A 72,089-nucleotide genomic window follows, 5' to 3' on the forward strand; every position below is an offset into this window, starting at 1 on the left:
CCATATCCATCAAGTTTTTTTGCCTAGTAGGTTGTGGGGTTGTTTCATACATTCCCAAGTTCATGCATTCGTCCTTTGTAGGTGGCCTTGTCCTGGTGCTTTTGGTAATTTCTTGAGAAAAACTTACATGAGAATTACTTTTGGTCCTTGGATGAATGTATTATTATTTTTGAATTATTGAGTTTATTGGATGGTTGTATTATTTGTCACGTCCCGAATCCAACACCCGGATCGGATACGTGATGGCCGCACACTCTTTAGAGCAAGTCCTAAAGAATATGCAAGGCCAAATTAAATCATTACAATCTTATCAACCATAATATTTAATTTCAATAATGATTCATAAAACTTGCATAATTATAATTAATATTTCTTTAATCCTCTGATCAGGTATCAATGGTACTCTATCTATGCATCCGTTCACTCACAAATCCATACCATAGCCAACCATGGACATCTTGTAACTCTGAGAAGAAAAAGAAAATGAAGGGGTGTGAGCTTTACAGCCCAGTAAGAATTTTCATATCACACCAATATAATAATATAATCTGAAAATAATGATAGGCAATAACACGTAAAAGTCGATGTTCACTGTCCAGAATACTGCAAACATTTATAGATTATCTGTTTATCAAAAGAGATGCATCATCATATGTTAAATAAGTGAAACAATTTTATTCAACGATTGTTTCATGTCTTATCTTTTTATTTTCTTCTATTATCACATCATCTTTAATCCTTTCTTTTTGGTTTTAGCTTAAGCTTTGGCTTTGGACTATCAGGATCATGCGACGATCTTTTATTCGGATCGATTTCTGTGATCTTCCTCGGATCGAAATATTCATGATCTTTTTCGGATCAAAGTGGCCATGATCTTTCTCGGATCAAATCATTCATGATCTTTCTCGGATCAGATTCTTCATGATCTTTCTCGGATCATATTCTTCCACACATAAGCCTGTGGGGGCTGTCCCAGATATAAGCTCCTGGCAAGCTATTCCACATGACAAGGCCAGTCCAAACCATATTTTTCTTTCTCTTTATATTTTCATGAAACTATAATATTTGACTTCATTAATCAATTCAAATTTTGCAGTGTAATATTTCGTACCCATATAATCATGTCATCAATCGCTGATACATATGTATTGATATAACATACTCATGCTCAAAATCACATAAATAAATAACAGTATCTCAGATATAACAAATTCATCGATCTCAAATCCAACGATGCAAAACCAACGATGCAAGACCAACAGTAAAATAGCACATATATAATAGTGATCATGTACAGAGATTCTTACCTTTACTGGTGACTGATTCAAGCACAGAAATTCATGTTCTTCTTTGATTTATGAATTTCTTTAACAAAATATTTCACTCGATATCATGTACAGACAATGATCTCTTCATAACCCTGATCAAATATAAAGATCATATATGGAGAAAATTATCGATAATTGATCCTAATAACACAGATCGAGGACCTATCTTAGGATTAATCAAAATTAGGATTTACCTAAGTATCTGGATCCTCCACTGATCCATAAGACTTTTAGAGAGAGAAAATCCATGAAGAGAGAGAAAATTCTAGAGAGAGAAAGTAGAGAGAGAAAGTGGAGAGAGAATCTTCGTATTCTTTCGATGAGACAATCATGATCGAGATCATCAAAGGTCCTATCAGGGTGACTCAATATGAATCAAGTGTTACAAATTTCAAATAGAATCGGACTGGGATCAGATCTACCGCATGAATTTCGGAGCAATCTCAAATCATCATATTTTTATTTCAAATTTATCCTAGGGTCTGTGATGTAATCAGAGAGAGAGTAGAAAGATTCTAGAGAGATAAAATCCATAAAAAGAGAGAAAGATCTAGAGAGAGAAAATAGAGAGAGAATCTAGAGAGAGAAACTGGAGAGAGAAGGTAGAGAGAGAGGGGAGAGAAAATTTTTCTCTCTTCTTCTTCTTTTTTATTTTATTTTATTTTTATTTTTTTTCTCTTTTTCCTTTTTTTTCTTTTCTTTTTTTTTCCTTTTTCTTTTCTTTTTCTTTTTCCTTTTTCTTTTCTTTTCTTTTCTTCTTCTTCTTCCTTCTTCTTTTCTTTTCTTCCCGTGGCTTATTTTTGACCGAAACAGGGGATCTTTGATCCCCTCGGTTGGCCGGCCGGCGGTGCAGTCGGTGCGGGGATGGTCGGCGGCCAAAGGAGAGATGATCCGGCGGCAAGAGGCGGCCAAACCGGTGGTCGGCGGTGACCACCGACGACGGAAAACGGCAAAAATAAGAATTTTTTTCGCAACAAAATCCGGCGACTCCGGTCGCCGGCAAGCGTGCACATCGGCACGGAAAGGAAGGGGAAGGAGAGAGGAAGGGGAGGAGGCTTACCTCCGTCGCCGGCGAAGCTTTTCCGGCGAGAAATTGGACGCCACAGTGATGGGTCTCCGTGAGGAATTTCCGACGATTGCCGCTGTTTTGCCCCGAGATTTTTGATGGAAAGGAGAGGGGAGGGATCTCCTCCTTAAATAGGGCCGGAGGGAGCTTGTCTCCGACTCCGATCGGGAGTCTTCTCCCCTGTTTCTTTCCTTTTTTTTTTTTTTTTTGGTTTGGGCTGTGGCTGATTTTGGGCCGGGGTGTTACATTATTATTTGTGGATGGATTTATAAGATAAGTTGATATGAACTATATTATGAAAATTATGGATGATATCTTTAATTTAATTATTCATATATAAAAATCTTGAAATGAATAAAAGAAGTTAAATTGTTCTCAGTTTTTCGGTTTTGTTTTTGATTTTGTACATTATTCGGGTGCTGGTTATGGTTTTTTTATTTCAAAAGCTGTTTGGTTTTGATTTCGGTTTCAGTTTCAAGAAATGGTGGTAGATTTTTGGATCCATTTGGTTTTTTCACTAACCACACCGAATCCATCCCGTTGAACTATCTTAGGTTTTAAGAGAACTGAAAGCATAATTCTGACAGAGAAACCGGGCCATTACAAGGAGAACACACACACACAAAGAGGATACAAATTCAAACTGCAAGTCTTGCAACTAAGACTATGAGAAAATAAGGATCTTAGCAAAAAGGTTGGATGTGCATAAAGCCAAACCAATTGATGCCCAGAAAGAATAGGTTTGCACACCTTTTCTATTTCGCTACAGATAAGAAGGTTTTCTCTCTTACATCTAAAAAAGAGGGTTTTCTCTCCGATATTGCAGTGCTTTCTCCCTGCCTTGACCCAACCTGTTTGAAAAGTGAAGTGCAATAGTCAGAGGAGTGGCAATAACTTGTATGAGAATATGTGAACGTTACAGTGAACACTTTAATTCTTTAAGAATCTGAATGCCATGTCCAGGTGGAGTTAATATCCTCTCAATAACAGAAGCCTATATGGGTTGTAGCAGTCAATGTTTTACGACAAAATAATAATTAATGCAATTACATGCACTAAATTTAGCTCGGAACCCTGTAAAATATGAGATCCTACAGGTGCAGATTAAAGAGGTCATGCACCTGCAGCAGTGATCCTTAAACTGCTGTCTATAAACAACTACAATATGTACAATTAGAACATCAACTCCTGGGGATGATAGGTATCGGACTTTGCTGAAATGACAAGGAAGTGAAAAAGACCAACTGTGATGCAAAAGGCACCCAAGTAATGATCCGAAATTCCACTTGAGTTAATCCAACCGGCGAGCTTTCCAGATCGTCAGGATTTAGGAACATCGGGGACGTGGCTCGGCATACAAGTATCATGTGCTGAAGACATTTGTTCATATTCTGCATTTGACATGAGGTGGACACAGGAAGAAAGAGTGGTTAAAACATGAAAAGACTGCAAATTTGTAAGAGAGATCCTCAATTTATGTCACGGTCGGCTAACAGTGAAGGAAGATGATCCATTAAGTTATTGGTCTTTAATTACAAATATTATGGTATAGGAGGAAGGACATCATTAGTTTCATATTGATTGTAGGTCAAGGAAGATTCTGACTTATATAGGAATGTACTATCCATCCCATATAAGGTGTCTTTTGAAGGACAAAACCGTGAGATCTATGAGACAAAATAGATAATATCTCAAGTGTCCAATCATGAGCTCTTGACTGCAGCAATGGTACTTGCGACTGTGGGACTCGGCACCCCTTTGACCTTGAGACCCATAGGCCAAAGCGGATAATATTTTTTTCAATTTATTTCTCGACTATATTTTGATACTCCTTGAACTTATCAAAGGCTTCGGATTTATGTTTCATCAAGAACACATATTCGAACCTTGATAGATCATCCATAAAGGTAATGAAGTAGGAATATTCTCCTTTGATCTGAGTTATCATCGGTCCGCATACATCTGAATGTACTAAGGCTAACAGCTCCTTTACCCTCTCTCCATGTCCAGAGAATGGAGTTTTGATCATTTTATTCATGAGACAAGATTCATAAGTTTTCAATAATTTATAATCATAGGGATCAAAGATCTTTTTTTTGTACCACTTGTTTATCCTTGACTCATTAATATGACCAAAGCAGCAATGCCAGAGATATGTGATATTTATATCTCTTCTCTTTTTTTTCATATTTCTACCAATACGAAAGACATTTGTATTGAGTGCAAGGATTAAAAGATTATTATTAATATAATTAATGTCATAGAATTCATTAGAAAGAAAAATGGAGCAACCATTGCCCATTAATTTTATTTTATAACCTTATTTTAGTACAAAGGTAAAGAAATAATATTTTTAATGATCTTAGGTATGTAACAACATTCTTCTAATTTCAAAGTCTTGTCCGAAAGCAAGATGAATATACAAGTTCCCACAGCTTCTACACTCATAGACTTTCCACTTGCACTGAAAAACTCGAGGTCACTTCTTTTCAGCCATCTGATATTCTGTAGTCGTTGCAATGAATTACAAATGTGTGAATCACAGGCGATATCTAATACCCAAATAACAGAGCTTGAGGCACTCAATGAAAAACATGTCTGTATCATATACACATCTTTCGATGCAATATTTGCATCCTGCTTCAAACTTATAAGATAATTCTTGTAATTTTTCTTTCAATATCCTATTTTGCTACAATAATAACAGATAATGTTTATAGGAACATTATTTGCCTTCTTCTTTTTGAAGATGCTATCTTTCCGGCTCTGTTCTCTATATAATTCCTTAAGATTAAGAATTATGGAGTGAGGATCTATATTATCAAATTATCTCTATAACTCTTTGCTCATCAAGACCAACATAATACTCTTGACAGCTATGTTGTCAGATTGCCCCATCTTATATATAGCTTGATCCTCTTCAGAAGGATCTTCACTGACTAGACCAAGGTCAGAAATATTCAGAATATAGGAGACTTTCTCCTGTGTGAATCTAATTGATGAGTTCTTCAACCAGTCTACATTGTTCGAACCGATCAATATATTTACATCAATGATGCCATGCAATGAGAATGAAGTTGCCACAATGCAGAATTAATCTACATAAATTAAGAACAATAGTATAAGCTGACCACTCATGATATGCATAACTAAATGAGGTCTTTTGTTTAGTTATATCTTTCATTATTTTATTAGATACCATAGCCTTAGCCTTCGGTAAGTGAAAAATTCTAATTTGATTTTTTAGTGAGATTGAGATCCTAATTCTTCACAAAAGTCTTGCGGATAGCACAACAAACTTTAGTGAGTTCAAAGGTATGCAGAAAACTCTTTCCAATTGTATTCCATGCAACTCTCAATAAAATTTTATCTCTAAGATACTCATAGCCTTGTGGATAGTACAATAAACTATAGTGTTTAGTTAAGTTAGATTTTTCATTTTTATATGTCATATTTAAAAAATACTGACTTTACGGATAGCATAACAAAGCAACATATCCAAAATATGCTGTAAGCATCTAATATGTACGAAGATAGCCCCACATCAATCTCCATAGTAAGCCTTGTGGATAGTACAATAAATCTACTACAGTTCATGACAAGATATTGGCTTAATATGACAGAAAGCTTATGTAGTGATCTTAACACTAAGCATCCTAGATTCAAACTAAATTAATCCAATTGATCAGATAAGTGTAAGATTGGTGAAAGGCTCTCCGTGCTTTCGCAACGGTCTTAATTAAGTAACCACCACCCTTGAACACTTATCCAGATACCAATCGATCAATCAATATGGAACTTAGTTCATTTTTTATTTTCATCACTATGACTTAATATAATTTTTTCAAGAGCTTTATGATCTCATGCACATCCTACTTTATATATTCACAATGATGTATAAACATATTTAAATCATGATAATATAAATTAAAGTAATGCATCTAATCATATCCTAAGATAGATTAATGTTTGGATGTTCAATCGGACTTAACTCTTGGCCCGACTTGAACTAAATCGAAACCCTAGTAGATCACAATCAACACTACATGTTAACCTTTGATTGTATTAATCAAGATAGGTTCTGATACCACTGTTAGATTTCGATGGTACAATGAAAGATCTAGATGTTTAAAATTTTCATTCAAAACATACTAGTGTATAAAAACCCTAATGCCCAGAAATCCTTGATAATACCAATCAAAGCATAGATCTACAAAAAGTATTAGAAAGCATATCTTTTGAATTCTGATTTGGTGAAAAATTACTTCCACAAAGCACACAAGTGTCTGCCCTCCAATGGTGATCCATATAGAAATCGATCCAAGAACAACGCTCCTTCTTGAATCTTACTTCAAGAGTTCTAGCCCCTAGAACTCGACCAGCCTCCAATTGATCAGACCCTCCTCCAGATCTGAGTTTGAACCTCTTAGAACCTTCTTCTAACCTCGACCACCTTCTTTAGAATATGTTAAATCTTTTGTCCTATTAAGAATATGCTTGTCTTAAAAGAACAAACCTTATCCTAAAGACCTAGAGTTGTAAGAGAGAGAGGGAGTGGATAGAGGTTGTAGGAATTGAATGATCAACCCATCTATTGCTCCCTATTTATAGAACCAGAGGGGGTGCCATATGAGCAACCACGTCCCAAACCAATCAGTGTATCAAATAACCAGAGTGCCTTCAAACAGAAGGACTCGTTGGAACTCGATACGTCGATTCAATCTCTCCCATGTGTATGCATCAAAAAGAGTCACTTTTGGCATCCTTTCTGAATCCAGATTGAACCAAAATTCACCATGTGGAAAGAGAATTCAAATCTAAATTCAGATGATGGGCACCTCCTTCTGCCAAAAGCAGAAGGACTCTTCATGTGACTTTTCGTGTGATCTGCTTCTCACCCGTGTGCGCCAAGAAAAGTCGAGCATCCCACACCCATACAAAGCCACTTCATGCTTTAAAATAAGTACCAAGGAGGTTAAGGGGCTGATCTACACACCATATGGGTTAGAGACCCAAAGCAAAAGGATTTTAATCCTTCTGCAAGCTAAAAAACAAGTGGACGTACGTCCCACTTCATTTTAGCGCTAAGAGTCCCTAACCACTTATACTCTTGGTTTCTTGGTGTGGATAAGGGCTTTGGGCACCCCATTTTGGACTACCTACAAGTGGCTTGACCTAATCTAGGTACTCACCAAATTAGGTTAGCCAAAAAATAAGGTTCAAATGGAATTCGAATCCGATTCAAGGAGTTAGGATTTTCACACGTACTAGTATGCTTACCGAAAACCTGATTAGATCCAAAATTTCAATCAACCATATCAAATGGATCCTTGATCAATTTCTTAATGTATGTGACCTATTGGGTTTTACATCTAGCCAGCAGTAGGTCCAGATGCAAGTTGACCTAATTTGATTAGAATCTTTTTAATCGATTAAGGTCTAAACCGTGTCGATCCGAGTTTAGCAATTAGAACTCTTTCTAATTAATGATCAAATTAAAATCTTTAATTCAATCAAACGTATAAGTCAAGATTGATGTCTAGCAATATATTATGACTATCCAGAAGATGTAGAATTTGATAAAAATATCAAATATACCCTTCAGTAGTAAGTTATCGTGTAATTTAATCCTTTGATCATCTCATATCTCGAATATGTTCATGAATATAGAATTATGTCGAACTCAAACACATATTCATATCGATTCTCCATCAATCAATGATGACTCCGATAATGAAGCATTAGAAATCTTTTCTAATATTCATCATGCTTTGGTCAAAGACTTTCTAATCAAGCTAGATTCTACACACCCTAATTCTAGGCCGGTGACTATTCCATCTAGGCTGTCGGTGTAGAGGTAAGAATTCTTGTACTCTTATTTACATGCTTATAAATATTTTGTACACACACATATATATATTATGCTAATAATCAAGATAAGTAAGATGCAAGGATTCTCTTATGATGGTTTTCTGTATTAAATTATATTTTGATCATGTATGTTTGATAGTATGATGGGTGCATATATTAAGACAACTAACATTTGCATAATCTAACTAATGGATGTGATGCACCAGACTAACCACGTCATATAGATTGCCATGTCATGGACAGAAAATGTGATATTTATTGATTTCCCTATCACGGACAGAAAATATGACATTTATCAATTGCCCGATCATGGGCAGGAAAAATGACTGTAGTTGGTCTAAAGCCAGAAATAAGAAGAATTGATTCGTAGATGTGTAGTTGATTGAATGAATAAGGACTTTAAGCTGATCTCATCATCATCGATTGCCTCATCATAGGTTGGCAATGTAACACTATCAATTGCTGCATCACGAATGGAAAGTATGACACCTATTGATTACCCTATTATGGGTGGAAAATGTGACTAGAATTTGGCCCAAAATCGAAAGGATAATCGATCTTGGATCTTGATCAATGTTAAAAAAAAAATAGAATTATGAGCTACTTGAAAGCACTATTGAAGATTTATAGATATTACATGATATATCACTGTTGAGTTGTTGGTTGTTTATTGATATTTGATGTATATATGTATACCATTCATTCGAGCATTGTCGACAACTAATTTATGATTTCATAATATTTGTGTATTGATTATTTACTATTTTTAAATTTATATTATTGTATGGATGTGAATGTGCGAGAATTCTTAATTGGTTGTATAACTTATATCCTTCTTTGTTGCATTTTTTTTCAAAGTTAGCAAATGCATAGTTTTGGCCAGGTTGGACAAAGAGATTGAGTGATGGAATTATTAGTTAGCTAATTTATTTTTTGATATCTGATGAATATTTGAATTTATATAATTGAATAATTTTACTATTTGATCATGGTTTTATTTAGTTTGATTATTAAGACTAAATTTTATGGTTAATTAAAATTTTCTTATATTTGCCATGTATGACTTCTAGCATATCCTTTGTGGTTAATGCGGCTACGTCATGTGACCGTTGGCTCTCTCCTATCATCCATGATGCGGACGCAATGGATTTTGTTTACATCAACTCATGCAAGCATTTTCCAACATTCTGCTACAGTGAGTCAGTGCTGCCAGTGATGTTGTGGTTTGAAGTAACGCTACGTAAAACATGGATGACAGCCAAGCAAAATAACGCTATGGAAATTTTTTCAGGGCATCAATTATTGGATTATGTTTTGTATAGATTTTAAAATATTTTAATTTTTTAATATAAATTTTAAAATCAGTATTGCAGAATTGAATGATTGATGTTGGAAAGAAAAAAAAAAAAATCTTTCACGCAAAAGATACAACCCGCACCTTTACTCAGGGAATACAATCATGCCCTTCTGTTCTGTGTGCAGTGGGAAAAGGGGCTTTTTATCCGTTAACCAGGATGCAATAGGATACAGAAACCTTCATCGAAGGGTCCCAGCGATAAAAACCTGTCCCTTGTGGCACAATGAATCACTTATGTTGGGTCAAATTTGGGCTGTGCATACTATTGCTCGTATCCAATTCGAATCCGTTTCAAATATTTTTTCTAAAATTTATTTCTGTTCGGATTCTAATTGGATTGGATAAAATCTAACCCATTCGAATTAGAGCGAATTGGATATCCGATGGATCCATTAGAATTGTCATCTCTAGATATATTAGATTGGAGGGAGTTGGACTTGAAAATAGAAATGAAAATGAGTGAATCTCATTTCATCATTTAAATGCGGAGAGTCTCATTTCTATTTTGAATGGAGGAGTATTTCTATATCCCAAAATTCAATCTCTATTATTTTCTAGTATAAATTTTTTTTTTCAATTATAGTTTCGAAATTAACATATCAAGAAATACGCTCAGTTTGATTTATATTTCAATTGTTTCTGACTTCGATTCAAGCCGATCGAACCAACCAGGCGCAAATAATGCTTCTGCTCAATTCTCACCCATACATAGATAAAGTACTACTTTTATTCTCAAATTATTTTTTTTTTATTCAAAATTTAGTAGATGAAACTCATCCCCTCTCTCTCTCTCTCTCTCTCTCTCTCTCTCTATATATATATATATATATATATATATATAAAACAGTGGGTACTGATCCTCCGGTATGTCTAAATCATTTCTTCTTTTGCATGATGAGAAAGGGGGAGGGTCCCTGCCAGTGTCCAAAGCACTTCAACTTGATAAAATGCAAAATATGTTCTCAGATCTGGTGGGGGCAACAGGCCGGGCGGCCTATTATACGGTCTGACCTGGTATGAATCGGGTCATACTCAATATGGCCCGACTTCTATGGCAACAAATGGTACTAGATACAGCCCATTAAAGAGGTCCGGGTTGGGTTGAGAGTTTGCGGCCAATGGCCCAAACCTGGCACGACCTCAGAGCGCTTGGGTTGGCATGGCCCACGGGCCAGACACGGTATGGCCGGTGCCAGGTCTGGTTCGGCTCGCAGGTCTAGCACAACCCGACACGGTCTGAGCCCAGTCCAGGCACGGCACAGCCCACGTGCTTGTCCGGCTTTTTTTTTTTTAATTTTAAAAATATAATTTTTATAAATTATAAAAAATATTAAGGAGCAAAATTAAATATAAATGTTAGATTTTTTTTTGTAAAAACAAAAAATCATCTTGTAATGGTGGAAGATTTGGCGTGGGCCCCTACCGATATATTAATAACAATCAACATAGTATAAAGAAGGGAGATGGCTAGGTTTGACCTGCAGAATATAATGAGGGAGAGAGAAAAAATAGAGGTGACTCATCTCAATAATTAAAAAGTTATAAATATAAAAAATTAATAATTAAAAATTTTACTGATCGTCATTCGTCGGTAGTATTTGTGTCATCGTCATCATCGGATGTTGTATCATGTCCATCTTTATTTGGAAGTCTCACTTCGGTATCCAACTAATCTTTGAAGCAGAGTAGCATCTCAATTGTCTTACTGATCATTCTACTCCTCTTTTCATCCAGAACATATTGACCTATGTTAAAAATAGATTTCGACGCTACTGTAAACATTGGCACAGCTAAGATATTACGTGCAGTAGCAGACATTACAGGATATTGATTTTTAACACTTTTCCACCAAGCTAACACATCAAGATTCTTTATTTGATTTTTTTCTTGTCCAGTGAGTCCTCTCCACCAATGAACAGGTTATCATATGCAGATTGAAGATCATTTCGTAAATAAAATACAAGTTCACTACTTAAAGTTGAAGATGCAGATGAACTTGAAGAAGCATGTGTATGTCTCCTATGTGCAATGAATGAGAAAACATATGATGAACGAAAAGTATTAAAAGAAGAGGCAGAGATTTGTGAACAAAAAGCACTAGATTCATGAACCTTTTCATCATATAAAGCATAAATATCATGAAGAAGTTGATTTACCTTAGTCTTAGGGGGTTCGAGATCTTGATTCATGTTTTCACAATATGTATCAAATAAAATTAACACACCACTTAATTTAACACATGTATCAAATATAGTAGCTAAGTTATATATAAGACATATCCTATCCCAATACTCATTCCATTTAAATTTCATTTCATAAATAATAGGTTCTAAAATATTATCATATCTATATTGTGAAAATTTTTGGCTAATAAGATATGCATGTTATAAAAATAAATAAGAGGTCAGATAATAAACATCAAAAAAAATATTAGTAGTATTATAAATACTAATAAAAAATTCTTCTAAAATTTTATCTTTCTTCCAATCATTTTCAGCCAATGTAAAATCTAATCCATGATCATTAATATATGTACTTAATAAATTTTTATATAGATATGCATCATATATCATAGTATATGTTGAGTTTCAATGAGTAATTACATCAAGTTTAAATTTTTTAAAACATCTACAATGATCTATATACATTTACTTAAATTTTTGAAGTCTTGCTTTTGAAGCATGAATAAAAAAATTATATTTTTAATTTTTACAATAATATCTTGAACCATGTCCATACCAGATTGAATAGAAAGATTTTAAATATGACATGCACATCTAATGTGCAATAAATTTTTATTTAAAATGAGATGTAATGAATCCTTCAATAATCTGATAGCAGAATTATTATTAGATGTATTATCAAAAATAATAGACATAATATTATCATTAATACCATATGAATATGTAGTTTGGTAAATAGCATTAGAAATTTATTGTCCAGAATATGTAAAATCAAAAGTATAAAAAATAAAAATATATTTATTTAATAGTCAATCATTATCAATATAATCAGCAGTAATAGCAATAAAAAAATAACTATCAACCGATGCTATCCAAATATTAAAAGTTAATGATACTTTTAAATTTAGGACAGAGAGAGTTTCAATTAAATTTTATTTTATTATTAAAAAAAAGTCATAGCTACTCTTCTAAATGTACATCTACTAGTTCTTTTATAAGTAGATTGTAGGGCTAATTGAATATACTCTTCAAAATTAAAAGACTTACATAAGCTAAAAAATAATTTATCCTTAACTATTCATTTTACCAGTATTTTTCTTTGATTTTTATGATTATATGCAAAATTATCTATAGGATTACTTCTTTGTATATTAAGGGTGCTTTGAAGATGAACATCACTCATCATATGGCTCTCTTGATGTCTTTTCAAATGGTCAGTTCCCCCACTACTAGATAACTATATAATTTGACTTATTTTTTATATTTTACTTTTAAAATCTCATCTACTATGACTTTTTCAAAATCTTTCCATATAGCACTAGTTCTCTTATGGGAAGAAGAGGCAGCATCTTGACCTTCAATATTGGTTTCAGAGGGAGCAGAAATAGTAATTTTTTCTCTCTCAAAAATGGGAAGAATGCTAAAATGACTCTCATCAAAAGATACCATATCTAAATATGAGCTATGCAAATAATAAAAATTAATCAAAATATCAAATGGAGAAATTGAATAAAGGTAGATGGAGAGCCAGAGATTTGTGAGCTTCCTCTTATGCTCTTCGGGACCTCAACAAGAATTTTCAAGCTCCAAGGCTCCAATAAGTGGACTAATCCTCCTCTTATGCAGTACTTGAACACTTATTAATTGCTAAATATTGAATACTTGCTAAATATTGCTAGAAGAGAAAAATGAGTAGTAGAGAAGAAGATGAGAATTGATTTAGTATGATGAAAATGGAAGAAGAGGGAGGTATTTATAGAAATTTTAAAATTTTTATTTTCTTAAATTATCTTTAAAATTAGCCGTTTTATGGCTATTAGGAGGGTTAAAATGATAAAAACTCAAAAATCAGTCCTTACCCAAAGCAAAAAATCAAAAAAAAAAAAAAAAATCGTTACGGGCCACGCCTGTCCCGTAACGGCCTTAAACAGGTCATGTCTGGTATGGCTTGTAACGGCACTAAACAGGCCATGCCTGGCATGACCCGTAATGGGCCTAAATGGATCGTGCTAGGCACGGCCCGCTGGCCTGACGGGCCTCTAGATCTTGAGCCTAGGGCCATACCAAGCCAAAGTTTGGGATAAACAGGCTGTGCCAGGCACTATCCGTTTATCAGATGGGTCGTGCCTAGCATGTCCTGTTTAGATCCTGATCTGATGGGCCTGGGCCAGGTTGTCCCAAGCACGGCCCAATGCCCATGTCTATTCTTAGATCATCCATCCATTGAAGGCTCCGCTAACACGGCCATCATATCATATTTGCCACTTTTTGCTGGTGTCATTTTTACCCTTGTTACTTCACAAACAATTTGTTTGCTAGTGTTGTCAAATGAACAAGTTACTTGTAAACCACTCCAAATTTAGTAGCCTGCTCAATCACTAAATATCCTATAAGCCATATCTAGAATTAGCTCAATTAAACTAGAACTACAAATAAATAATAAATATATCATTAAAATAATATAATGACACAAAATAGTTTAAGTTTATTTGTTGGAAGTCTTCGAAGACATAAGACTTTGATGTCGCAAATAAGTTATTCATGAGTTTTAGCTTCAAGGCAAATGGACTAACTTAAGCTTAGCTCACTTACATCAATATAGCTCATCCATATCCTACCAGGCCTGTGAGGATCACACGTGAGGTTTAGTTCTCTATGGAATAATTAGTAAAGGATAGATAGATTGATGTGAATGACTGGGTGCAAAAACTTAATGGCTTTAATCGGCTTAAGCTTTTAGGTTGAATTGGGCTACCATTTGTGTCTTAAGGTCTTCACTAGGTTGGACTTGAACTCCTTATTTTCTTCATAACAAGTGATATCAGAGCTTAGAAGTGAAGTAGACAAAAATAATAGATTTTCATAATGGTAGGTTGTTTGACCGAATTTAAAGTTCCAAGATTTAATGGTGCTACTGTGCACCGTGGAAGTTAAAAATGCAGGCCATGTTGGTGGGCACTTGAAGGTAAAAAGAAAAATTTAGTATGATGACAGATAAAGACTTTGCCTAGAATGACAAGATGACGATGGCCACTCTTTCACTGGATACTTGATGAGTCAGTTCGGTTTAAGGTTTTTGTTGTCGCTTAAAACACGATCTAGCTAAGTAGACAGTGAGTTATTCCATCCGGTGATGATGAGAAAGCTCAGCTCAGTGTTGGAGTAAATTTGCAATCATAGAGAAATGTCAAAGATTCATTGGATGTATTCGATGGGGACCACCAATGTTTAAGTGAGATAGAATTTTGAGAGAAAATGGGAGATATGAGGGGGGGGGGTGTGGGTGGGGGGTGGTAAGGGGAAGTGTAGGATTTTTTTCTCCCATCATCCCTGAGGGTCCCTTACATCTAGTATTTATAGAGTCTAGCATAAAAATCTTCATGATTGAGATCACAAGAATATTGAACGAATAATTGGGCTCTTTTCTTATCAATCATTTATATCAGTGAGGATATGACTTATCAAGCATGCTATGATTTGAGCGTTTGTTTTATCTGCTCATCGATGATAATATGCCTTTTATGGGCGGATAGAGATCATGTCGAATTAGAGATTTGATTGACCACTAATTTTACTGGACTCATGTTACCACTTAGTTGGGCAAGCTGAGCTAGCTAGCAAGAATTTTGGGATGACAAATCTAAGCTATATCACTTGCCCTGCACTCCAAATTTAACTTTTGCTAGCTCAATTTGGACAAAGAAAGTAGTCAAATTGGTCGAAGAATGACATGTCTAAACTGAATTCGAGTGGTCAGATCAGCTCAAGATTTTTTTTATAGATACTGCATTTAATAATGGGGCATATTCTCTCTAAAGTCGGTTCTATTATCAAAGTGTTGTGCATACGAGTGGAATTTTCATGACGGCCATCATCTTTTTTTTTTGTTGTTGTTTGGAGAAGGATTGATCCGTACAAGCATCAAACCATCAAATTCTTGGTTTGCTACGATGATCAATGGTTGAGGAATGGGTAATTGATGAAATTAGCATCATTTAGGCCTCTATAAAATGGGATAAACCCCTACGACAGTTCCTCGACTTCTCAACACCCGTCATTTGGAGTCCTTCATGCTTAAGAAGCTTCTAATTTTTTATTTATTCTTCTTCCTTCTTGTAGCATCCTCTCACCTATCTTTCACCTCTAACATTCTACCGTAGGTTGGTTTTCTCCTTCTCCTTCTTTTCTTGTTGCTTTCTGCTTTTCTCTTGGCTACTTCTTTTAATAGCACCCATCAGGCCAGTCAATCCAGCTAATCGACTTATTCTCACCATTTGGGTAGCTCTGGTGATGTCCACCCAGAGGCATTTGGTCCTAGCATAGAGGAATATATCTTGGATCAAGATGATCTAAATAGTATTACCTAGGTTTCTTCATTCTCCCTAGTTTCTCTTTTAAGTTGCCTAAGAGTGAGGAGAGGGCCAATGCTTACTGTCCAGCTCAAGTCAGCCTTTATAAAGAAATCTTAAAGATTGGATTGAGACTTTTGCTTTCCTCTTTTATTGTCCTTTTAAATAGCTTATGATTGGTTCTTATCCAACTTGTTCCCAATGCATGGTGGATCATTATTGGATTTTTATCTCTTGCATCTCTGCACGAGATACAACTTACTGTTGAGTTGTTCCATGCTTGCTACATGCTCAAAGAACATCCTTCTGAGTAGGGTTAGAGGCATATCTCAACCCAAAAGAGGTTTCGATTAATTCAGGATGGTCCTTCCTCAATGTATGACTGGAAGGTTTGCTTCTCTTTTTTTTATTTGAATAGCCTTGGGGTTTCAAAACGTGTTGGGGTAGCCCCAATAAGAGTTCGAACCCTTGCTCTTTTTGACATCGAGCAGCAAAACTTGGAGTCTTTATGCACTATGAAGGCTCTTCTTATTCAAGAGCTCTTAGCCGAGTAGACTGTCAATGCCAGGTTGAATTTGGCTCAGCCTTAGAATAAGAGTTGTTCCAATTTTTCATCTTTTCAATTGTTACTAACTTTTTATGACTTCATTTTTGTTTGTGTAGATATGGTGGATGCAACATTTGTGAGAAAAATAGCTATCACCAAGCACAAGGTGATGTTGGGCGACCTTCCTTTGCTCAGGGCCAAAAGACAACATGAGGCCTCACCTTCTCTAGCTAGTCAGGGTGCAACCATGGCTGCTTTGACCCATCAACCCATTCGAAGCCCCACAACCCCTGAGTGGATCCTAAGATTTAGATTCTATCGGCTCCATGGCCCGTTTCCATTGATGTGCCAACCTCTTCACCGTGTCCGGCCCCTGAGGAGAAGGTTTATTGGATTGATTAGGCTATCAAGTCTTCTTCCTCAACTCCATCTAACCTGAAGATGGCTCAGGAGCTAGTAAGGGGCATCATTCTCCCTGCTAATTATGGAAAGTATGATGACACAACATAGGATCCTTTTGGGCAATGCCTTTTGAGCTACTATCAAGGTAAATATCTTTTTATATTCCACTATCATTGTGCTATAGCAATTGATAGCTGATTTTATTTTTTTTGGGCATTGCTTTCATTCATGAGTGATATTGCAAGCTTCATCATCATGCTCGGGTTGTAGAGTAGGAGTAGGAGGATGTGAAGAAAAAATTAGATGACCAGCCGACTAAGTTGAAGCTTATCATCGTTGAGTTGAAGAGCCTAAATGCTCAATGTGAGGCAGCCCGACTTCAGGTTGCCAAGACTGAGGAAAAAGAGGTGACCAAGTGGTGAGCAACTTTGATCAAAGAGAAGATCCTTCAAGCCATGGAGGAATATAAGGCTTCCTTGGCTTATTATTAGGAGGAACCTGCCTCTGCCACCCTGAGTCCTACTTGATTGGCTTCTTCAAGTATCGACTACAGGTTTAATGGTGCTTCCCTAAGTTCAACATCATTGCTCTTGTTCCCCATAAGAGTGGTGCTGTAGAGAAAACTATGGAGGACTAGGACGAGAAGTTGGAGGAGGATGGCTCCAAGCAGATGTGATCGGATGGTGATGCCCCTAATCCTTCTAGGTTTGCTCCCGACCTTTCCTTAGTTATTGAGAATCTCCACCAAGTCTCAAGTAGGAGGACTTCGTATACATCTTCTTTTTTTTGTTCTTGGCTTTACCGCGGAGGCGAGCTTGACCTTCTTTTCCTGATAGTCAGCCTCATAGGACCTGATAGTCAGCCTCATACTTAGCTTGCTCATTTGTAGAGCCATTTTTATCTTGTAATTTTCAAAAGTCACAATGAAGATATCTTTTACTTTGTGTATTATTGCGACATGTTCTTTACTCGTTTCATAAAATTGAGTTCTTTGTTGGCCGTCTTAACAAACCCTTCAAATACTTTTAGCTGACTTTGAGATTATTTGTATAATATCAGGGTCTTTCCCTCATTTGCATTATTGCTTTCACTGAGGCTATAGACTTAGGCACATTAGCCATAATTTGTATGTCAAAGTTTGTGTCATGGATGAGGCTGAAAACTTCATATTTTTCTAAGAGCATGTTTAAAGATCAGTTCAAACCCTTGCCCCCAATCTATAGATGATTTTTGGTTGGTGAGCCTTGCCCCATTTGTTGTTCCTTTGGAGCTCATTTCATCCATCGGATGAGTTGTTTAGAATGTTGGCTCTTCATCCCAACGCTTGGTTCTCCCTGTGCAAATGAGAGGATCATTTGGCTTACCATGTCTTCTATCGATTGGACCTTTTGGATCGCTAACACTTAGATGATCAGGCTAGATGTGCTTCCTCGCATCCGAGTCTAGTCTTGACTTGGTCTTCTTTTTCTTTTATGGCTCTTAGCTTGTGATAATTTGTTGGCCTCTTGAAAAACTTGTCTTGACCTATGGCATTGGGGTATGGCACCATCAATGGTCTCTTGGGAGACTTGTTCGACATTTCGTCCGCAAGTCAATTATTCGACATTTTGGCCAAGCTTGTAAGAATAATAGGCTAGTAGCACCATCGGTGGTCTCTTAGGAGACTTGTCCTGTAGGAATAATGGCCACATCTCTTGGGAGATTCATTTTGACTTGCAGTGCTCTTGTACAGCACCAACGATGGTCTCTTGGGAGACTTGTTCGACATTTCATCTATAATTTAGCACTGTAGCTTATAGCCATGCTCATGAAAATCTTGGTCGGGATCTTTGATGGCCTCATCTAGTTTTTTTTTTGGTAAAATAGGAGTAGCCTGCTTCATTAATATAAAGATAAAATACAAAAATAGAGGTTCTGCCACCATATAACAATCTGTCCAATAAAAGGTAATAACAGATATAGGATGAAGATGCTATAACTTATCACGTAGGCATGGAAGCACATAAGGATAATATAATGCACTGAACCAAGTGTAACATGAAACAAAAATCCAGATTTGCTAATACCACCTCTCATAGCAGTTAAAACAATCTAGCCAATCCTCTTGGTTATAGCACTCAGAACAATCATCTATGTCTCCCTATTCCCAGCAATTAAAGCATGTAATCTAGATGGAATGAAAGGCCTCTGTCGTGCTGAAACCATAGGCATGTTCTTAAATGCAAGTTCTACCAATTCCACTGATAAAGATAATAATAGATATGAACAAGTGAATAGAAGTAATAAAATATGAGGATAATATGACTAGTAGTATCCGATGAGAATGCCGGTGGAGCTACAACCATCATCACAAGCTTTAAGATGCCATTCTCTCTGTTAGAACAAGTGTAGTGCCTAAATATAGAATATAAATTCAACATAGATAAGGCTAAATATCACATGAGTAGACAAAGCCTCCCAAAGGCAGCATGTAGCATTATAGTTGTTGGATATATGAAGCTGAACACATGGTAAAGAGCTCAAAAACAGCTAGCAATGGAAATGAGGAAAAGATGTTTGTGTATATATGCTCTTCAAGCTGTCAATGGACATTAAAGGAGAGTGAATGTGCAGTAGAGTAGATAGGTTGCTCTCTAGCAATAAAGAAGAGTCAGAATATAGATACATCAACATAGGACAGAGCTATATTAGCTCATCTTCTTGTAATTCCTGAGAAAAAATAAATGGCATGATAAGAGATGTCGACTATCCTAAACATAGTAGAAAGTAAAGTCTTAAATTTATAACTGATTGGAAGATAGAGTCGCCAAGCATAATGCAGTGATAAGCTGATCCTGTAATAGCTATAGATAAAGCTAACCCATGGAGTAGAAGTAATGAGCAATTTAAGAGCTGCATACAGAAAAATCCATGGAATAATGCACAATAGAGATAGCTTGACATTGTTAAACATCCTTGAACAAATATAGCAACAAGTAATATAGCAGCAATTATGAATCACAATATAAGTTAGAGGAGATAGTGAATTAATGAAATAGTAATATATAGACCAATAACATAAGATGCAGCACTGGCACATCAGGTGGCATAGGGTATCGTACAACATACTGCAACCAAATGTAAAGCCATAATAATAAAACCATCTCACTAGATTCCTTTTGGGAAGGAACCTTGGAGCATTGAACTTAGGCTTGGGGCAGGTATCAATATGAATGAGAGATGCACTCCCTTCTAGGTGGATAACATACATAGAGCCAATTATGGCCTTAGAGCGAGTTTGCTGTGTTTTGGCAATGATTGACATACCTAACCTACATCTTTATTTATTATAAATGGTAAAAATATTACAATGTTAGATATATGACTCTTACTAATGGTACACCCTGGAGTTATTAGAATTCTATATCTGGGCAATTAGAGCTCCAATAAGTTGTTCAAGTCGATAAGTGTCGGTTTGGACAACCTCTGTGACTAGTCATATGGTCCTTTTTATTTGGGCGCAAGCTTTCCACTGTCACCTTGCTAGGTTATCTTGGTTTTTCAGAGGATAAGGTTTCTTGGTTTGAAAAAATTTGGTTTTGACTTAGGAGTTGCAGTTCCAAGCAGCCCTTTGGTTGATAGCCAGCCATTTTGATGTAAGCCCACTCCTAAGCTTCATCCAATAGATCCAAGTTGGTGTGGAGATTCTCGATTTTATTTTGCTCATTATACATTTCCATCCGATAGGATGGGGTGTCGATCTCTATTAGAATAATGACTTCAATGCCAAAAAAAAGATTTAAAAGTATTTTCCTAATTAGAATCCTGATTATATCATGTGAGACCACAAAACACTAGATATTTTCCTAGTTGAAGGCCTTTGGCTCAATCAAGCCTGATCTTCGAGTCATGTAAAATAGTACGGTTAGTTACTTCAACTTCTCCTTTGGCTTGAGGGTGATTGACTGAGATGTGACAGTTGTCAATGCCAAACTTGGAGCAAAAGTCTAAATCGAGCATTATCAAATTATCAGTCGTTGTTGGTAGTAAGGACCTGAAGAATCTCAAATCGATAAATGATATACTTCCATACAAAGCCTTGTATATTATCTTTGGTGATTTGGGCTAAAAGTTCCACCTTCACCCATTTCATAAAGTAGTTGATAGTGATGATAAGGAATTTCTATTGCCTGATCACTTGTAAGAAGGGTCCTGGAATATCTATCCCTTGTTGGGTGAATAGCCAAGTAGCATTGACCCAAAATAGTTTTACAGTCAGTTGATATTGGATGTTGAAACATTTCTTGATGAAATGAGCAACATCTTTCTACAATGTAGGCAATAATATCCTTATGTTAGCACTTTATCCACAAAGGCCCTACCTCCTAAGAATATCTTCCTTCATATTTTTTGGTGGAGATATTTGCAAGATTTCAAAATTTTTGAAGGTAGAGGATATCTCCTTCATCTTTTGCAAATATCTTATCATTGTTAGATTAAAAACTTCGTAGTATTCTTGAACTTGATTTATTACCAATTATAAGTTGTTTTAAGCTAGGAGTTAGGTCAACCCAATGGTCTGAGCAAATCTTGGTCTAGTGATTAGAGTTTTATATTCTGCCTCATTATTGAAAGTACTGAAGTTAAACCTCAAGGCATATTTGGCCATGATATCTTTTAGGCTAGAAGGAATTAGTTCAGCTCCACTTTATCTGTAGTAGAGGATCCATCGACATGGAGTGTTCAAAAAGATCATTTGTCTGATTCATATGGAAGGGGAGCAACCCACGTAGCAACCCCCTCTGGACGTGATCATAAGGGCCCCCTTCCACCAAGGAATGTTCGATTTGAATGGCTTTCGCTCTATGGCTGACTCACTCGAGTCACAAGATCTTACCACAGGATACTCAAAGTGGTCGATTCTCCCCACTTGGATTGAGGGGATTCCTCTTCCACATGTGAGTATGTCACCCCGGTGCCAAATGGGCCATCAAGTGGACCAGATAGCATTTTCGTATAGCCGACTAGGATATAGGGAATCTCCCTCATTTAATGGACGTGCATGGTCCTTAAACATAGCCTTTTCTAGTATAATGCATTCAATGACAAAATTAGCTAAAGCTTGTGCTTTTATAGCAGTCTGGGGCTGATTACTTATGTTGAATTCTCTAAGCTCGATGGCTCACTTAAGGAAACAATCAAATATCTTAGATTGTAGCACTTATTTCAATGATGGATTCATCATGACAATAATGGTATTGGCTTGAAAATAGGATTGTAGCCTCTATTAGATTCTATACTTAGTGGATAAGCAGATTAAACTACTTGACCATCACTATCTTGAGAGCTGGTAATTGAGTCAGAGTTTGCCGAGATTCGGGTTATGAGTTATGGTATTCTTGTTCAGCCTAGTTAGTAGAGTGATGGTTGTTGCATCGAGACTACATTTCTTCTTAGGATCTTTAAAATAATCTCAAAAGATAAGGGCTCTTGTTCTAGTGTCAATCTGTTATTGCTCAAGATTCAAGCTAGTTGAGTGGGCAAATAAGTTGTTTCACCTAGTTATGACGAGAAAGCTCGATTTGGTACTAGAGTGAATCTACAACCATGGAGAAACGTTAGAGATTTGCCAGATGTATCCAGCACGAAACCTCCAATCCTTAAGACAGGCAGTGTTTCTAGAGGAAAATGGGATATATGAAAGAGAGAGAAGTATCGGATTTTTTCTTTCATCGTACCTAAAAATCTCTTGCATCTAATATTTATGGAGGCAAGGGTAAGAATCTTCATGATTAAGATCATGAGATTATCAGTTGAACTCTTTTCTTATCAATTGATTGAATCGGCAAAGATATGTCTTATTAGGCATACTATAATTTGAGCGCTTCCTTTATATGCTCATCAAGGAAGATATGTCTTTTATCGGTGGATTGAGATCACTAGGACTATAATAATTTGCTGGTAAATCTTTAGTTAGATGAGTTGAGCTAGATGATGAGAACTTCGAGATGGAGAATTCCAGTTATATCGGTTTTCTTAAAACTGCTGCTAAAGTATTAGAGAATTTATACCAATTAAGATTTTTCTGTAGGAGAGAGCTTCATTGCAAGGGTGCCATAATTGATTTAATATATTAATCAGTCATTTAATAGCGGTTGAGGTCATGACCAAAGATGATGTGAAAGTAGCTACATTGTTTCGCTCAAAGCTTGATTCTACGTTGTTTCACTCAAAGCTTGGTTCGTAGGATCATTGATCATGAACTTCAATGGCACGACAACTCTCAACATGGACTCAATGGAACAAGATGTCAAGTTTGATTATAGGCTTTAGTGCTTCACCATGATTCTTAGGGGACTCTTATAAGGATACGGTGAAATATGGCTCTCGGAAAGCAGGACTAAATGATAACATGGTGGATGAAACGCCATGCGACTCTTGAAGCGTGCACGCTTGGCTGAAGTGGAAATATATGATGATGCACTCAGAAAAATAATTGCATGCATAGCTTGATCAGGAGAGGTGGACTAGACTCGAGTAGAATTAAATTAGATCGTACATGAAGGAGGAGAATGCTGAGACTCACAAGTGGGGTCGAAACATTTGTTGGGTGAACCAGCTTGAGTTTTTAAATTGAATTACATTTCAATTTTTATTTATCAAGACTTTTTCTTGGTTTGATTAAAGGGGACACAACAAAGCTCAATCAAGCCTCGGTGCCGCACCTCTCGATCATGATCTGGACCGCACCCATCGTAACCACGCTCATTTTCTCTCACCTTGCGGTGCCCATATCCCTCTCTCACGGAACCTTGAAAGCGAAATTAGATCGATCTATTTTTATATTATATATTCTTTTACGATAATAACCTCATATTCCCACTTGGAATTTTGGACGAAATCCGACGAAATTTCCTTCCTCTCTTCCACTTTTATTTTTGGTAAGTTCCTTCTTCCCTTCCTGCCGGGGAAAAAATCAACAAAGGAAACGAAATCGATTCCCTTCGGTCGTCATCCCCGCGCCTCCCGAGACGCGTCTCGAATTACGCACAAGAAAAGAATCGAAGAAAGAAATCGTTTGTTGGGTTCGAGACGGTTATCCGAAGATCATTTGCTTCTCAAGGGGGCGTTTCGTTGCGGAAGGTTTTCCATCCGGATTTATTAAATCGGAGCCGACGATTTCTCCCTCTCCTCCATCGTCGGATTCTTGGTTTCTCCTTTTCTCGGCTCGATCAGAGATAATTCTGTGTTTTTTTTTTTTTTGGATTTCTTCATCGGATTTGTGATAAAAATCAGTTCTTTTAATTCTGGACGTATCGTAAAAGTCTTTGTGGTGATATTTATGTAAAAAAAGGGGAATTTTAATATCGAGGACATTATCTTTCAATGATAATTTTGTTGAATTTTTGTGTATCATTGCATTTATTTGTTCAATTAATCGCATTGGATATTGTAAATATGCTGAGAAGTGTGGGTTGGAGTAAGTATGCTATTCATTGGATTGAGATAAGCTATTATTGGTTCGGGATTTTTTTTTTTTTTTTTATCGTATTTAGATTGATTGTTTTGCTTTTATTATCCATCAAGATGTCTTTTTTTCGTCGTTTTTGTTACATTGTGATGCTTCTCCTTGTCAATATGTATGAATTTGCACTCAAATTTCAGATTCCCTTTTTCTTGGTGTTTTATTTGAAAGTTCCAATCCATACTAGATCGTCGCACCAATTTGTTTGGTATCCCATGAACAATTGCTTTTGCTTCTTATTGGAATACTTTGTAGCAGAGTTCTGTAGGACTGTATGATCTGCTTCCGAGTGAGGTCCTCTAGATATCTCTGAACTCATTAGAGGCTTCACTTCAGAAGTATAAGGTTATGATTTTCTAGTGCATGCATTGCATAGCAGAGGGTCTGAGCTTGTAGTTTCAAATTGCTTGTCTTTGTGAATGGTTCTTTAGCTAGGAATGCCATATATGCATGAATCTGGAAGAAGGAATTGCTGTTCCATGAACTCTTTGCTGATTCCATGGTTTGATGTATATAAAGTTTTTAGTTGTTGCAGCAACAAATTAATGTAACATTGATCCTCCATTGAGATAGCATGGAAATTGTCATTATACTTATATTAAGTGTACTTTCTATGTGAATGATATTTTATTCATGTTAGTAATTTGTGTTAACAGGGTACTGAATTCTTACCAGTCAGCTGTTTTTGATCTAACTGTTAAATCACAGGCAATTCAGGCATGCAGAGCCAACTTGTGTGTAACGGCTGCAGGAGTCTTCTTCTTTACCCTAGGGGAGCCACTAATGTGCGCTGTGCAATATGCAACACTGTAACTTCAGTTCCTCCTCCAGGTTCTTCTATATTACTTTCTGCTTGTGCCATGTCCATTATTTTATTTATTAAAAAATATTATTAATGGTTATTTTTGTACTATCTAACTATTATTATGACTAGTTTTGTCATAAATATGAATTTTTATCTCATTGGGTAGTCTGGTGGGTTCAAAAAAATGGCTTGATAAATGGGACTAGGGTAAGCAGGTACTTGGCTCAATCACTCTTGCTAACATAAAATAATCATTATTAATTGGTTTTAATACATAATGTCATCTTGATTCGATTGCATACTGTGCACTGCATAACAGGACTTTTTTCCAAATAGCAGTCCTGATGGCTGCTAAGGCAATTTAGATGCCCTTGAATTCTGCTAAGGCCCTAGGTGAACCATTACATGGCTGAAAACTCACCTAGCCTGCCCCCACCTCCTCCGCTCTGTAAAACTGCACATCCCCCTTAAGATTTCGCATTTGAGTCATCTAAAAGGGGGAAAGTTGTGTTCTGTTGTTTGGCAGATGGTTATTTTTTTCTTTAATTTTTCTGCAATGCCATTGCAATCACTATTAGAAGCTAATTTTCTCCCTTTGTATTTTTATCCTTTTCTTTTCTTGGTCATGTTCTTTTGTTTTTGTTTTTCTCTCTTGCTTATTCCATCATCATCATTTTCCCATTAATTCTTTTCTTTTATTCTTGCATCTTTTCACCATTTACCAATCATGCCTTAGAAATTCTTTTGGTGGTTTGGATGCTTGAAAATTTTTAATTACCTACTCCAAACCTAGGTACTTTGTAATCCTGAGATGTAGAGGTGGCAATTTTTTCCGACCCAGTGGGTACCTGATCTGACCCGATGCAATCCGAATGGGACGGGTATGGCTTTTAGTAAAAATATCCGAAGTGGGTTCGAATCGGATATGGATAATGGTATGCCCCAATAATCTCTCTCTTAAAACTTATAACATCTCTCTCTCTCTCACACAATTTAAATAAAACCCAAAACCCGGGTCCCCCACCCCCCACCTGATGGTAGGGGCCCGTTGGGCCGCTGCTAGGGGTGGGGGGAGTGGGGACCCGGCGGAGAGGAAGCAATGATGCCGACGAGAGCTTGCTGGTGCCGGTGGGGACTTGATGGTGGACGAGGAGGGTGCCAACAACAAAGGATGGAGTTTGGGACCATTCGCTTGGGGGGAGGGGGCAGGTAGGGTTCCGACAAAACCCTAGTTATCATCCAAGCTTCCCTGTTCGGCCGCTTCAAGCCTCCCACCCGATTGAGACCCTTGAGGAGTGAGGACGGAGGAAAATCCAAGGGAAAACAATGGAAAAATCAACGAAAACACAGGCAAGATGGAAGAAATTGAAGGTTAAGACCTTTTCCCGCATAGATCGATCTTTCTTTTTTCTTTTTTTTTGCTTCTTTTTATTTTCTTTTCATTCCCTTTTTTAGAGATCTGTTGGGAAGGAGAGCACCTGAGCAAGATCGGATGGGTTTCTTTGGTTCCAGTTGGGGTTTTTTCTCGAGCATATGGGTTTTGTGCGAGTTGGTCCCTTGAGGTTTTGAGAGCTTAATCTTGGTGGGAGCACAATATTTTGTATGGTTTGGGGATGAGGTGGTGGGCGGCAGCGGAGGTGGGGAATAGAGAAGGGCAGTGATGAATGGAGGAGTGGAGGGAGGCTGGGACTGGGACAAAATAAGAGATCAGGTATATCTGACCTGACCCATCCTTGGAGCCCAACCCAACCCGACCCGACCCGACCCGAGATGGGTAGGTGGCGGGTTTGGGTATGGGTTTTCTTATGATGGGGCAGGTACGGGTATCGGTCGACCTGACCAATACCCGACCCATTGCCACCCCTATCGAGATGTTCAGAATTGGCTTATGGAAATGCTGAAAATGCTCATTTATGGCAAAAGGCAGTCTTATTGACTATTGCAAGCAGTGCTAACTCAAATTTATGAACTCAATTGCAAGGCAGAGCCAGCCAACTTGGAAAATGTAAATAAATCTTTTAACTTGCTATTTATTTTTGATTCAAACAGAGTTTCCTATCCTTGATTCATTAAAGATATGTAGTGGACGTTTATGTGTTATAAGACAATGTAACAATCAGCCCCAACCTAAACTGGATCACGAAATGTGCATGCAGTTATGTACAACTAACTATGATCTTCTTCGCTACCAAATTACCATTCTTTAAAGTAGAACATTTTCTAGTTATTGCTAATCTCTGTAAACTATTGGGATTTGGGAAAGAATATAAAATTTAAAGTATTAGATGAAATTTATATTAGATGTAGTTCCTAGATGTGTTTTCATCATTTGACTATAAGAAAGTCTTGTTTTAAGCAAAATAAGTTGGAAATAGATGAACAATTTGTGGAGGCATGGGTAATTGATAGAGTAACTATTCACCTAAAATATCTGAGGTTTAATCTTTTGCTATCTTGTGCCATATCTAGGGTATCTCAGCCAATATTCTTGGAATCTGAATACAAATACAATCGATCCTAAATCCCAATGATATCAATATCTCCTTTGTTGTTCATTGAATTTGTTAATATGAGGATGTCCAGATTTAAAAGATTGGACATGAAGCAGTAGGTTCTGGCATCATTAATGCTTTTGGAAATTGTGTTTTGATGGATTAATTTTGTATAAACAACTGTGGGCATATTGATTTCTTGTATCATAGGAATAGGGGTGTAAGTAACAGATATTGTATTTAATTAGAGGTCTGACCTGTTGTAATGAAAATGAGTTCAACAAATTACTACATGAGAGGTGTTGTTTAAGAATTTCTTCCTTACTTGAAAGAAGCAAAAGTGTTTTTAGTACATCTGTAGATGCGTATTTAGGTAATATTGGACCGGACTGCTTTCTTACATAAGCAAATATCAGATAATGACTTTAGGAGAAGCTAGACAATCTTGTTTTTGGTGCTTGCTTCTACATTTGTTTTCTTATTTGTTTTCTCTCTCTCTCTCTCTCTCTCTCTCTCTCTCTCTCTCTCTCTCTGCCCCCCTGCCCCCCAGCCCCAACCCCCCCATCTCTTTCTAAGTTAGGTCCCTGCTTTTGCTTTCTACCTCCTCATATGGTGCAAGTGGGTCAGTCAAATAATGATATGACCTGGGACCTACCTTAGTACAGGGATGAGAAAATTGGGCCCTGACCCAAATCTTGAGCTGGATTAACCAGTTGGGTTTAGTATAGATATGGAAGAATGGGACCTGGTTGAAACATAATTGATTGATAGGATTTGATCTAAAATGGTGTAGCTGTTATGTCTGGCCAAGACATCCTTAAGAGTTCTATCCAGACCAATGAATTAGCCTTGTTTTTGTTCAGATCTTAGAGCCACATTCAATTTGAATTATGGATGGGTCATTCTAGACTCAGATGCAAACTCACTCATCCATTTAAGTGTACACATTCTAACTCGGTGCTAACCTGTCAAAAAGTGTTTTAGTAACATATGCATATGAACTGCCAAAAGCATGAAAAAGTTCTTCTATAAAAGTCAAGCAATGCCGAACACAATAAAAATTAGTTCTTGAATATGCCTCTAGGGTGGGCAAGTCGAGCAATAATGCTGAACGCACAATAGAAATTTTCATTCTAAACAAAATTCTTGAATATGCCTTTAGGGTGGGCATCAGTCTTATTATTCTATCTTGCCTTAATATTTAGTAGGACTGTTGATTCATATATCTAACTTTGGGAAAGAGATTAAAGTTCAGATGTAACATATAGAGTATTATCTTCTTCCTGTGGTATGTGTTTTCTTAAGACCAGAGCTTGCTCTTTTTCTGTACAGGCAGCCTTAGGTAGAAAAATTGTTTAGAGAATGGACCTTTTGTTTTGAAACTAGGAGGGATAATCTGCACCCGTTACCATATACCCACCCCACCTGGTTCAGAACCTGGGCAGGCTGAGCCAATGCACATGCAGTTGGACAAATTAATTAATCAGGGTTCATAAGGGGAGGCTGAGGCCGCCCGGAATCGAACCCCCCACCTCTTGCTTAGAGGGCAAGATGCGGTACGATACAGGCTGTGTTTGGTGGTGGACATATTTAGCAGTTGTTGAGGGCTATATTGGATATTCAGAAACTGGTTTCCTGGATGCATATGTATATATACATTGCTAGTTTTGCATAAGCTAACTTTAGTGCAACTTAATAAAATGGATTTATGTGTTTGATAAATTTGTTTTCAGAAGTTTGATTTGTAACTTCTGCAGGAATGGAGATGTCTCAGCTTGTATGTGGAGGCTGCCGAACTTTGTTAATGTATACCCGTGGTGCAAATGGTGTGAGATGTGCATGCTGTAACACAATTAATCTTGCACAATCAGGTATGTATTATTTATTTACACCGTTAACTTCTACTTGAGGAAGTTGCATTTACAGAAATTGAAAATCAATATGGAATTTCAAACCACAAAGTTATAAAGTTATTGCATGAAATTGTTGATCATGACGCCAGAAACCACTTGCTGTTAAACATTTTTTCTTGGATTGTGCTGTTAGTATTTATTCTTTTATCTTTGCTACTTTGAAATATAGAAGGTTGAAGCAATAAAATGAAGAACTACATTACGCACAGAACCATTTTTGTATTGTGACACTGTAGAGCACCTTCTTTAGATGCTTGTGACTTTCCATTTTATGTAGCCTCTTGGGTTAAGTAGGTCATTTTAGTCTTCAGCGATCTTGCTTTTGGAGTTTATATCTTATCCTACAAAGAAAGGGGTATTTACTCTCTCCTTAATTTTTGCTGCATATTGTTTGAAAAAACTTGTGAATTCTTATATAATAACAAGTCACTTCAGAAGTTAGCAATGTTGTTTGAAGATGATCAATTGCCAGTGTGCATCTTTACTGTTTTGGAAATGCATTTATTCGCGACTACAAGATCTGCTAACCTGAAAATATTAGCTGAAATGTTCTGCAATATTAAAATGGGGGGGTGGAACAGTTACTTTTATGTTTACGCCACAATCACTTTTATGGTGGAAAATCTAACTCCTTTGTAAAAATATATGGATAAATAATCTTGAGGTACAGATGGTATTGATTATAACTTGATGCTGTTGGTTGCAATTCAGAATTTCCCTATGCTATATTTGCTAGAATTGACACTAGGAAACAGTATGGACATACGTTTGAAAAATTAGTCAAACTTGGGAACTATGAGATAATCGGCAAATCAACCAGGAAATATGGTTGATATAGTCAAACAGTATAATGTACATATAATAATTCTAAAGAAATTAATATTGTATTAAAAAGAAAAAAACTGTGAGCCAAGTTAATCTGAAGAGGAAAAATCCTTATAATGACATGAGTAGCTTGCAACAATCATATGGTTTGTAATGGGACAATTATAAAGCAAACAAATCTTTGTAGTGAATCACTAAACAACCGTGCGTAATTTTTCTACACCTCATTCCCGTGCCCTCCTGGATAAAGATAGCCTGAAATTTCTACAATGAAAGGAATTTGATCTCTTAGTGCTAAAATAAATCACCATTTTTTTGAATCAACCCTTTTCTCTGTACAACCCAACTCCCTTGTGCAACCTACTCACCAACCCCCTTCCTCTCTCTTTTTCCTTGATCCTTTTCTCTTACTGCTGCTATTTTTATGGATATCAAGCTCCCAGCCTCTCAAATATTTCACATCTTTTTTTTTTTTTTGCATTCACTTTGTCCATAGAAATTGGATAAAATGATTCACAAATCTTGCTTGACATCAAGTATGCACACCTGTTGTGTGGTGACAGGTTATACTTTTATTGCCACCTTTAAGAACTTGTTAAGAGTGCTTTTGAAAGTATTTTGGTTCTGGAAAATGATTGCTGGTGTACTTTATCATAATTCTTACTGCAGTGTAAAAGCTTAAGCTAAAGTTTTCCTTATTGAAAAAATTGTTTTTCTCATATTTGGTCTATGGATAATGTAGTTAGTCTCGAAATGAGGACATATTTCCTAATTTCTCGGCTGGTGGCTTTAAAATTTGCTGCATTTTTTGTTACCATATATATGACATTATGTTTAGTTGCTTCAGATAAGTATAAATGGTTTTAAGCAAGGTCCACTGTACCGGTATCGGAGCCCATACGGTATGCTTCGCTGTATTGGTTCGGTACCGGTATAATTTTTTTTATTTTTTTTGGATCTCCAAGTTATTAATTCATAAATACAACCCCAAAATTACATTATATTGCATATTATCGACATATTTGGTCCACATTTTTGAGTTAGGTAGCGATACAGGAACTCTTGATCCAAAATTTTAAAATTATTTATTTATATTATATTACAACTATATCATCCTAAATTAAAAAGAAAACATATAAATGTGCATTAAAATGTATCTAAAATTTTAAAGTACAAAGCACAAAAATGATATATTATCTCAAGATCTGCTCTGCATTTAATATCTCGTCGAGTGTCTGTGACCTCGTAGATATCTGGATCATTGGCATAATTGGAGGAACATCATTCCAACCCTCTAACAAGATTATGTACTCCTGAATATTCATCCCATAAGCATCCTCTCTGGATTGTAAGACATTCAGATCTCTCACTCAAACTCTGACTCTGAGAAGTATCCTCGGATGATGTATGGCTGTGGAGGACCCATCCGAATATATCGTAGCAAAATCTGATCCATAAGATGCTCCAGATTGCATAGGGTAGTAACACTAGAAGAGATGCTTCGATGCACCATATCATATGGATCATAAGGTGGCTGCGGATAATAGATCATAATCGAGGATGATCAGATACATCTATGACCCTACTCATGTGCAAGATCGTTGCAGCTGCATCGTGTGCTGGACGACTCTAGAGCCCGTCGTCTATATGAAATGACTCCCACGATCTCTACGACTCGTCCACCATGGTCCCTATCTTGTGTGGTATGTGTAAACTGAGACTCATCGATGAATCGAATATCACCCTGCGGTTGTGTCTCATAAACAGTGGTCTCTATTCTCCAGTTCTCTCTGATCATCAGATCCATGACTACTACTATCATATCATCATCTCTCTCTGATCTCGAATCTGAGCCAGATAGCTTCTGTACTCTCGAGAGTGGTGCACGTGCAACTGTTTTTCTTTTCTCCCTTGTGCCCCTCTGTGACTGAGTTTTCTGTGATTGGAGGATGGATGTCTTCTTGCTGACTGTCGATCTCGTCTAAACATCTGTCGCTCAACCTCTGCGAGGATGTATCGGACATCGAGTCATGTGATGAATAATCTCCTGTGTCTCTCAGGCTGTGGCTGATCAGCTGGAATCTTATGTGAAATATTTCTTTCTGCCATTGCCTGGATCCACCTGATCTCCCTAGCTACCACACTGGCTGGTCGTGAGGGATCCGCTCATCAAGCTCTGGCTCCTTGCTGTGACCTGCAAGCCATCCGATGATCGGATCGTCGTCCTGTCAGTATAATCATCTAGTGTCGATCAGTGTACTTTCAGTTGTACTTCTCTGAATGCATTTTAGCCTCAACCTCAGATTATAGTGAACATATACAAGATCATTGAGGCACTTTTGTGTCAGACGATTTCTCTGTTTGCTGTGATAAGGACGAAAGTCGATCAATTGCGCTCACAGCCACTAAAGAGACCGTTGGAAAGAATGCGACAGCCACACCTCTCAAATGTTCTTGGAATTTCAAATGAATCCACCATTCAGCTGCAAAGCAAAATTACATATCAAATTTTATGATATTATTAGGCATTGATGTCAATCTATGCTGCTCATTATTGATATGTAATTTATCTGGATTCATCTGCTTTTTGCTTACGACAGCTGATGGACTTCAAAGCTGTCTGATCCTCTCTAAACTATTTCGTCTGTAAAAAATATATTTATTAAATTTATAAATATATCATTGAGTACAGATCGAATTCAGTTGAATAATCACATTGTTTTAAACTAGCATACCTCTTGCAGACACAATGATGTGATTTTGGATCGGACACCATCTTATATATCACATTACGAAGAGCACAAAAGTTCATTATCCATATCTATCCAGAATGGTATATTGGAATTTCGGATTCAAATAATAAGCTACAGATAAATTCATAATTGATTAAGTACACTTTTACAAGTATAAAAAAAATATTTTAAAATATTCTTGAATCCGTGCTTACGATAGATGCAAATCTCTATCCATCTGATAGTCCCAACGCGCTCAATGATGTTAATAAATTCTTGAGCATGCTTCGGATCATTTTCACTGATTTTTTTTTTGCCTCTCCATCATGTAATATAAGAAGCCATCTGAGGATATCTTTCACTATCCATGATGAAGCACTCATATAATGGCTTAATAGCCTTCACTATCTTCTCAGCCCGCTGTCAGAATGACTGACTCGTCATCAAGTTCTCCACATGACTTCCATCAGTGCGGCCCTCGCATATCTGCTCTGTCACTCGGCACTGACAAACATCTGACGTAAGACTGCTTTCTTCTGAAGAAGACTATCAAGTGCTATGTAGTTGGTAGCAAATCGTGTGATACCTGATCTTAAGATCTCCCCCAGTATACGTCGCATCAATGAAAGATCCATTGTGATTGTAGATGAATCTAGTAATAGTCTGGCAATCTCCACTACCTGCTGCATCCTACGAATCTTTCAATATCCATCAATATAAGATCAATGCAATGTGCAGCACATGGGATCTAGTATATCTGCGATCTTGCTCATCAGCAACTCTCCGACAGCTTATATTGTGGTCCATTATCTGTGATGACTTGCACGACATACTGCTCACCCACTGAATCAATCACCTCCTCCATCAGACCAAGGATATATGTGGCATCGTGCATCTTATCTGAAGCATCAATTGATTTGTGAAAAAATATTTTTCATCACGGTATGTCAAAAAATTAATGATGCTCCATCTAGTAGGACGGTCCAACCATCACACATCATGTCAGTCCGTATGTAGGCCATTTATTCTTGTAAGAAGCAATCCATCTCTGCAGATCCTTGTTACTGTCAAAAGCTGACCATAGATGTCTTAGTCCTGACGGATCTACACCTGGCCGGCAGCCTCTATGACTGAAATGCAGATCGATAGTAAGGATTGCCTGCTGCATTTGCTGGAATATGCTGAAATGAAACATGATTCAATAGCTCACCACATATCCTTCTTATCCTTTTTCACATAGTGTCAATCCTCTGCTGCTTTGAATCCTTTTAGAAAAAGCATGTGATCCAATCATGGATGGTGGCTCTGCTGGAATATCTCTGGAGGACCTCCTCCTACTGTCAAAAGCTCCCAACAAAGATGACATGCTGTGTCTGCTCCCTCTACCACCGGCTCTCTGACTGAGGTAGTCCTGAACTCGAATTCTCCCCATCGATCATGATCCAGATCCTGATTCGTAGCATATGATCCAAATCTCTCTATACCTGACCATCTCCTCCTGTCGGTACTGATCAGCCAAGCTCGCTGAATGAAGTCTCAATCTGTGCCTCATCATCTGGAGGGAAGCTCCTCTGACTCTCTAGAGTGATAAAAGGTGGTTCTGCAGCTCGACGGTCCACTTCCATCCTCTTCTGCTTTGTCCTTTTCTTCCTGCTTTCGAATCAGCGAATACTTCTTCATCAACTGTCGGATCTCTTGGGCATTTCCGAACATGGACACATCAGATAACCACCAGTCAGGTGCTACTTCAATTTATCACCTTTCTCTTGAACTCTGTGTTGCACCATTTGTATTTCAATGATGCCGAGCGAGAGCATCTCGCCATGATCCCAACCAATGTCATGCTCTGAATCTTTCTTCTTACTCATTTCTGCAAGTATAACAAAATACGACAGTTTAATAATTATTAAAAAATATTATATAAATTCAAAAAAATTCAATAATAATTTTAAAACTCATAAATTCAAAAAAATATGTTATATGCTTCAAATAATATTTTTGAATTAACTATAATATAATACTATTTTACATTTTTTTATTTGATAATATTTTTTATTATTTAAATAATTAAAAAATATTTTTTAATTTAAAAATTTAAAAAAATTAAGGTTAGATTCAAGTAGCTTGAATCATTCTAAACATGATTCTAAACTCTAATTTTTATTTTTTTAATATTTTTTTATAATAATATATATATTTAAAAAATATATAATTAATGAAAGTCAACGAATGTCACGCTCTGAATTTTTTCTTACAAATTCTGTAAGTATAACAAAATACAGTTTAATAATTATTAAAAATATTATATATAAATTCAAAAAAATTTCAATAATAATTTTAAAACTTATAAATTCAAAAAAATATGTTATATGCTTCAAATAATATTTTTGAATTAACTAAAATATAACACTATTTTTACATATTTTTTATTTGATAATATTTTTTTATTATTAAATATTATAAAATATTTTTTAATTTCAAAAATTTTAAAAAAATTGAGGTTAGATTAAGTAGCTTGAATCATTTTAAACATATTCTGAAATTTGATTTTTTATTTTTTTAATTTATTTTTTTAATATTTTTTATGAATAAATATATATATTTAAAAAATATATAATTAATAAAAATTAATGATTTTAGTGTATCATGTAGATCTTCCAAAGATCTATCATATAATCAAATCATACCAAAATCAAAAATTTTGGTATGATTTCTCTTATTTTCATATTTCTTCGTTCTTATCTTTTTTTAACCAAAAATATAAAAAATAAAATATTTACTAAAAAATAATACATTACCTTACTTCCGTCCAAAATCAGGTCTCCTCAAACCAGTGCTGCAATTTGACGAATTTTTTTTCTTTTTCTAATTTTTTTGATGTCTCGTGAGAGTCTAGGTGAGCTTGGGAGTTCTTGTGAGACTCTCGGGTCTCTCAGACAACCCACCTGGGCTGTCACTAAAAGACAGCCCAGACCCCACCCCCCACTTCCCCCACGTGAAGAATGTCGGTACGGTTCGGTTCAACGCCGAACCATACCGTACCGAGCCATACCTCTCGATTTTGGGCAGTATGGCATCGAATCGTGCCAAACTGCCCGGTTCGGTGCGGTTCAGAACTATTTTTCGAAAAAAATGGCCGAACCAGATCGGCTAGCCACCGGTCCGGTTCGGCACGCCTCGTACCGGGCGGTTCGGCCCGGTACGACATTCTTTGGTTTTAAGTCTATTGCTCCAGTCATCCAAGACAAAAATGATCTCTGTATTCAGGCAATTTTCTTTCGAAATCATTAAATTTCCTTTCTAGATTTTCTCATTTATTTTCTTGCAAAATTATCTCACCCATGATGGAGTTCTATAGTGTCAGAATTGCTAACTAGCATTACCAAAACCGTCTTAATCAACATCTTTCTTTTGCTTAGAGTTATGCCATTAAAAGAACCTCAAGTTTTTCTTGTGATTGTGGCAATGAAGTTGCAAATGTAGTTATGTAAAACTGAGATTTGACCTTTCTTCTTCCTTACACATTTGGTAAATCTTTGTCTTCTCCAACATGTTTTCTGCATTTTTATTTTTTTAAATGTAAATCCCTTTTGTTGGAATAGTACTGTTGCTTTTACCTTGTAGCTCATTTAAATGCAGATATTTATATCTTCTTTCAATTGAAACCATGAGAATCCTCATGTTCTTTCTTGCAGTTCCTTTTTAGAATGATCTTACAAATGTGGTGGCATAAACATTAGAGAGGCTTTTTTCCCAATCAAACCCTCTGTTTATGGTCTTGTTATACTGTTGTTCCATGGTCTGATTTTTATCTCAATATCATGCCCTCCTATTGTCCTTTTTTTTTTTCCCGCTTTTTACATCCAGTTTGATTAAAGTAGTTCCTAAAGATTCTAGGCAAAAGCAAACGTGATTTGACTAATGTTGGATAACTTTATGAATTCAGAAAAGAAAGCAGTAGTTTAAAAGTACTTATAGTGAAGTAAAGGACAAATAATGTTATGGTGTGAAAATAAAGTTAATCAAAAGTCAACACCTAAGAGACATGTCATATATGCAATTTTATACAAGGATAAGGAGGTAATATGTTATCCTGTTTAACAAGAGGTAATTTGTGGTTCTTTTTAACAATGTTTTCTATATCTACACCCCTTTGGTAATCAAAAATGTATATAATTAGGTTTTCACTGTAGTTTTTGTCGTTTAAGTCTTCTCTATTTGGAGGTGATCAGTTTTTTATCCGAGACATTGTCATTAGACTTGTTCACGGGCTGGACGGCCTGCCCGAGCCTAAAGCATTTTGGATGGTCTTGGGACTGGATTTTAAGTTTGCAGGGTAGGCCGAGCTTGAAATATGAGCCTTCCTTTTAAAACAGGCCGGGCTTATGTTTAGATTAGTGCAGCCGGCCTGAATCTTATATAATATATACTTATGCATTAGGAATCTAGTTTCAGTGACCAAAAAGATATTAATAGATCTCTTCGATGCACCAACTCTCCTTACGAACAACCATAAACACAAGTTCATGGCCCTTACCAATCCTTTTCAAATATTTTGTCTTTGCAAGCTTTTTCCTATATTTTTTAAACTGCAAAATGGTCCCGAAAGCTTGAGGCCTGGCCCGAAACCGGCGTATGGGCTCGGGCTTGGGAAGTAGGCTTGAAGGCTAGGCCGGGTTGGGTTCAAGTATCTTTAGCTATGACCCTGAACCCCACCCGGCATGCCCGCCCTGTCCATTGAACTGGTCTAACTGTAATGCTCCAACCAGAGTGGCCTGTACAGCAAATGATGACTCATGCCATGTCGTGATGTGTTGAAGAAAGAAAGGTTTAAAAGCACATTTATCTTTATAAGGAGTGTTACTAAGTTGACATGGATCAATATAAGCCAATACTACTCTATACCAAGTGTCCTAGCCAGTAACCCATATCGAGCTGATGCTGAGTTCCAGTACTAGCCTGGCATAGAGCAGCACTTGTTGGCACACTTGAAACGATGGATGGATATGCCTATTATGTCCTCAGACAACATTATAGTCATTTTGGTATGTTGGAGGGCTGTATATGTGAATGGATATTGTCGGTTGGAGAAGGGAGGGATCATGGTATTGTTGTTTCTTGGTCATGATAGCAAACCATCACATTGGTCGAAAAAGAAGTTTCTTAACTTTTGAAATTAATTTGCTTAATTTATAAAAGATCCTTCTGATGCTTTGGTCAATATTCCACTGAGGAGCTCTTCTCAATTGTGTGCCTATATGCTATGCTTGTATTTTCCTTGTTTTTCATAAATTAGCATGATATCAAAAATATTTTTGAGGTCTAGTGTGTTAGAATTCTTGCCTTGTTTTTTCAATATAATATAAAGAACCAATCACCATGGGAAGGCACACATCATTATTTTGCACTATTGCCATGCATGTTTTCTCTTTCTAAATGCCACATTATATAGTGATGTAATTTATTTTCCCCAGTCCCTTCAAAATAATCCAAACACAAACAATCCACCCATGCACAAACACCAAAAATGTAAAAGAGGGGGAGGGGGGTTGCTTTTTGAAGTGGATCATGACCATTTGCAAATCTGTTAGAGGAGAAAAGTTATATGTATTATATATTGTACATGTATGACTTGATGAGGGCAATTTGGTATCTAAGAAGTTGGTGTCATGAGATTCAATCTACTTTACTCTTCCTGAAGGGATTGCTTAGCAGGAGACTTGCTACTCTTTGTGGGATCTTCATTTGTACAATGTTGCAAGTTTCATTACTTATTGCATTACATTTTAGAGCTGACCTTGCATTCTAAGAGTTGGTGGAGTACTTTGTCTGTACCTTGCATGTACATCTGAATGGAAGCTCTGGAATCATTTTCAGTTCAATCAGAAAATTAGTTGTTGATGTTTTGATCTGTAGATTGAGGAGCTACCTGGAATATCATGCTCTAAATATGGTTTGCTTATGCAGCAAATCAGGTTTCTCATGTGAGCTGTGGCCAGTGTCATACAACACTGATGTATCCATATGGAGCACCATCAGTCAAATGCGCGATATGTCATTATGTTACAAACATAGGAGTATGTTGATATCTCCAAATGGTTCTTCTCTTTTGGTTGTTTTCAAACTATCCCACGACAACATCTTTTGTCAATTTTACAGAAGAATCTTACAAATTCATCTTCTCCCCACTCTTTCCCTCATGCAGGCAAGTAATATGAGAGTTCCAATCCCTGCAGCACACAGGCCTAATGAATCTACACCCATGCCACCATCCACTTCAGCTGTATGTTAACTTGTCTCTGTTTTTCTCCTCCTTTTGTCGGTTAACCTATCCGGTAGGTGATGACACTTACTAACTCTTCATGTGCTATGTGCTAAACTTCCATTTTCATGTCATAGCTTGGTTCTCGAGCGCAGACTGTTGTTGTTGAGAATCCCATGACGGTGGATGAAAGCGGCAAACTGGTAAAGTCCACATATCCTTTCAAAAGTATCAGTATGCCCTGATGCTAAGTTTACTAAAGTATAAATTGCTGAACAAAGAGATTCTTCATCTACTATGACAGGTGAGCAATGTTGTAGTTGGAGTCACCACTGGGAAAAAATGACGCTCTACTACGCAGATCCATGCATATCGGCGGTTGGTTTTTAATGTCGTAAAGGTCAATATAATTAAGCTCTCCATTTTGGAGCTCGGGTGTCTAATAGAACAGTTAAGAATGCAAGCCATGATGAATGTTTATAAAACAATTGATGCTACTCTAGCCTAAATACATGTATTCTTTTCATTTGTATATGAGCTGTGTCAGAATTTTAATGTGCAGGTTCGCATGATCATAATACTATAGGAAAGTAGCAAGTGGTATCATGATTGGTTTACAGAATTGATACCGAGTCAGGCTTATGAATGATTATCCCTGTAATGAATAATTAACCCTGTGGATTTATCTGTAAGGCAAGATGTTGCTAGTTGTGTTTGTGACAGTGCTAACCAGATGATGGATTGGTTGTTAGCAGCCTCTTGTTTCTGAAGGTCATTACCTGTTTGGAAATTTGTCTATTTATTTTTTTTTAAATAAAAAAATTATAGAAACATCATTTCTACTTTGATCGATTTGCATTTATACCTTCTTGACTGTGGGAATTTTTAATTATTTTTTTTTTTAATTACCAATACTGACCCAATATGATCTTGCGACACCCTGGCTTAAAATTGGTGGTTTTTCTTTTTGGTTGAGGGTGGGTGACGGAAAGTTTTCTTTTGCAGTAAAAAAAAAAAGGCCTTTTTATTGGACGTACACCAACTGTTCGACAAAATGCTTTAGCGAGGTTTGAGCCTGGATGGCTACTCCTATAGTGTTCTTATTCATGGATGCTACAAAGAAGATCGAATGAGGGAGACGAGGAGAGATAATTTGGAACTATTTGATGCTGGATGACTTCACTTGCAGAGCTATCGTTGGGGGGAATCTGCTGAGCCCTCGTAACAATATGTGATGAAATTGACACTACAAAACTAATTAATTGTGCTAGAGGTATTTTAGGAAAAATTATCATGTAATGAGCATGTGATATCACTTTATTAAAAGAGAGATGAATGGAAGGATCATACAGGGTTAGCATGGTAACTCTAAGAATCTAACCAAAAATAATTTAAAAGCGAAGGATATAAGTGCAAATCAGTCAAAGTAGATGGTGCTTCTAAATTTTTTTCTTTTTTTTTTTGCCTCTTTTGGTAGGATTGCTATGTACTTCATGTTTCTTATGCTGTCAGGCGCTGTATCAATCAACCAAACATTTTTAAACTAGCAATAAATGCAGTGATGAAGTTGATGATCTTAATTTTGGCCATCCTAATTTTCTTCCACTGTTGCGGAATAACCAAGCATTGCCGCCATGGAGTAAACATTGGAGTCATCAGCACTTTTCTGGATTTGTTAACAAGAAAAAAAAACAATTTATTACAAGGCTTCTAAACAAGTGAAAAAGTAATTTCTATGTTGTCCCTCTTGTTGCATCCCATTGTTATGTTCTTGTATTTAGTGTGTATTTAGTAGTTGCATGGATTGGGCTACGAGAAGGTAACATGAAAATGACCTGTCATGCAGCAACAAAATTCATGTAATAATAGTTGGTATGACTAACAATAGATTTAGGTTATCCACTTCTCATACACGTCAGTCAATAATGTATTCCTTTGGTCTGTATATGAGCTGTGTTAGAATTTTAATGTGCAGGTCATCATAATACCATAGGAAAGTAGCAAGTGCTGTCATGATTGCTTTACCGAGTTGTTATTGAGTTGATACCGAGTTAGGCTCATGAATGATTATCCCTGTGGATTTATTTGTAAGGCAAGATCTTGCTAGTTGGTGGATTGCTTATTTGCAACCTATTGTTTCTGAAACTCATTACGTGTTTTGAAACTTGATTTTTTTTTTTTTTTCACAAATTTGTAGAAACATCTTTTTTTACTTTGATCTATTCGCATTTATACCTTCTCAACTTTAAAATTTTTTAATTAATATTTTTGAGTTATAAGTACTGACCTAATATGATCCTACGATCGATCTACCATCAGACATCGTTAGTTAGTTTTTATTTATTTATTTATTTATTAATGGCATTAATACATTGTTTTGAAAGATCATAGCATCCACTCCCTGTTAAGTCTTTACAAAATCCTTTCCACTTTCCTAATCTATACCGTTCCATTCCATCTCAACCACCATGCAAGCCCTAGTGCTCGCCGGTCATGAGCACATGTGTCCCAATCTTCTCATTCTCTTTAAATCAAGATCACAAAGTTTGAGGGGGAATGAGTGACTCACATTTTAGTTATTCGGATGGAGGGAGGCTGTTCTCATTTTGATTTCAAAGAGAATGGAAATATCCTAATCTCCCGGAATACAACAATCTCCATTCTTTTTTGGTATTCAAATTCCACTCTAATTTTGAATACGAACTAAATATGTCAGAAGATATAGCCATTTCGATTCTCATTCTGGTTAAATTTGCAAACCAAACAAACCCTAATGTAATTAAAAGGTTTAAGAGTGAAGCAAATGATATATTCGCGATGTTGCCGTTAGGACACTGTGATTATCAATCTAATTCTGACTTCAATAAAAATTAAAAATATGTAAAAAGTAATGAGTCAGATCGAATCCACAGAGAAGGCAGGATTTTAATTTGAAATCTTTGATTTTATAAAAAAATAAAGTTTTGAAGAAAGTAATTTTAAGTTAGAAAATAGAAATTAAAAATATGAAAAATAAATCAGGTACTAAGATCTACTATTTAGATCCTACTTGCAATAAAATAAATAACAAAAATTTAAAGAGCATAAAATAAATTGATACTAAGATCTACTAACTAGATCCTAGCATCTAATTACAAAAAATAAAAGATAAAAATTTAAAGTGTAAGAAAATAAATTTTTCATTAATTAGAATTAAAATTTAAATACAAAAAAATTAAAAAAAATTAAAAAAATAAAATAAAAATAAAATTGTAACAAGAATCTGAAGTTGATTAGCCCAGCCTTATCAAAAAGATGGTTGATGACCTCTCTTTCTTTTTCATACTCCATAGAGCGAACCAGCTTCTCTTCTTCTTTTCCTTGGGTTCCTAAATCTCTATAATTTTTTTCTATTTTTTTCATAACTTTCTACTGAATTTTTCTTCTCCTTTCACTTATTCCCGGACCTCCTATTTATAAGTAAATTTTTTTATCTTTTTCTGATCACAAAAGGAGTCCTAAAATCTTTAAAAATCATATTATACTCGTATAAATTAATTCTGACCGTTAGATCTTCAATGGACCGCTCAGATCAGTCCAAAAAATAGTTGTTTAAATCCTTATCAGGGTCAGGAATATTCTCATCTATTGAATCAGGTCTCAGATTTGATCTGACTGTCGAATGGCGCATTTTCTCTCCTTAACAAAGTCGGGGACGCTGTTAATCGTTGGATCGCACGATGGATTGAATTTCAGCTATCTGATCGTGCAAAAGTTTTATTTTTTCAACCGGCAATGAACAGCAACCATCCGATCTGGTTCGATTTGAATTTGGACCATCGGATCATGTGCAAAAGCTTCCATCCGTCCATAGACCGCGCCATAGACCGCGAACCTGTTCCTGTGGACTACGTCCCTGAATCTGTGGACCAAGCGGTCGGTCTACCGTGCACCGAAAGTAATAAAATTTATTTTTAAAATATTTTCACTTGATTTTTGCTCCGATTTGTGCCTGAAAAATAGAAAAAATAATGCATTAAATTTTTCAAAAATTTTTCATTATTTTGATGCTTAAATTGCTTAATTAAATCAACATCTATTTTTCATAAATATATTTTAATTTCATATTTTTTTAAAATTATTTATTTTTATAAAAAAATTAATTTATTTATGAAATTAAGTTTTTTAGAAGATGCTAGCACCATAAATTACAAAAAATATCTATAATAAATATAAAAATATATTACTTATCACAAACTATATGTATTTGAGGGTTTCCTAATGCAAATTTTTACTTAATTTTCAGTTATGCCTGATGATATGCCATTCCAGGCATAATTTTTGTCCATAAGCTCATCTCATCAATATCAAAGATGAGCAACCAAATCCAACCTAAAAATAATATCGTTTTAGTCAGAGGAATACTTGTTTCATTTTTTTATTCTTTACTAAATGGCACTTTTTTTTGGAATTAACATGTTTATTTTTTTTGGAATTAACATAAAAAAAAGTCTGACAGTAAAAGTATTAAAACTTACTAGCTAGGGAAGAAATTAATTAATAAAAAAATTGAAAAGAGCTCAGGAGTGCTGTCATCATCCGATGATCAGACTATATGTTGGTATTTCGATCAGACATATTTTTGTGGATTCGAATCGGATTTATTAATTGTCACACTTCTAATCCAAGATCAAAGTCGAGGATCATAGCAACCACCGCATACCTATGAGAACTTTCTATATAAGCATATAAGACATTTCAAACAGATATCAAACAACATAGTGATATTAATTAAAATACTAAAATTTAAAATTTAGATTTATCAACTAATCAAAATAGTGTCCAAATTTAAATGTCTTATATCAAATAAAATTTCATAAAATAACAAAAAAACTAAATCTAAGTTCCACAAAATTGATAGTGCCAATCTCGCCTCTAAAACTCTCTCTCAATAATGTCTACATTCGTAATCAATTATTTGAATCTCAAAAAAATAAAAGAGAGAGGTGATGAACTTGATAGCCTAGTAAGTAAAAAATATTTCAACTTAGACATTCCAAATATTATTATAAGATGTAATATTCAAAAATAATATCATAAATAAACATAAGAACATATTTCATGCTTATTTAAATAAATCAAATATTTTCAACATTCATATGCATGTATAATTTTAAATTCATTTTGAATTAAAAATATATATAGCTCAACAGCCTAAATTATGACCACACTTATCCTTGTGGCAGACCCTAGAAGAGAAACAGTGAGCTCATTTATGGTACTAATACATAACTCCCATTGATAAGATCCAGAATCCAATGCACAATCTCCATTGGCAGGATCTAGAATCCAATGCATAATCTCCAATGGCAAGATCCAGAGCACCAATACATAACCTTCATTTGTAGGATCCAGAGTCTAATGTATAATCCCTATTGCTAAAGTTTAGAACATAGTAATTAGGCTAAGAACATAAAATTCGATCCATATCAAAGCACTTTTGCAACATAACATATATCAACATAACAAATAAGTCATAATTCTATGTATGTTTTATAATAAATCCATAAATCATAGTATTCCAAAAAAATCTCAAAATTTTAAACTACTTTTCATTCAAAATATAGTTTCATAAATATCTCAGAAAGACGATTCATTACTTACTTTTCATAGAATACTGAACGAACAGATCGATTAACGTTGAAAATTTTTTTCAAAATCTATTATTCAAAATTATATTTTTAGATTAATTCTAATTCATAACTAAATCAAAATAAAATCTTAAATCAAAATCTCACTTAAGATTGAATTGAAAATTGGATATATTTTTTGAATTAAATTTTTAAGATAAGATCAAACTAATCATGGAAGACACATCTTCGATTTCACAAATCTAAGAGAGAGAAAAATATTAAAGAGAGAGAAACAATCTAGAGAGAGAAGATAAAGAGAGAGAAAATAGAGAGAGAAAGTGGAAAGAGGAAAGAGAGAGAAGATAGGGAGAAGAATTTTTTTTTCTTTTTCCTTTTCTTTTCTCTTTTCTTTTCTTTTCTTTTTTTTCCTCGTGGAATAGAGGACATGTGTCCTCTTCTTCTATTTCATGAAGTAGGAGAGTTCTTCTTCCCCTTATTCCCGAAGCTAAGAGATCCTCCTCCCAACCGACAACCCCTGTGGCTAGAGGGTCAGTTCCCAGTGGTGACAGTTGGCTTAGTCTAGTGATTGGTAGTGGCCCACGGCGATGGAAATCAAGGACAGAACACAAAAACAGGAAAAGTTAGAAAAACAAAAATTTTCAAGGGATTTCAGCAGAAAAATTTTGGCAAATTCATCCTTAAGGCTTATAAAAAATTAAGAAGAGGTTGTGGAAGGGATTTACCTGATCCTTGACTGCAATTAATCAAATTTTTGACAGCCAAAGCAAGGATGAGCTGCAGTAAATAGGAAGAAATCAAAGAATTTTGACAGTAATTTTTTTGAGAAAAATCTAAAAGATTGAGTCCTTTAAATAGACTTCAAATAGGGAGAATTTAGAGTTCGAATCTATCTATATTTTCTAAGGATTTTAGGTCTTTGATCGAAGAATTCCTTCGGGAGTTCGTCGGCATGTTTCCTATCCCATGCTAATTCCAGCATGTGCTTCATATTTAATTTTTTTTAAGTAAAAATATATTTCAAACTCTGTTCTGGGCTCTACCACAAGGATAAATATGATCATAATCAAAGACTGTTGAGTTATATGTATTTTGACTCGAATTAGATTTATGATTATATATATATATATATGTAAATACTTGAAAATATTTATTTAATTTAAATAAGCTTGAAATATACTTTTGAATATTAAGGATAAATTATATGGTATCAGAGCATAAATGGATAAATTATGACATATAAAATCAGATATGAATGTAGATGGATAGACATTAGAGACATTGGGATGATAGTTTATATTGATTATGATAATTTAAAAATTTGAAATATATTTTTAAACATTAGAGATTTTGGTATAAAATATGCTTGAACATCTAAATTCTGAGTGCGAATTAAATATATCAAAAGATATGGCCATTTTGATTCTCATTCCAATTATAGTTACAAACCAAACAACTCCACATGTAGTTAAAAGGTTTAAGAGTGAAGCAGACTACATGCACTTGAGAGTTTACTGCAAATTTTTACCTAATTTTTAGGCATGCCAGGTATGCCCAGCAATATGCCATTCCAGGCACAATTTTTTGTCCATAAGCTCATCTCATCAATGTCAAAGTTGAGCAACCAAATCCAACCTAAAAATAATATCGATTTAATGAGAGGAATACTTGTTTCATTTTTTATTCTTTACCAAATGCTTACATTTAACACGTTTATTTTTTTTTTCGGAATTAACATAAAAAAGGCTGACATAAGAGTGTTAAAAGTAATACCAGCTAGGGAAGAAATTAATTAATAAAATAATTGGAAAGAGCTCAGGAGCGCTGTCGTCGTCCGATGATCAGACGGTTGCGATGCCCCAGCATCACTCAAGCGCGGTCGTCCTCATCGCTCTGTGAGCGTGTTTGTTATTTGGGTGAGAGAGGCTCGAACTCTAGACCTCACGATAACTCAACAAGCTATGAGACCTACGCGCTAGCCAACTGCGCCACCACCCTGCGGTTATTGTGTGAGGATTAAGATACCTATAACATATTTTTGAGCAACCTAACCTCGTCACACAACGCCATCTTTACCATGCTTCCACCCATTTGAAATACACGAAACTTTTGCTGCTGGTACATCTGTTAAGGCACTTCCTCATAAAATCCAAATGCACAATCTGGACACTTGTTGTTAGGTGCATCAAACCCAGAATTTGCTTTATTGGAGGTCACATTTTTCCTTCCTCTTTTAGTCCAGATGATAAGCACGGATTATGGATTCCTACTGTCTCAAGGATGAAGTCATCTCATGTAAGTGTTAGTAAGAAAGTGCGAAAATATGGTAAAGCTATTTCTTTTCTTTTTCTACGTGAAGCACCAAAGTTTGAAACTTAGTAACATTTTATGAGGTCTAAAAATGTTAGTGTTGCCATCTACAACTTGATCTACCGATTGGAAGGCTCCGAAATGCCAGCATCTCGTTGGTTTACCACATAGTGATTATTGCAGCAGATTTTCGATTTGGATTGGAGTGGCTAGAGCATAGCGGCGTTCGACAGAGTCAACGGTGATCGGATCTGCAAAATAAGTCTCCAGTTAGATTAAATTCTAGCGAAAATACTCTGATACTCAAATCAGATATCTAGACTAGATGAGGAGAGTGTGTGAAAGGTGTGCTACTCTTTTTTGGGGGTCCCCCTTTCTCTTTTATAGAGGAATTGTGAAGAAAAAGTCATGAGAGGTCATTTTTGGCTTCTCCTGGTGTACTATTTCGGATTGGCATGATTTGATAAGGCCATATCCGATGCGCAGCCAACTATTCTTAGAAGTGGCTTGATTTGACATCAAGTGATATATTTGATGGGACCGCAGGGGGTCTCTGCTAATCATTTCAAATGCGTCGATGGAACTTGACATCCCATCATGTGGATCGCTGGAGATAAGGGTAGGCGGTCAATGTGTGGTTCAATCATGATCAGGGCTCGTTCGAGCTGCCGGATTTGTCGTCAAGGTTTTATTTGCTACTCTAGAGATCAGGCCCGAGGTTAAGGTGGCAAGACCCCACAACACTCGCCTTCCTATTTTTAAGTCCAAAGTGGTCGGTTCGAGTGAAGGAAGTAATGGACCTCCCCAGTCTGACCCAGTGAACGAATCTGGGTCAACGACCTCTAGGTAGATCATTGTGGTCAGCCTGAATTTCAAGACATTGGCTTGACCTTCCTAGGCATCTCCAAGGGCTTCGATCTGGCAGCCTTAGTTGGGAACAAGATGTCCCTAGGGGATCAGGTTGCTGAGATTTTTCTATCTTTATCTATATGCTGCCTCATAACTTTGGCTACATTTAAGAAGAAAGTAGAGGTTTCTAAGGAAATTGATTTGGGAGTCACCTTAGGCCCACCCCAACTCGCCACATGGTAGATTGTGGTGGGTTTCAAAGTGTCTTCAGAGACTGTTTCCTCTAGACTTCAAATGGATAAAGGCATTGTTATGGGCTACAATGCTTGGCATCTCAAAATCGGACAAGTGGTGTGGCCTGATTGTTCGAAGATGGGACATGCGTCACTTGGGTCATGTATAAATAAATCCCTTTGCCAAGCGTATTTGTCAGAGAATATTCCTTTTACTTGTCGCTTTATAGTAATGGAGTTATCACAGTGGATTGTGAAGGATGCTAATAAAAAGAAGATGGCGGTGCGCCCTGGAGAGCCTTCATCAAAGAAGGTGAAAGGGGCTCACTTCAGACCCTTCCTTCCAAGCCAAGCCCCACCTTTCCCCAGCCATCAAGATGTCCGACTGGGGCAAGTAGGAGTGCTTCACCTTCTACGTGCGGGCCCATCATGCTGTGGGCCCATCATCGAGGCCAAATTCCATTGCATTGAGGAGTATAAGGCCTCGTCGGACTTCAAGGAGGTGCTTGTGGATGCCTTTGCCACCACCTTTGTCCAAGGATTCGAAGACTGTAAGGCTTGTCTGGAGCTCAGGTGCTGAAGCCGAACCTTAGGCGCCTTCGCCTTGACAATAGTGATGAGAAAATAGAGACCTTTTCCTCGGACAAAGACTAGTTCTTCATCCTCTTTATGTTTAATTGCCTCTTCGATGCCCTTCTGAGTGCTGTTTATGTAAACACTTTAAATAAATGAAGAAAGCTTTTATCTCATGTTCCTCTTCCTTTGAATTATCATTTTTCATTTCTTTCTTTTTTCTTTTCATTTTTGGGGGTCTTCAAGTCTTACCAAGGACCACTTTTCGGTATCCTTGGATCTCATCAAGGATAGCACTTCAGCGCCCCTGGGTCTAGTCGGGGGTGGCTCTTCTGCACCCTTAGATTTAGTCAAGGGTGAGAATATCACCGGCATTATTGGGTAGCTTTTGGAGGCCTTGGCAATGAGGCTGAGATAGCCCCATGGGATCGGTCTGCCAATCTAGTTGTCAGCATTTAAACATATTTGTGTCATGGTTGTACATCTTTTCAGGGATTTCTATGGAGATGTATCTAATAAATCATATACCAAAGGATAGCATTTAATGCTTGGGGTGATGGAAAAAGTGTAGGATTTCATGCATGAATTTCAAAATATTTTTGAAATGTAACGCAGCGAAATATATAAATTAAACAATTTAATCTACAAATGCATGTAATCAGATTATTAAATCTTACAACTAAGACCTATAACATGTCATATTACATTTATAAGTCAGAAAATAAAAGCTTTGGTATTGATCAAATCAATATCCTAAATTTAAAACAGTTTTAGATCTAAAATCTAGATCACATCTAGGTAAGAGGAGATCAGATCTCTTACCTTTGCACGGGTCGAGAACTCTGTGGTTGATTTTTTTTATTATCTTTGGAGCCGCATACGCATCCGACCTCTACAAAAGATCCACACGAGGCTGCAACAAAATCGAAGGTTCGTCTAACGAAGATCCCGCTCGAAGTGCTAGCTTCTTGCGGATCCCTCCAGATGGTTAATTTAAAAAATATTCTTCGGATCTCTTGGATATTCCAAGAGATGAAGAATATGAGGAGGAATGAGGGAGAAGTCAAACCCTTGGATCTTCCTAAAATCAGAAATAATATATAATAGAAAAGGTCCTAAGAGAAGATAGATCTTCTCTTTCAGGACATCAACGATTGATATCCTGAGAACATCTCTATGCTAGGATATGAGGAGACCTTCTCCTCTAGATATTTTTCAAACTTTCAGATTTTATGTTATCTGATTTTTCTCATAGAAAAATCTCATGATTGATGGAGAAGAAGGGTTCTAAAAGAAACTTTAAGAGATGATCTTTTTTTCTTCTTCTTCTCTCATCAGGACATGATCAGATCATGTCCAAAATCAGATCACCATGCCCCAACTCATTGGAGCATAGATCCACCACGCCATCCCTCTTTCTCTCTCAGATTTTTATCACATAAAAATCATAAAAAATAAAGAGAAAATAAATTGAAAGAAAAATAATAAGAGAAGATAATCTTCTCTCTTACCTTTTGTCTCTACAAGATATCAACTTTTGATGTCTTGATAGAAGACTCTCCTCCAAGAAAACTGGCACCTTAAAACATCCATGCCATCCTCTTTCTTCTCTATCTTTTCTATGAAAAAATCATAGATTTCTGACTTCCACTTGCTATCATATAGGAGGCACCACTAGATAAGGTAGACTAGGTCAAATGACCTAGTCAAACAAGAAAACCATGAGGCGTCCAACTCTTGGACGCCCCTTCCCTTATTATCTGCATGGAGATCAGAAAACCACACACAAAAGAGGTGACAAAAAGAAAAGGTAGGCATAGAAAAAGTTGGCGCAAGAGAGGGGAGAGGAGTTTTTGTTAAGAGAGACTTTCAAAGGAAATAAACCCAAACCACTTTTCATAATGAACTAAATCAAATCTGATTCAAATCTTTAGAATAAGTAGTGTGAGATAACATTTCTTAGATGTGAATATCACAAAAAAAATATCTAAAAATAAATATGTGGGCGTGGGCTTCCTTAGGTGGCGCAAGGGAGAAGATGAAATCCTAGTCTAACTAGGATTCTCATGTAGACTGGATCAAACTCTTTGAACCCAATCCAGATTAATTGCAACCTAATTAAAGGTGATCCTAGTTCAATTAGGAGCTCAATTAAATCAGATTAAATCATATTTAACTTTGATTTAAATTCTAACTTAATTAGAAATTAGGTGCATACAAGTTCTAGTCGAACAGGAACTTGTTCTCCCTTGCAACTGGTTTATCCAATAAACCAATTAGACTTAATCCAATTAAGTCCAAACCAATTCTAATTGAATCAAATTCAATTAGACTTGATCTCAGCCCAATTGCTCAATCAAATTGAGCCAATTAGTAATCAATTGCTAATTAATCCTTCCACAATACTTGCATTAGGACAAACATCAATCATATTGATCATTTAACCTTAGAACGATTCTCAATCGTCAATTAACCATCTGATTAGGTTACAATCTCTTATGTGTGTGATCTTATAGGTTCAAACCTAAGCTGATAGTATAGAAATTAATTTCTGTACCAGTCGAAGTAACCATCTAGCAATGATTTTCGACGTCCAGATAGATCGAATGTATGTAAAGCAACATTCTAAGAACCCTGATCCATGGTTACCGTATAATTCATCCTTTTGATCAATAATGCTCAAGATAACTTCGAGTATGCTGTCAACACTCATACAAGTCATCTCTATTGTGTCTCAAAATTTTGCAAATTCCGTGACTCCTCATGAGGATTACCCAGGTCTAAATTTTGCTAAATTGAAACATAGCGAGATATTTTCTTCCTGAAGTTAATCAAGAGTGGTCAATCCCATCTTGACTCACACATTGACTTCACAAGTACTTGATTGTACCCAAAAATTTTTCAAATCTATATTAAAAATACAGGCAGTCCGGCATCAAAGTACAGTGAGTTGCTTACAAGTCACCGTGATGATCTCAAATCGGAGAGACACTTATACCCATTGGCCTTAGCTAGCAACTCTTGACAGTAGAGTGTTACATTGGTCACATTCAGTGCAGATGTACTCCTACATCTCACCTAGATGCCATACCAGTGTCTCCACACCACTTGGTTATGAGGACAACCAACGCATATGGCATACAGTGACCTACACTTGATAAGTTATCATTTTTATTAAGAACTTATCATTTGATCGTGAACAATTTAAGAACCATCCGATAAATCCTCCTTTATCGATTGATTGTGGTTCTAAGTACTTCATCATAATTTAAGAGTTCATTTAAGAAAGATAGAACTTTTATGATGAACCTGCCAAATAACTATTATTATTAAATAATTCATATACTAATTTCAATCATCTACCACTTAGATGATTGGCTTTAGGATACATTTCTCAACAACTTCCACTTGTACTAAAGCCAATCAGAATGATATCAAATATCCTATCTTCCACTTGAGTTCGTAGAATTTCTTAGTTTTGAGGTCTTAGTAAATGGGTCGGTCAAATTCTCTTTTTTCATCGATCTTTCAAAGATCGATGTCATCCTGATCTAAAATCAAAGGTGATAGCAATACAGAGTATGCTGGTCTTTCAGTTTTTTAGCTAGAGCTATGGCTCCAGTGCTACGATAGAATTGGACCATCGGTGGAGGGTGCCACTCCCAACCTGCTAATGAAGCTCAGTAACTATACAGCTTACATGGCAGCATCATATGCTATGATGTACTCTACATCACTAACTGAGTAGGCTAAAGTATCCTACTTGAAACTTTTTCAGCAGATTGCTCCTACAATTAGGGTATGATTCGATACTTTCTTGTTGTCATCTTGATCTGACTGAAATCAAAACATCCACATGTTTAAAGTCAGTATTTTCATATTTGAGTCACTAGATTTCTCAAATACTTAAGGATTGTCTATATAATCTTCTAGTGGTTCTTATTTAGATCAGACTGGTATCTGCTCACTATTATTAGTGAGTATACCATATCTGATCTTGAATATGGAGAACTTAAATGACACCCAAACCTTTATTCCTTACAATGCTGGAATGTCATTTTCGATTAAGAGAATTTTATCCACAGACAACACAAGGAATAACACTATAGAATATTTTGCCTACTTATAAATGCAGGGTTCCTCTTTGTTCATAACAAAGATATATGTTCAAAACGTATGTTCCAACTCTGGGATAATAGCGAAACAAGCTTTATAGGTCTCTACCTTTCCGTCTGCGCTACTCTGATCCTTTTGAAAAATCTATTCACATCCAATGAATTTTATCCCTTTAGGTGAATCATCTAGTGTCCATACACTATTATTTTCATGGACTTCAATTTGGATTTAATGCTCCAAGCCACTTCTCAGAGTTAGACCACTGCATTGCATCCCTATAGGTGATCGGATCCTTGTTAATCTCATCGAGCTCAACAAGATCGCCGTCCTAGACCTAGACACTGAAGTGTCTATCTGGCTAACACGGTACTCTACCAGATTTCCTTAAAGATGTTACTTTAATGGGCTCCAAGTTTGATCTAATCAAATCCAGTTCTGTAGGTTTACTAGATTATATCGGTTCATTTTCACCAGTCAAACTTCCAAGTTCAACTTGATAGGTATTAGTTCCTTCTCTAAGGAACTCCTTTCCAAAAGGAATGCCCTATTGCAGATGAGCATCTTATGTTCTTCAGTATGTTAGAATTAGTAACCCTTAAACACTTATTGGACAAGAACCAAGATTATCTGTATGCAAATCTTTGACATAGGCTGATCAACTCCAAACCCAAAGGTGAGAGAGTCTAGGTCTATGCCCGATCCATATCTCATATGGAATCTGCACAACAGACTTACTCAGTATATTTTCAGAATAAAACAGATAGTCACACAAGAGCACAATCCTGAAACAGACAGAGAAGTGAACCCTATCGTGGATTGAACCATGTCTAACAAAGTTCAACTTCTCTTTTCAGATACATTATGTTCTGAAAAGGAATCTACTGAGAGAGAATCCAATTCTCTCTAGATATGTCATAAACTCATTGATAAGTATTCGCCTCCTCGATTTGATCGAAGAGTTCTAACACCTTATCTAGTTTGTTTCTATATTTCATTATTGAATCATTTAAACATTTCAAATGATTCAGGCCAGACGCACCCATACCCAGATAGGTCATCTGTAATGAAATATTAATATCTTTCTCTCGCACTTAAGTTCACAGGTCTACATACATCACTATGTATGAGACTTAAAACTTTATCAGCTCCTTCACCTTTTTCATTAAAAGGTGACTTTGTCATCTTTCCAAGAAGACAAGACTCACAGGCTATCAATGATTCACAATATTGATGTCGAGATTTTTCTCTCAAGCTAATCCGTTTATCCTGTTCTTGTCAAGGTGACTAAGCCTATAATGCCAAAGATAGACATCCATGACATTATCTAACTTGGAAGTGTATATTACACTTAACAGGCTGTGTAAATATTAAATGTCATTTCTTTATTGTCCATGTATTATTGTAATATTATTCATAATAATATCACAATAATCTTCCTTTATTAATGAATGATGATCATCTTTGGCCAAAAGGCCAATAAAATTACATTCATCATAAACAATGGACAATAGTAATAATTACTCTAAATGACAATATTTAAAAATAAGCTCTACAATTCTTAAAGTTAGGATTGGAATAAGACTTCCATCCCTAACATTCAAGAATCTCTCACCATTTTCAAACATTTTATTACTTGTAGTCCTAGCAATAAATTGCATAAGACTATCGGTATCTAATACCTAGGTAGTAGAATTACATAGAGAAACTTTAAGGTGTTATCATATAACATCCTTGATGAGCAACTCTTGCTCCTTTCTCTTGTTCAGCCTATTATGGTCAAGGAAAGCAAGACAATTCTTTTTTCTATGACCCTGCTTCTAACAGTAGAAGCAACATGCCTGATTTGGATCAATTTTGGACTAATTATTTTGACTGGACTAAGAAGCCCCAATACGAACCCATTCATACTGCTGAACCAAATTCAACTTTCGATATTAATTATCGAAGTTGGATCCCATAAGTCATCACTGTCTAACAGCGATAGAAGCAATTAAGGTTTAGCCTTATTTTGAGAAAAGAGAACAATGACCTAATGTATATGAATTATTTTAAGCCTAGAGACTTGAATTTTAGTCTCAAGGTTCTCCCACTATTTTATTCAAATGATAGCCTCTATCTCAATTCGGAGAATTACTTTAATTTTCTAGTAGGTACTAGAATCCACAGACTACACACAAGTCCGACTTTGGTCGGCCAATCCATCTGCATCTACGGGTAGGTTCATTAACCAATTATTTCTTCAAACAACTTCTAGTAATTTAATTTTGCCCCAAAAACCTAATCAGTAGGCTTTGGCCTCCACTGTAAGGATCCGGTTAGGTCCAACCATTAACATGACCATACTTGGTGCATCTAACCAACGAATGATTAAGCCAACTTTTGTTGGCCAACCTAACCACCATTAGAGAGACACTTCTAAGTTATCATATGATGAGTGATAATTTCATTAGTCAACAAGCATCAAGCCTTTGGGTCTGCAATGATTATTGAGTTAATGACCATTATCAAACACCTTAATGGGAGGCTATGACTCAGTTATCTTCATAACTTTATCATTTTAAGGACCTAATAATTTTAAAAAATTTAAAATTATTAGTGATTTAAGGATAGAAAGGATATGGACCAATTTGCTCCCACTGACCTCACCAAGTCAAGTCCTCCACTGACTTCTCAAGTCATTAACAAGGACTAGGGTCAATTTTGGTCCATGGGCACCTAGATCAGTCTCACTGAATGAAATCAGACTCACTGATTTTCTATATACATGGATTAGCATGAATCAATGAGCAACCTAATCAAGACCTGATTAATCACATTGGCCAGGTAAGTATAATCGATGGGAGGGTCTGCCAAAGCTTGCCTTAGATACCATAAGAAATGGTCAGGTAAGCGGGCTGCCAATTAAAAATCATCGGTCTGGTTTACCTTAGACACCAACTGGTCTATCAGTTTTGATTTGGTTTGCCTAAAGACTCAGGCTCAGCCGCTGAGCCACGATCAGTGTCTATTTGTTAGATATATGGATTTGATTAACTACAACTATTGAAGTGATCTATAGAAATGACCTAATCTTAATTAACTTTTAATTAGGTTTAATCAATTTCTTAACTTAGTCCATATTTAATCTAACTCTAGGTCTAACCCAGTTAATGACCTGATTAAAGCTAACCCATTACCCTTTAACCCATGTTTTATGAAATTATCTTAGGATCTTTAAATCACAAATCTAGATCCTAAACAATCACTTAATTCTTTTAATTAAGTTCATAGCTGAGGGTTGGGGTTCGGCATTTCGAAAATTATTTTCAACTTTTGAAAGTTTAATATAATCTAGTGTTGTTTCACTAAATAGGTCGACTCATTTCAAAAATGAGTCAGCTTATTTCACTAACAAACACTAATTGTAGTTAAAATAATTAAAATTAGTCTGAAAAATAATTCAACCAACTTTTCAGTCGAGCTGGCTTGATCAGCAAATAGAAGCTTCGCAAGATCCTATTCTTGGCTGATTTTAATGTATGTACATTACATAAAATTTATGAAATAAAATAGACCTAATCTAAAATATTTATGACAAGATTTATTAAAACTTTTTTTTTATTAATTTTTTAGATCGCAACGTACCAGGACAACCTTTGCACTGTAAGAGGTAAACCTTACAGCAGGACAACCTACAGTCTGTACGATCATTATTTTATTTTTTAGATTTATTTTAATGCAATCATGAATATGTTATAAAAGAACCTAGATGCTTTGATACCACTGATGGAAAAAGTACAGGGTTTTATGCATGAATTTCAAAATATTTTTAAAATATAAAATAGCAAAATATGTAAATTAAATAATTTAATCTATAAATACATGTAATCAAATTACTAAACCCTACAACTAAGACCTATAACATATCATATTATATTTATAAGTCAGAAAATAAAAGCTTTGGTATTGATCAAATCAATATCCTAGATCTAAAACAGTTTTAGATCTAAAACCTAGATCACATCTAGGTAAGAGAAGAGATCAAATCTCTTACCTTTGCACGGGTCGAAAACTTCATGGTTGATTTTTTTTATTATTTTTGGAGCCGCACACGCATCCGACCTTTACAGGAGATCCACACAAGGCTGCAATAAAATCGGAGGTTCGTCGAACGAAGATCCGCTCGAAGTGCTAGCTTCTTGCGGATCCCTCCGGATGGTTAATCTAAAAAATATTCTTTCGATCTCTTGGACATTCCAAGAGATGAAGAATATGAGGAGGAATGAGGAAGAAGTCAAACCCTTGGACCTCCCTAAAATCAGAAATAATATATAATAGAAAAGATCCTAAGAGAAGACAGATCTTCTCTTTCAGGACATCAACGATTGATGTCCTGAGAACATCTCTATGCTAGGACATGAGGAGACCTTCTCCTCTAGATATTTTTCAAACTTTCAGATCTTATGTTATCTGATTTTTCTCATAGAAAAATCTCATGATTGATGTAAAAGAAGGGTTCTAAAAGAAATCTTAAGAGATGACCTTCTTTTCTTCTTCTTCTCTCATCAGGACATGATCAGATCATATCCAAAATCAGATCACCATGCCCCAACTCATTGGAGCATAGATCTGCCACGCCATTCTTCTTTCTCTTTCAGATTTTTATTACATAAAAATCATAAAAATAAAGAGAAAATAAACTGAAAGAAAAATAATAAGAGAAGACAATCTTCTCTCTTACCTTTTGTCTCTACAAGACATCAAATTTTGATGTCTTGATAGAAGACTCTCCTCCAAAAAAACTGGCACCTCAAAACATCCATGCCATCCTCTTTCTTCTCTGCCTTTTCTATGGAAAAACCACAAATTTTTGACTCCCACCTGCTATCATATAAAAGGCACCACTAGATAAGGTAGACTAGGTCAAATGACCTAGTCAAACGAGGAAACCATGGGGCGTCCAACTCTTGGATGCCCCTTCCCTTATTATCTGCGTGGAGATCAGGAAACCATGTACAAAAGAGGTGACAAAAAGAAAAGGTAGGCATGGAGAGAGTTGGCGCAAGAGAGGGGAGAGGAGTTTTTGTCAAGAGAGACTTTTTCAAAGAAAATAAACCCAAATCACTTTCCATAATGAACCAAATCAAATCTGATTCAAATCTCTAGAATAAGTGATGTGAGATAATATTTCTTAGATGTAGATATCACAAAAAAAAATATCTAAAAATAAATATGTGGGCGTGGGCTTTCTTAGGTGGCGCAAGGGAGAAGATGGAATCCTAGTCTAACAAGGATTCTCATGTAGACTAGGTCAAACTCTTTGAACCCAATCCAGATTAATTACAACCTAATTAAGGGTGATCCTAGTCCAACTAAGAGCTCAATTAAATCAGATTAAATCATTTTTAATTTTGATTTAAATCCTAACTTAATTAGAAATTAAGTGCATACAAGTCCTAGTCAAACAGGGACTTATTCTCCCTTGCAACTGGCTTATCCAATAAACCAATTAGACTTAATCCAATTAAATCTAAACTAATTCTAATTAAATTAAATTCAATTAGACTTGATCTCAGTCCAATTGCTCAATCAGATTGAGCCAATTAGCAATCCAATTGCTAATTGATCCTCCCACAATACTTGCATTAGGTCAAACATCAATCACATTGATCATTTAACCTTAGAATGATTCTCAATCATCGATTAACCATCTAATTAGATTACAACCTCTTATGTATGTGATCCTATAGGTTTGAACCTAAGTCAGTAGCACAAAAATCAATTTCTGTACCAGTCGAAGTAACCATCTAGCAATGGTTTCCGACGTCCAGATAGGTCGAATGTATGCAAAGCAACATTCTAAAAATTCTATCCCATGGTTATCATATAATTCATCTCTTTGATCAATAATACTCAAGACGACTTTGAGTATGCTGTCAACACTCATACAAGTCATCTCTATTGTGTCTCAAAATTTTACAAATCCTGTGACTCCTCACGAAGATTACCCAGGTCTAGGTTTTGCTAAATTGAAACATAGCGAGACATTCTCTTCCTGAAGTTAATCAAGAATGGTCAATCCCATCTTGACTCACACACCGACTTCACAAGTACTTGACTGTACCCAGAAACCTTTCGAACCTATATTAAAAATATAGACAGTCCGGCACCAAAGTACAGTGAGTTGCTTGCAAGTCACCGTGGTAATCTCAGGTCGGAGGGACACTTATACCCATTAGCCTTAGCTAGTTACTCTTGATAGTAGAGTATTACATTGGTCATGTTCAGTATAGATGTACTCCTACATCTCACCTGGATGCCATACCAGTGTCTCCACACCACTTGGTTACGAGGACAACCAACGCATATGGCATACAGCGATCTACACTTAATAAATTATCATCCTTGCTAATAACTTATCATTTGGTCGTGAACAATTTAAGAACCATCCGATAAATCTTCATTTATCAATTGATTGTGGTTCTAAGAACTTCATCATAATTTAGAAGTTCATTTAAGGAAGATAGAACTTTTATGATGAATCTGTCAAATAACTATTATTATTAGATAATTCATATACTAATTCCAATCATCTATCACTTAGATGATTGATTTTAAGACATATTTTCCAACATGGGGCTCTAATAATGATGGGCTATTGAAAAGTTTCATTGGAGCCTTGCTTTTCAGGAATGCAATCTTCGATGGTGAAGTTGTCAATACCTCCACTTCGGCAAGGATTGAGCCAAAGTCATCAACACCTCCACTCGACCTGTCTGTCGGCAGAGACTGGAGTTGATGCGGCCTCCACTCGACCTGTGCTTTGGCAAGGAATAGGTCGAAATCATGGATACCTCCATTTGATCTGCCCGTCGATAGGGACCAGAGTTGTCGTGGCCTCCACTCAATTTGTGCTTTGGCAAGGAGTAGGTCGAAGTTGTCAATACCTCCACTTGACCTATCTGTCGGTAGGAAGTGGAGTTGACATAGCCTCTACTCAATCTATACTTCTGCAAGGAGCGGGCTGAAGTCATCGATACCTCTACTCAATCCATCCATTGGTAGGGATCAGAATTGACACGGCCTCCACTCAACCTATGTTTTAGTAAGGAGTAGGCTGAAGTCATCGATACCTTAGCTCGACCCGCCCGTCTGGAGAGATCAGAGTGGACATGGCCTCTACTCGACCTGCACTTTAGTAAGAAGCGAGTTGAAGTCATCAATACCTCCACTCGACCCATTCATCAGTAGGGACTAGAATTGATGTGGCCTCTACTCGACTTGTGCTTTGGCAAGGAAAGGGCCGAAGTTATCAATAACTCCACTCGACCTGCCCATTGTAGGAACTAGAGTTGATGTGGCCTCCATTTGACCTGTGCTTCAACAAGGAACGTGCTGAAGTCGTCGATACCTCCACTCGACCCGTCTATCGGTAAAAATTAGAGTTGACATAGCCTCCACTCAGCCTGCACTTCGACAAGGAGTGGGCTGAAGTCGTCACAAAATATCCAACCAGCAAAAACTCCTCGTTGCCTTGTCTTTTGTTGCACTAACCTCACGTGCAGTCCTGGCATCGAAGTAGGCCACCCGAAGTTTGCCCGAGCCATGGCTTGCATCAGGTCTCCAGAGCATTAGCCCCTGTCGTCGAGTGGGGTCCTCAGACGATTAGCCCCATCATCATGCCAAGGAATTGTCGCGCCCGATACTCGAGGTTTTGGATGAACTGAAGATTTTATGGGGAAAGTTGGGTTCTTGAGCCCGAAAAAATGCAGTATTAATTGTTGGTGCTTCCCAATAATGATATTTCGCAAGATGGACAATTAGAAGTCTGACCATCATGAAGTGTGGCCTTTGAGGCTATTCCCACAGTGGTGTCTATTGCAGGGTCAACAAGAAGTTGTTAGAAGCATTTAATTCTACCTTTATAAATTGGGTCCTATGGTCCAGAGTTGGTGTTAATCCAAGGCCTTTCATAATGCTAGAGCACCATTTTTCTTTTTGCCATAGGGCGATTAACACCCTTGTTCGACTAGGAAGATTTTTGCTGCCACTCGATCAGTCGTTGGGCATCTCAAAAGAATATTTTGGCATGAATTTTGGTATGGGAGTTATTGGAAAAATATGTTATTCTGGTAAAAGAGTCTGCTCGATGGTCATGGAAGGCTACTTCGATGTTGTGCTATAGAGGGGGCCTTCCTTTTTTTCAAGGGGATGCTCCTTATCTACTGGCCAGACAGTCTTTCGAGCATCTCTAGCATGATATCCTAGAGGTGGACGTCTCCTTAGGGGGGACACTGGCTATACCTTTGTTGATGTCCTCCCCTAAGGTCCATCATTTGCCTCGGGTGAAGGTCCCCCCATATAAACATCTCTAAGAATCTGGGGACATAGCTGGAATATGCTGAGGACTTTAGCGGGATTACAGTTTTGTAACCTTTGTATAAGCAATGTTATTATAGTGGATAAAATGTTCACTTTGTTATTTCTTGATCTTTGTACTTCTGTGATTGCTTCTTGGCCCCTAGTTTCGGGGGTGATATTGCAGGGGGGTCTCCTTTTTTTTGTTGGTTTTGTTTAGCCGTGGCTAGGTCTATTCATTCACAAGGAGCACTTCTCGACTCTGGCACAATTTGTTCATGGGCAAGGGGGATCCTAGTGGCCTAGGTTTGGCCCATCCATTGATAAGAGGCACCCAAGTGGCTTAGGTGCGACCCATCGACTATAGGGGGTCTGCAAGGGGATCAGCCCCTTCACCGCTTCTGATATTTTTTGCTAGTATAAGATCTATAATAGCTTAACAAAGCAACTTTATTAATAAAACTAGATAATTTACAAACTTTTACTTACAATACGTTCGAAAATTCTCGAGATTTCACATTCGAGAAATGAATATTTCATCAAGACCTCCATCTAGGTTCTGATGCAGTTCATTGCTGTCCTTCGCTCATGCCTTAGAAGTCAGCTATCATGTTGATGACATTGGCTACAGGTCGATTGTTCCCATCTTCTTCACACCAGGGCCAAGGTGGTCTTTCCAGGGTCTAGTCTTACTATCTCCGAATGTACTTTTCGAGGTAGCCCTGATGGATGAGGGCTTCAATCTTGTCCTTCAACGGGAGGTATTTCTTAATGTTGTGGCCATAGTTGTAATGAAAATGGTAGCACTTCCATTTATCCCATTAAGTTGGTGGAGTCTTCATCGATGGAGGCCGATGGAGGTAGCCTTGACCCTCAATCTCCATGCGGATTTGGACTCGAAGGGCGGCCAATGGGGCATCATTATTGTAGTGCCAAGATAGGCTCCTTCGTTGCAGGGTCTTCACTGATCGAGCAGGTTCTTGTAAGGCCTGGTTCGTGCATGTGTCCTCCTGTGCATGCCTCTTCTTGTTGAAGGCTTAATCCTCCTAATGCACGATTCGACCCTCTTTGGCCTGCATGTACTTATAGACTGGGGTCAGGAGATAATGTAATCCTTCAGATACATTTTGTGGAGAGAGTAGATGAGGTGCTCATTATAGAGATCTTACTTTAGAGCCAACATAGCAACGGCTTCATTTAGATTTCTCCCTCCAATGTGGCCACATTAAAACATACCACATAATCATGTAGAGATTCTCCCTCCTCCTGGTGGAGGGAGAAGAGGCTATCGAAATCTTTGGTTGGACTCAGCTATAGCCAAAATGGGCAATAAACTGACGCTTGAGTTGCTTGAAGGAGGAAATGGGTTCTAGTTGGAGCTCGAAATACCAGGTTCACACCATCTTTTTCAAGGTGGCGAGGAAAGTAAGGCAAAGGAGGGCATCCGAAGCACTCTACAGTATCATAAGGGCCTTGTATCCCTTCAGATGATCTAAAGGGTCGGTAGAGCTATCATACGGCTCCATTGGAGGCATCCTAAACTGGCTTGGAATCGGTTTTTGAAGGATGGAGCGAGCGAAGAGTGGTCAGGAATTGAAATTGGAGGCATCATCGTTCCTTTTGCCATCCACTCAGACCTCCACAAGTCGATATTCGATCTAGCGGATCTTACACTCAAAGTCTCCATTTCGAAAGAACTGTCTATGATGGGAGGAACAGCTCGAGGTTGAGTTGTAGTTGAAAAAAGTGGGGGATCGCCAATGTCGTCGGTCGTGGGTGGACTCGTGGTATGAAGATGGCACCAATTGGAAGAGGTCGATTGGTGCAACCTTCAAGGAGGATCCTCCCTGGCCAGAGACTAGTCATGATAGCTGTGTCGGGATAGCACCGCTCGGGGAGCAAGTTGAGATAGTTGCCGATATTCTATAGTTTGTTGTAAATGTTGGATGGCATTTGTTAGCACTTGAACCTGATGGACTAGGTTGTCAAATTGCCAAGGTTCCACTACCACAAGCAGTTGCTCCAGTTCCGCCAACTATTGCAAAGTAGATGTGTGGGTGGCTCTATCCCACGCCTGATGGAAGGTAGTGGAGTGGCATGGCATGCTCTCTCCCTAGAACTGGACTGTGGGGTGCCCTTTCTTTAGTACAAAATCTATTACGATAGATTTTCGACTCGAATCGAAGTGGCTAGAGCATGACAGCATCCGACAGAGTTGACGGTGACCGAACCTACAAAACAAGCCTCTGGATGGATTTGATTCTATTGGGGATCCTCTGATGTCCAAGTTAGATATCTGGAGTAGATGAGAGGGAAAGAGCATGAAAGGTGCGTTATCCTTTTTTGGAGGTCCCTAGTTCTCTTTTATAAAGGAATTGTGAAGAAAAAAGTCATTGAAGGCCATTTCCAACTTCACCTTATGTACTATTCTGGACTGATGTGATTTGATAAGTCCATATCCTGTGTGCAACCAGTCATTCTCAAGAGTGGCTCTATTTGACATCAGGTGATGTAACTTGATGGAACCGCATGGGATCTCTGCTTGTCATGTCCCAGACTCGAGAGGGGTCACGGCAAGTATCATATACTCATGAAAAATTCTCTCCATAAGCATGCAAGATATCTCATTATGCTATCATAAAGTAACAATAAAATAATTAGTTAATAAATTAAATTTAAAATTTAACTAATTAAAATCTAACTTTAATGTCTTAATGAACTCAATAATATTCAAAGCTCTTATATCAACTTTGATAAAGTTTCAATCTAAATAAAAGTATCTAAGTTCTACTTCTAATCATTCTTTCATATATATTTTCATATCATCTTAGTTCTCAAGATCTATAAAAATAATAAAATAAAAAATTATGAACTAAACAGTCCAGTAAGCAATGTTCATTTCAACTAGATTAAATCAGGTAAGAAAGTAAATAAATTATTTATAAAAATTAAGTATATAAAATTTATCAGTTCAAAATCAATTTTTATTATGCAATATTATCAAAACATAATTCATGTCAGATTCAATTCCTTTTCAAAATGTGAGTTTCTTTCGAGAATTTAATTTTTTTCAAATTATCGAGATCCCATCAATCATTCTCGTTAATCATTTCTTGTCAGTCATGAGCTATGACCATATTATCCTTATGACAGAATCATAACACTGGGTATCATCATACAGTGGGCCGTGTATCATCTTATGACAAGCCGTATGTTATCTTAGGTAGGCTACATATCATCTTATAGGGTACTGTGTATCATCTTGCAGCAAAGTCATAATACCATATATCATCTTATGACAAGTTAAATGTCATCTTACAGCATACTGCATAGCATCTTACAGTAAAGTTCTTTGAAACCACTGGTCTTCCTAGCGGTTTGTTGCTGGTCTCGCTGGTGACATGTTGTTGGTCTCGTTGGCAACATAGATCTTCAGAATAAATTAATTGCCAATTTATTAGCCCCCATTGGTAAGATCCTTCATATTATTAGGTTGAGAGTTCAAATCATCTTGAATCAAAATTATTTTTATATATTATATTTTTTATTCTAAGTCAATGATCGAGAATGCACATAGTCATGTAGTATCAAATCAATCGAATGTAATGATCAATATTTTCAATCATAACATTTCAAAATAAGATATTTTTAATAATAAAATATCATTCATCAAATTTATGCATCATTTCATAAATCATATTAAGAAAATATATTATAATTAATCGATAAATCTAAAAAAATTAAAGTATTATTTATCTCATATGTATTCCAACAAATCCACATAATTCTAAATTTTTTTTAAAAAAATTTTGATTTATAGATCATATCGTAGTATCTCATTACTAGATATCTACAACTCTATACATGATCAAATTCAATAATCAAAAAGCATATGAATAATTAAGAAAGATAGAATGATGGTAGTCACATCTAATGGTCTGAGTCGGTCTGATCATCTAATTTCATCTGATCAAGATTTAATTAAGATATAGGAGATTCAACAAAAATCGAGGATGATCAAATCAATAATGTTCATCAAGAACCAAGACGGCGGTCAATATGTCATTCGATGATCAAGGATTAATTCGATTATGTAACTTCATCTAGTCAGAGTCAGACAAGATACAAGGGTTTGATAGAGATCAATAAAGATTTGATTCTATGATGTTCTATGAAGACTTGGATGGTGCAAAAAGACTGTCCGACCGATAAGGTAGTTCAAAATCTATCTATCAGATTAAATCAAATTCAAAATAGTAGGATTAAAAAATCTTCATTGAGTTCATAAATCAAGTGAAGAGATAAAGTCAGAGGAGAGAGAATATAATAACATCGAACAGAACTGATCAAACGACACGGTCCGACATCTTGATTGGTTTGAGTAAAATAATTTTATCAAATCATGAATAAACTAGTGTGCATATGGTTCAATAAAAATTATAAAAATAAATCTAGTAGAATCCAGTTTGACTAGGATGGATGTCGGTATGCTGTCTAATGATCACAGATCGAGACTCTGTTCATCAAGATCATTCAAATACATCATCAATCTTCTAAAAGATCTAAAAAAATTTAAGAGAGAGAAATAATCTAGAGAGATAATATTAGAGAGAAACTAGAGAGAAAGTAGAGAGAAAATTAGAGAGAGAAAGAGAGGAAAGTGAGAGGGGAGGGGAGAGAGAAAAGTCTTTCTTTCTTCTTTCTTTTTTTCTTTTTCTTTTCTTCTTTTCTTTTTTTCTTTTCTTTCTTTTCTTTTCTTTTCTTTTCTTTTCCTTTCCGTCTTCTTCCTTACATTTGGGGAAAAGGGCATTTACTTCTCCTTCTAATTGCAAAATAGAGGAGGGTCTATAGCCCCATGGTGGTTGTGGGCTAGACTTGTGGTTGGTCTGCTAGGATGGCAACACAAGTGGGGGACCACAGTCGGTGATCCATAGCGACAACTACTGTCAAAAAATTAAAAAATAAAGAGGCATGATAAAAGCAAAAACAGGGGATTCTTTGGAATCCCTCTTTCTTCTGAAACAAAAAATCTTTGCACTGGAAAGATGGTGATTGGGGATGCGGCCCATGGTGGTGCAACCGGTGGTCGCTAGTCTAGTGCTCAATGGCGATGGATGGTGCCAGAAATCCAGCAATATAGATGGCCAAAAATAGGATATCCTGAGATTCAATTTTTTTCCAAGAAAATCAGCATTTAAAGTACCAAAATCCCACTATAAATCAAGGGAAATTGGAATGAGAATTTCTTAAGATATTTATCTCATCTTCGATGGACTTTGGCGGTGATTTTTTAACGGACATAATGACGACCACCAATTCGAGAAAGAAAGACGGTGAGAGAGAGGGAGGGATGTCGATGGTGGATGGCCGTGGAAGGGAGGGACATCCCCTCTTTATAAGGTGGAGCCTTGGACTTTCCAATCCGATAACCATCGGAGAAGAAGACTCCTTCGGGAGTCTTCTTCCTCCCATTCTTTCCTTTCCTTTTTTCTTTGGATGCCTTAGAACTCATGCATGGATTTTGTTAGGCTGTTATTTGAAATGGGCTGGATCAAATTGGATTGGGGTATCATACTACTAATCATTTCAAATATGTTGATGGGACTTGACATCCCGTCATATGGATAGCTAGAGATGAAGTTCGGTGATCAATGTACGGTTCGATCACGATTACAGCTTGTCCGGGCTTTTGAGTCTATTGCTGGTATTTGCCACTCTGAAGATGAGGCCCGAGGTTAAGATGGCAAGACCCCACAACAGCGACCATCTTGTACATTAAGAAAGACAGAAAAGCTCATCGAATTAGCTCTGGTCGGACCCACTGTTATGTCAGATGTTGTGTCTTCTTTTATAGACAAAGAGTCCTCCCTTTGAATTTGGGCTCAGGAGTCCTTGATTTAATATGAAGAGATCTAGGGTTTGTTGTTCTTGATCAACCTAAAAAAATTGAATCTAAACAGAATTTCCACTATGCCATGTGTCACGTTTTGGTTGGTTGACATATTTTGGCCACACCAATTACCAATACAAAACTTGAGGAATCATGCACTCCATATAACTTTCATCCTCCCACTGCCCTCCTTTTTCTCTAGATATGGTTATTGAGAATGCCAAGGAAATAGAAGAGGGTTACAAGTAGAAAGCTAGGGTGTGCTTGGCCTGCTACAAGTGTTGCTAAGGTTGGGAGGTCTATTGGCCACAACCAGAGCAGCTTTGGTTATGGCACTCAACAAGCAAGCCAAAAATATGACGACTGCAATAGTGGGTATGACTCTTATCATCTAAACCTTCACTATCGAATTTCAGGATATAGTGGATCAAGGAGAACAACCAGAATACTAGATTCTTCCACCAATCAACAATGATTTAGAGATCTGCCAATCACATCAGACAGCTAAGAGAAAGCGATGGTAAAGTAGTGGATAATAGTGAGGAGACTAAATGATAGATCTTTCAGTTCTTTAGATTATGATGGATGGGGTCCTTGGATGGGGACACCCTATTCTAGGGGTTCCATCCTATGAACCACATCTCTAATCAGGAGAATGAGACCTTGACTCTCCTGATGTCTACTAAAGAGGTGCGCGGAGCCCTCTGATCTTTTGGAGAGGATAAGGCCTCAGGGTCGAATAGGTTACCCCCCTCTTCTTTCATTGATGTTGGCCTATTGTTAGGGAGAAGGGAGTGGAGGTGGTGCAGATGGCCTTCGAATCCAGAGGCATTCTGGAGTAATAACAAAAGATCCTGATCAATCTCATCCGGGAGCAATCTATTACATCTGTCCTAGGGCACTTCAGATCGATCAGTCTCTATACAATTCTCTAAAAAGTATGTGTTAGGATCTTGGTCGAATGGTTGAAGCCTATTGTATCTCGTCTGATCAGCTAGAGTAGGATGTTTTTGTTAATGGTTGCTGCATCATCGATAATGTCTTACTCGCTCAAGAGTTCATATATGATCTACAACGATCTCTTGTTCGCTAAAGCCTAATGGCAACCAAGTAAAATATAGAGCGGGCTTATGACCGAATGAGCCGGCATTTCTTATGCTAGACATTGTAGGAGCTCGACTTCCAAGATAGGTGGATCAATTGGATCATGAACTATGAGGAGATCTCAAGCTTTATCATTTTGATTAACAATGCCCCAATGGAGTCCTTTCACTTGACGGTCAGACTTTACCAAGGTTGCCCTATCTGCCTCTACCTATTAATTTTGTATGCTGAGGCTCTGTCCCAGATGTTGAGAGCGGTAGTTCAAGAGTCAAAGTTGGACCCCTATTGGCCACCCCTGGGGCTCAGCTGCTTTTGTACCTTCTTTTTGTAGATGACTATCTTCTTGTTGGCTGGGCCTCAGTTCAGAACATGAGGTGCTTTGCATCTATTGTTAAGGCATATTGCTGAATGTTTAGCCAACTAGTGAATCTACAGAAATCCATAGTCAAGATATGCTGGAGATCTAGAAGTAGATCAGAATCCTAATTTATTTGGGGGTTCCTATCATAAGACAGCAACTTCGAAGAGGGCCGACTGCAGGCCCATGGAGCGGTGGATTCATGATCATCTTGAGGGCTGATAAGCTAACATACTCTTCATGATGGGTAGGATGATTGTCATTAGATCAGTCTTGAGTTCTATTTTGGTCTATCTTTTGACAAACATAATCATGCCAAGCTCTTATCTCAAGGGGTTGGAGCAGCTATTTCAAAATTTTTTATGGGGCTTAAGGCACGATGGTCGGAGGCTCCACATGTTATCCTAGGAGGTGGTCTGCCAGTCTGTGAGGGATGGAGGCCTTGAGATTCAGTCCCTGTTGGTTAGAAGAGAGGCGATGATTACTAGGCATATAGCTAGATTCTTTCTCTAGCTTGACTGCTTGTAAAGCAGGATGATAAGGGCTCGGTATGGGACATGAAGTTAGGGGTCTGAGATTTGGGTTGCTCATGGGTGTTCTTTCATCTAGAAAGAGATTTGTGCTCGCACTCCTGCAGTGTTGGCCCAAGTTAGATGGTTGAATGAAAATGGAGCTTCGATTAATGTGAGACAATATGCCTAGATTTTCAGCTTATCTCTCTCCGATTGGCTGACCTATGTCAGCATGGAGGTGGATGACTATCTACAGGTCTGTGACTTGTTCACTTCTGATGGTAAAGACTGGAGAGCATAGGATGTCATCTATCTTTTTTGGTGGTTTGCTCGCTGATCGGATTCTCGTCATTTTGATTCCCATCCATGAAAGCCAGAATTTGAGGATGTTGAGCCATTCTTGCTATCTAAGGCTCCCATAAGGGATCTATTGAGATATGTGGACTAGCTCTAAATAGAAGGATCAAGGCTGCTTGGATCTGAGATAAGGCTCTTTTTTTAGAAGGTTGTTTGGGATTAGATTCCGACGTGCATGTTACTCAAGGACAAGGGCATGAAACTTTCGATTTCTTGTCCGATCCGTGGGTTGGAGGATAAGTTGACAGAGCATACTCTCTTACATTGTCCGAGGGTGAGGTTGATTTGGAGGAGGGCGAGTAGTCAACTTTGAGAGGTGAGCAGCAGCCTTAGGCTAGACCCCTTTCTAGATGTGATCCATCATAGTATGGTTAAGGGGTCGACTTGTTCCTAGAGGGTAAGATGGTATATGTCACTTATCCGACCTGACTATCGAACAATAGCCTGGTTTTCGAAACCGACATGGTGCCTACTCACTGGGTGCTAGAGAGAGCCATTTGCTTGGTTGCGGAGTACTGCCATTTTGACACCGCTGGCCTATTCTTCGACACCTCCAATTTCTAAGACTCTCATGCTGTTCCTGCAATGATCTGAAGGTTTATTTTCATATTCTGGGAGTTTTCTCCTTCGAGGTTTGTCAAGGTTAATTTTGATGATAGTATCAAGGATAGCAGGAGTGGTGTTGGCTTTGCTATCTGAGGTCCAGACGTCGAGTTGCTGGCAGCGGGTGGCTCACATCTATTTGAGCCTTCCATATTGGGAGCTGAGCTTCGAGCCACCTGGATGAGTATTATCTGTGTCAGACAGGAGCTGCAAAGGAAGAAAATTTTTATTGAGAGAGATTCAGCTATCGTTATTGACTGGATCTGAGATGACATGAAGTAGCTGGAGATCCATCCGCTCCTCTGTGACATTTGAACTTTCCTTCATGACTCTGCTGTAGTGTCTATTTGGCATGTCTTCTGAGAGACGAACAGTGCAGCAGATTGGGTCGCATCTTATATTGCTGAGCATATTGGAGATTGGAGCTAGCGATAGAGAGAATCTTTTATTTTCTGATTTTATGGATTGTACTCATACCAAAATAATGTGGTCGCTCGTTTGTACCAAAAAAAGAAAAAAAAACACTAAACAACCTTGCCTAATTTTTCTACACCTCGTTCCCATGCTCTTCTAGATAAAGATAGCCTAAAATTTCCACAGTGAAAGGAATTGATCTCTTAGTGCTAAAATAAATCACCATTTTTCTGAATCAACCCTTTTCTCTTGTGCAACCCAACTTCCTTGCGCAGCCTACCCACCAACCCCCTTTCTCTATCCTTTTTCCCCGATCCTTTTCCCTTACTGCTGCTATTTTTATGAATATCCAACTCACATGTCATCTTTTTCTTTTTGCATTCTTTGTTGTCCATAGAGATTGGATAAAACGATTCACAAATCTTGCTTGACATCAAGTATGCACACTTGGTTTGTGTGGTGACAGGTTATACTTGTTATTGCCACCATTAAGAACTCGGTTAAGAGTGCATTTGAAAATATTTTGGTTCTGAAAATGATTGCCTGTGTACTTTATTATAATTCTTACTGCAGTATAAAAGCTTCCTTAAGCTAAAGTTTTCCTTATTGAAAAAATTATTTTTTTGATATTTGGTCTATGGATAATGTAGTTAGTCTTGAAATGAGGATATATTTTTCTAATTTCTCGACTGGTGGCTTTAAAATTTGCTGCATTTTTTTTTGTTGCCATATATATATGACATTATGTTTTAGTTGCCTCAGTCGAGTACAAATTGGTTTTAAGTCAATTGGTAGAGTCATCCAAGACAAAAATGATCTCTGTATTCAGATAATTTTCCTTCGAAATCATTAAATTTTCTTCCTAAATTTTCTCATTCATTTTCTTGCAAAATTATCTCATCCATGATGGAGTTCTATAGTGTCAGAATTGCTAACCAGTGTTACCAAAAACGTCTTAATCAACATCTTTCTTTTGCTTAGAGTTATGACATTAAAAGAACCTCAAGTTTTTCTTGTGATTGTGGCAATGAAGTTACATATGTAGTTATGTAAAACTGAGATCTAACCTTTCTTCTTCCTTGCACCTTTGATAAATTTTTATCTTTTTCAACATGTTTTCTGTTTTTTTTTTTTTTTAATGTAAATCCCTTTTGTTGGAATAGTAGT

At 36.8% G+C, this 72,089-nt stretch overlaps 2 protein-coding genes and 1 non-coding gene across 5 annotated transcripts in view; 2 read left to right on the forward strand and 1 right to left on the reverse strand.

Moving 5' to 3' along the window:
* The window catches only part of LOC105033539 (vacuolar protein sorting-associated protein 2 homolog 2), a 6,414-nt gene extending 6,258 nt beyond the window's left edge, over positions 1-156 (forward strand). Inside the window, exon 12 of the mRNA XM_010908406.4 lies at positions 1-156. This exon is cut by the window's left edge and continues 263 nt beyond it. The gene's annotated coding sequence lies outside the window, so the exon portion shown is untranslated.
* A 23,815-nt stretch (positions 157-23,971) lies between these two features.
* On the forward strand, positions 23,972-40,351 carry LOC105033550 (protein LOL3). 3 transcript variants are annotated; one of them, XM_073251439.1, is made up of 7 exons: positions 23,972-24,318; positions 25,314-25,438; positions 29,662-29,775; positions 39,342-39,451; positions 39,580-39,657; positions 39,774-39,839; positions 39,941-40,351. In XM_073251439.1, exons 2-7 carry the CDS (start codon positions 25,327-25,329, stop codon positions 39,980-39,982), a joined length of 522 nt encoding a protein of 173 aa, XP_073107540.1. In that variant the 5' UTR covers positions 23,972-24,318; positions 25,314-25,326; the 3' UTR covers positions 39,983-40,351. The 3 variants fall into 3 exon arrangements, with proteins under 3 accessions (XP_073107540.1, XP_073107541.1, XP_073107542.1); XM_073251440.1 differs by having other exon boundaries at positions 23,972-24,292; positions 25,316-25,438; XM_073251441.1 differs by having other exon boundaries at positions 23,972-24,225; positions 25,316-25,438.
* Positions 40,352-47,077: 6,726 nt separating this feature from the next.
* On the reverse strand, positions 47,078-47,160 carry LOC114913068 (small nucleolar RNA snoR114). The gene has a single exon (XR_003799102.1). It is a non-coding gene; the product is annotated as a small nucleolar RNA snoR114 (small nucleolar RNA).
* Between the last annotated feature and the right edge of the window lie 24,929 nt (positions 47,161-72,089).

The sequence above is a fragment of the Elaeis guineensis genome, chromosome 2 (genome assembly GCF_000442705.2).
Source record: "Elaeis guineensis isolate ETL-2024a chromosome 2, EG11, whole genome shotgun sequence".
Lineage (NCBI taxonomy): Eukaryota > Viridiplantae > Streptophyta > Magnoliopsida > Arecales > Arecaceae > Elaeis > Elaeis guineensis.

Coding starts and splice junctions, on each gene's coding strand:
- LOC105033550 (XM_073251439.1), top strand. CDS start 25,327: ATGCAGAGCCAACTTGTGTGTAACGGCTGCAGGAGTCTTCTTCTTTAC. Junction 39,452..39,579: donor ATTATGTTACAAACATAGGA/GTATGTTGATAT, acceptor TCCCTCATGCAG/GCAAGTAATATGAGAGTTCC. Junction 39,840..39,940: donor TGGATGAAAGCGGCAAACTG/GTAAAGTCCACA, acceptor CTACTATGACAG/GTGAGCAATGTTGTAGTTGG.